The sequence below is a fragment of the Lissotriton vulgaris genome, chromosome 1_1 (genome assembly GCF_964263255.1).
Source record: "Lissotriton vulgaris chromosome 1_1, aLisVul1.2, whole genome shotgun sequence".
NCBI lineage: Eukaryota > Metazoa > Chordata > Amphibia > Caudata > Salamandridae > Lissotriton > Lissotriton vulgaris.
In genome coordinates this window covers 1,082,226,446-1,082,298,534 of record NC_141685.1, presented here as the reverse complement: position 1 = coordinate 1,082,298,534, position 72,089 = coordinate 1,082,226,446, and the positions used below count along the sequence as shown (strand labels likewise).

At 45.7% G+C, this 72,089-nt stretch overlaps 1 protein-coding gene across 1 annotated transcript; it reads right to left on the bottom strand.

The window, feature by feature from the left end:
* Positions 1 to 19,675: 19,675 nt before the first annotated feature.
* On the bottom strand, positions 19,676 to 58,504 carry LOC147748620 (uncharacterized). Its single transcript, XM_086963419.1, has 5 exons — positions 58,446 to 58,504; positions 53,600 to 53,766; positions 40,495 to 40,618; positions 30,418 to 30,584; positions 19,676 to 20,720 (listed from the first exon to the last, which is right to left on the bottom strand). Exons 2-5 carry the CDS (start codon positions 53,747 to 53,749, stop codon positions 20,583 to 20,585), a joined length of 579 nt encoding a protein of 192 aa, XP_086819545.1. The 5' UTR covers positions 53,750 to 53,766; positions 58,446 to 58,504; the 3' UTR covers positions 19,676 to 20,582.
* Between the last annotated feature and the right edge of the window lie 13,585 nt (positions 58,505 to 72,089).

Sequence of the window (72,089 nt, the reverse complement as noted above, 5' to 3'; positions counted from 1 at the left end):
AGAGTAGGAATAGAGTGATGGGAGTGGATTTTAAAGATAAAGTAGTTCATTTTTTGCAAGTAGTGGTTGTGTGTGCCTGTTAGTTGGAGAACATGGACAAAAATGGAGGGGGGGGGGGGTGAGACGGATACTTCGGAGTTCAAAGTAGCCATAAAGGTTTGGGATAAGTGAGAGAGGAAGGATGGGCAAAAGGTTGAAGTGAGTATTTTTTTTTGTTTCTTTTAATAATAACACCAAAAGTAACTTACACACACTCTTATGACACTTGGTAAAGTTTTAGTGACTGGTCTAAACCGCTCTAAATATATGGGTAAATGGTAAATTATACAGTTGTGCCTGCTCTTTTGTACAACCCACATTGTTCTACATATAGCATCTCATGTTTGAGATGCTCCTACTGCAATAATGACAGCTTCAACACCATTACCGCCCTGACTACACCAGACCCCACCTGTCTTGTGAACACCACCAGCGCCAACCACCTGACCTCCTGGTCCAACGTCAACGAGACACGCATGATCATGAACTCCATCCACTCAGGATCTCCGTCAGACCCGTGCCCACACCACGTATTCAACAAAGCAGACGATGCCATCGCACCCCAACTATAGAAGGTCATCAACATCTCCTTTGACATTCCTGAAAAGCTGGAAGCATGCCGAAATCAACGCCCTCCTCAAGAAGACCAAGGCGGACCCCAAGGACCTCAAGAACCTCCGGCCCATCTCCCTGCTCCCGGCCTTGGCGAAGGTCATAGAGAAAATCGTCAACATGCAACTGGCCTGCCACCTGGAAGACAACAACATCTTAGACCCGTCCCAGTCCAGATTCCGACGCAACCACAGCACCAAGACAGCCCTCATCGCCGCCACAGATGACATCAGGCGCCAACTACACAACAGCGAAACATCAGCCCTCATCCTCCTGGACCTGTCTGCCGCCTTCAACACATTCTGCAATCGTACTCTAAAGACACGCCTCCTAGAAGCCGGAATCCAAGAGAAGGCCCTTGACTGGACCACATCCTTCCTCTCCGGCAGAACCCAGAGCGCCCGCCTCCCGCCCTTTCGATCCGAGGCCACCGACATCATCTGCGGCGTCCCCTAGGGCTCTTCCCTTAGCCCGACGCTGTTCAACGTCTACATGGCCCCCCTCGCACAAGTGGCCCGCCAACACGACCTCAACATCATCTCCTACGCCGACGACACCCAGCTCATCCTCTCCCTCATCAAGGACCTGCACACTGCCAAAACCGACCTCCACAAGGGAATGAAGGCCGTCGCCGACTGGATGAAGAACAGCCGTCTGAAGCTGAACTCAGACAAGATGGAGGTACTCAACCTCGGACCCACCCCCTCAGCTTGGGACAACTCCTGGTGGCCGACCACACTGGGAACAGCGCCGATTTCCACCGACCATGCACGCAACCTAGGATTCCTTCTCGACTCCTCCCTCTCCATGTCTAACAGGTCAACGCCGTCTCCTCCTCCTGCTACAACACCCTCTGCATGCTCCGCAGGATCTACAAGTGGATCCCCACCGAAACAAGAAGAACGGTGACACAGGCCCTCGTCAGCAGCAGACTGGACTACTGCAACACACTCTACGCAGGAATCCCAGCCAAACACCTACTACGACTACAATGCATCCAAAACGCCTCCACCCGACTGATCGTCATCGTCCCCCACCGCAGCTACATCACCCCCACCTGAGAGACCTACACTGGCTGCCCGTCGACAAGAGGATCACCGTCAAGCTCCTCACCCATGCACACAAAGCACTCCACCAGCCTACCTTCACAGCAGACTCAGCCTCTACACCCCCACCCGACAGCTCCGGCAATATCTCGCCCCCGCCGCTGTACCCCGCATCCAACGAACAATCTCCGGCGGCAGATCTTCTCCTACCTCGCCGCCGAAGACCTGGAACACCCTTCCTACCCACCTACGGCAGACCCAGGACCTGCTCACCTTCAGAAGACTCCTCAAGACCTGCAGCAGCGGCACCCCCCCCCCGCCCCTTAGCTCCTTGAGACCCTCACGGGTAAGTAGCGCGCTTTACAAGTACTCTGATTGATTGATTGAATAACATTTTCACTATAAATCCCTGTACTTCTTGAAACTTGGTGTGTAAAATAAATAAATATAGCATAACAGGATGGGCACTAAAACAAATGTGGATGATTTAGAATGAAATCGCTGAAAAATATTACACATATGTGGGTAATATTTTGGGTGCAGTGCTTAATTTGAGCCAGTGGTTTCCCGCGCTCGGCACCAACACTTAATTCTCAACACCGGCGCTTGTGACAGCTACCACAAGATGGCGCTGTCTGGCTAATCTGGATATGACCACAACAACAAGTAATTATTCATTCAATAAACATTAAAAATGACTATTACCTGCCCCCCCAAGCCATTCTTATAGCTATGGGGGCCTGAAGTAGTCTGAATTGTCAAACTTGTAGGAGTGTGATGGTTAGTACCTGTGTTGTTAATATAGTTGGCAGCATGGCAGGGACAATGTGCGATGCAAGCAGCAGTGGCCTCCTAACGAGAGCCCCAGCACTTATTTTTTTTTACAAATTAAGCACTGCCCTGGTGGATTTAGGTCGAGCTTAGTGGCAGCACGCATGCGCTGCTCGCTTTGCGAGGCATGTTGTAATAGAGTATGCAGCCCTGTTTAGAAACCACTGACTGCACTGCTGTGCATACCCCTCGACGCCCTTACATATTCTGCAGTGATTACTGCAGAGTATGGAAGGACGCCAAGGGGTATGTATGTATGTATTGTGACTTCTAAACAGGACCGGAAGAGGGAGCAGTCCCTTTATGGTTAAAAGTGTTTTTTAAATATTGAGGGACTGCCCCCTTTTCCGGCCCTGTTTAGAAACCACTGCCCAGCAGTGCATACTCCTCAGCGCCCCTGCATACTCTGCAGTAATCTCTCCAGAATATGTACGCGCACCAAGGGGTATGGACTGCAGTGCATTTGCTATTTGGCTGCGCTATCTCAGCGCAAAATGCACCCTTGCATCCATTTTTAGACGTGAGGGTGCATTTTGCGCTGAGAAAATAGCGCCAAATGCCCACTCCACCCGGTTGCGGAGTTTTATTGTCATTCTGCAGAATTCAGCAGAATCAAACTCCGAAAATTCCGCCCACCCCTAAATGTATGCCAACAATGCATTGGATCTACTCTAAATGTCACATAAAGCATTGCATTGTGGATTATCAATGGCTGGCATCTCAGATACATGATTTAAAAAGAAGGAATAACAAAGTACCATAGTGTTAGCCTTTGTGTAATGTGTTTTGGGATGATTTTGACATTGGTTTGGAATATGAGCTCCAGTCTCACTCGAGCATTGAGTGACACGGTCTCTTATGCTCTTCTATTAGTTGTAATATATTTTACATATTTCAAAACTGTGGAAACGAAGCAAGTAAGTGTTTTTCACCTCTGTGGAGATTAGCTCTCCTTTTATTTCACCTTCTCTTTGACCCCAGCGGGGTGACATTAAAGGTTGTGCTTTTAAATGATCACATAATGTAATATTGACCATTTAAATATCTTAATACTTCAATTTGATGTATGTTTTCCATACTATGGGGTGAATTACGATGGAGGATTTTCCGCATCCTCCGTGCCGGCGGAAGCCACCGCCGGCCCGGAGGATGCGGAAAATCATCTGCGGAGCCTCAAAGGACCCACCGCCATATTAGGATGGCGGTGGGTCTGGGATTCCGTCCGCAGCTTTTCCGCCACGGTCGCCTTCCGACCGCGGCGGAAAAGCTATAACATGGCTGGCGGTGTCTATCAGACACCGCCAGCCATATTAGGATGGTGTAAATGTCATGCTTTTCCGCAGCGGCTTTTCCGCCGTGGAAAAGCATACGGAGTTTCACTTCGGGGGCCCGTTGCGGGCCCCCTGGGTGAAGGGGGAGTGGGGGGTGCACATGGGGGGTACCTATGGTACCCCCCTGCATTTGCGTGCACAAAGCAGCAGGCACCGCGCGGTGCATGCCGCTGGGTGCATGCTAATCCAATGCATGCATTTTTTGCATTGTCGCGGGTGTAGCTTGAAGCTGCACCCGCCGCATTGTTAAAGATTGAGGATGTGACCGCCACCCTGGCGGTCACATCCTAATCTGCACGGAGGGAACGCCGCAGCCCATGCGGACGTTCCCTCCTCCTCAGGAGTCGCGGACAGACTTGAGTCCGTCCGCGATCCTAATCGACCCCATAATATTATAAACGTGTGGATTTAAAAAAAGCGTAAAGCTTGCAGGCAAACCGTTGTATACATAAATCTATATGGCAATAAAGTTTAGCAGTAGTTTGCTGCCAACAATTGCACCCTGATTTACTTAAATCCAAGATGTAACAACCTTTAGAAAATTGCAACTCGCTGCAAGAACAAGACACAAACAGCTTGTTTATTGCCCATTCTTCTACCAAGCTGTCTCTAGTTTATCTAGGGGGGCTGCAGCACCTAGCCCACTCGTACACCCAGTGCTGCTGGTCAGCACTTTTCATTGTGGGCGGCCTTGATTGACCTTGTTCCTTAATAGCTGACAGATCCAGAATCCAGCTGAATCCCCCCACTTTTCCAACACTGGTCTGCCCATCTCTCCTTGCAGTGGCCAGGTCTTGAGGTAGAATGAAATGAGTTATCAAATGGGAATTCAGAACTTTAGGGACCAAGGACAGGCTGGTCTAGTTCTGGTATTAGAGGTAGGAGCATGGAGTCGCAGGTACCTAGCATATGTTGGTCCAGTCACAAGGTAAAGGGTGACCCAGTCCTGGTTATCTTGGTCACTAGGACATGCTGATGTAATTAAAGGTAAAGGATGTCATAGCAATTGGTCACTATGAGAGGCTTGTCTAGTCCTTGTACTGACATGGAAACATCTGTGTTCTTGGTCGTGAGTAACAGGAGGGTACAGTGCTGGTTTCAAAGGTTGGGTAGCTCACAGCTCCAGAGGACTAGGACAGGCTGGTCCGGGACACACACGCCAAAAGGCTGCTCGAAAGGCCCTGATGAAGTCCCTATAAGGGATGAAATGTGTTGACTGGGTCTGTTGTAAGTGTGATGGAATTGGCTACCTAATAAAAAAAACTTAATGGAAACAGACACCAACATCTGGAAATTAATAGAAAAACTAAATAAGGAAAGTAATTGAAAACAAGAGTGATTACAGATACATGCAATTCTAATTGGAAAGTTCAATGTAAACAAGGAAATCAGGTTGCCCGTCTAATATTATGAAAACATTGGTTCAGGGTGGTACTAACGGTAAGAGAAGCACAGAGCTCAGGGTCACTAAAGGAGATAGTGCCTCAGAACTGTTTATGTCAGAGACATTTCTCCTGTATCACTATTTCCCAAGACATAGCTATCCTAATAGATCTGTAAATACATAGTATGTGGACCACTGTCACCCTACTTGGAGTAGGGTGACCAGACGTCTCGGATTTGCCCGGACAGTTCCAGGTTTTGAAGGACTGTCCCAGCATCCTGACACTTTCTCTTAAAATTAAAAAATGTCTAGGTTTTTAAGGGAGGGTCGTGTGAACTTGCACATTAATCACAGTGTTGTGCAGGTTCACATTTCAACTGCCCTCTTAGAAATCGGTGACAGAAGTTCATTTGTTTAGACAGTCTTGCTGTGCTGCCTCGCCTCATTCATTCAGCACAGCAGGAGTTTATGAGGTGAATCAGGGCTGCAGAGCCCGGCAGGTCCAGCAGCCCTTCACAGGCAGGAGAGGGAATGTGAAAAAGTATATGCATAAACATATGATGCCCTGAGACGTAATAGAACGTTTAGTCCTATTTCTATGTCTGTGCCCATCCTGCTTTTTTCATCTGAAAATCTGATCACCCTAACTTGGAGGTACATGAGAATGTAAGTAATATCTGCACTTTGTCAATAGTATTGTTTTCTTTATGGCAAAATTGATTCCAATTAGATCCAGGATTTAGTAAAATCAATCTTTTTTGAGAACATCACACAACAGCCAGCAAGTGTTTTGAGGTATGATCCTCTTCTTCTGGGCACATCTACATCCCACTCCCTTGCTCTCTGCTTGAAAAAATTGTTTTGTTTGCAAGTAGAGAGCTAGGGAGCGAGATGTGGATGCACCAAAATGGTGGAATTGTTGATACCAATATGGGACAGTTCTTTACAATTATGATTGAAATTTCGCTGTATGATGGATATTTTCTATACACGATTTGAAAGCCCTGAAGAAGAAGATCATACCTCTAAACACGTGTTGGTTGTTGTGTTTTTTGCTAAATCTTGGATCTAATTGGAATTAATTTTGCCATAAAAAGACTAAATACTATTGACAAAGTGTGGATATTACTTAGACATTAGTGTACCTCCAAGTAGGTTGACAGAAATCTTTTTGAACTCTGACCGTGGGATATGGTCTTGGAGGAAGTTGCGCTGGGCCTGTTATACCTTAACTCAATTTTTTGCTGTTTGGTATGTGGACCACTGTACCTGGGGCATAATTATTTTGCAACTATATTATATACATATTTATATGACCGCTGTATCTAGAACATCTATATATCCTAAAAGCGTATCTACAACTATATTAATCTCTTCTCTTTTTTGGTAGATACATATGTCCTTCCTTTTCAACTGGAGACATTTATACACCACTGTACTTTTCTTTAATTGGTTTATTATTTTTCAGAAAGATAAAGAGAAAAAAGGACAACAATTACCTTTGCACATCAGATAAACCCAATGCATAAAGGTAAATAGCAGTTTGGTACAGGAACAGCTTGTTACCAGTACATTTTAATTATAAGGTGTGTCTAAGACATATGATGTAGACCAGACAGTTCTCCAGATCTTGAGCACTCCCCATTGTGGATGGGGTATGTCTCTTGAAATATTACAGGTTATAAGCACCTGTATTTAATACTTAAATTATGCAAGAGTACATCTAGCTTTGCTCTATACTTTTTTTGGTATTCCCTCACTTTTTCACAGTCTGTTTCTTATATTTGGATTTCGTTTATCTCTTTGCCCTTTAGTTTTAACAGGTAGTTCAGAGCTTGGGTGGTTATGAAGCAGTGTCCTACATATCATGGACCACCAGAGGCCAGTTATATTATTTCCATAAGCGTCCCTCACCCCCAGCTGTGTTCTGGATTTCTCAAATGTATGAAGCTTGTTGCCCTCCTATATTTCTCCCATGGTTAAATATTGGCCGTCCAGCTAGGCCACTTCTTTAGCCTCTGGATGGTTTAAAACTCTTTCAATTGATGCAGCGGTGCATGTTGCAAAAAGGGGGTACTTTTCACCATTGAGTGAGATGTACCATCCCATATCTGGGGCATTAGTGCAACTAACTGAGTTACTGCCCAACTCGCCTTTACCTGGTTGAGAAATTAAGTTCTGTACACCCCAGGCTCCGAGCCTCATTGTATGTACTGTGGGATGGAGCAGTGAACCTTCTTTCACAAGATCTTAGAATGTCCGAGTATACAAAGATACTGTAACCAAGTATGTAATATGCTGTCGTAGGTTGTGCACAAGCGGAGAGAGCCGGAGCCCAAAACATACTGGGGTTGAGGGATGAGTGGAGAAGCAGATGACAATCTAGATTGCTGGTAGGCATGGGTTTCCTCATACCAAAAAGACATATAGCACAGAACTGAAGGTCCTCAGTATCCCCACCGACGACTGAATGGATTCAGGGAGTAGACTATTGCGCCAAGGCAGAGCGGTTTCAATCAAAGGTGATGTCCATAGAAACATGGCAAAGTCTGGGGCAATTGCTTAACTACTGCATTGCTGCTAACGATTGACAATCTATTTATTTTACAAGCCCTATGTAAAAGTTTATCACATGTTGGGAAGGTACACACAGTATTATGTATACTGACACTTAATGTAGCAATAAATGATGGTGCACACATTATGTTTTAAAGAGCAATACAGAATGTTATAAGAAAAAGTTCTGTATTACCATTGGAGCCCTGTAACAGTCTACTCTCCCTATTGGGTATTCCAGGAATCCACTCTGGAAGGTAGCTCCGTTGGAATGAAAAATAATAACTTACTATGTTTGGCCCGGCCACACCCCCCCCCCCCAGCGTAGGGTAGTTTCAATATGTCTATTCTGGGTTGAGGTCTCGCCCATGTCAGAATAGTGAGCACGCTATTCAACTTTTAGAATAACTTTCTAGGAAGAAGCCAAAACATTCTGTGAAGTATATAAAGGCACCTGGAAGTACCAACATTTATGTTAATGCTCTTCTGCAGAAATATGGGAACCTAGTCCAGAATTCAATCGCACTGCCCACGCTTGTTGGTACATAACAGTACATTGTTTGTAAAAGCTTCTCCATCATGAGGCAATCTTTTTACCATTCTTTTAAATCAGTTATATTCTATTGTAAATCTAGGTCTGGGCCAGGTGCAGGGATCTACGCATGCTGCCGCCCTCATAGGTAATATACCAGACTTTGAACAGGTTGTGCGGAATTCCAAATGGGTTCTGTAATTCCAGCACATGAGGGGCTGATATAACAGGTTTCGTAAGCTAACTAGTGTATCACTAGCAAGGAAGGATACAGCATGAACTGTGTTGCCAGTTTTAACCCCCATTGTTTCAAATGTATTTTCCTCTCACTAGCCAGGGGTTCTAGCTCGTGGGCAAATAAATTTAGAAAAGGATTCAAGCAAACCGGGCCGAAGACGGCTGTAATGCCAGAAACCGGTCCCCGGGAGCTTGTTTCCTTCCCAGTGTAAGAATTGGCTTTTGTAGTTTGGTTTGCCCTGTTCCCATCATGCACTGGGACAGGAACAGACTAATTTGCATACAGCCAGGTTCTGAAACTGGGATGGTGCAGTGAGCTAAAAAACGGTGTTGGATCTAGCCCTGATCTCTTGACTAGGTGAGAGTTTTCTGCTTAATTCAGAGACTCTGTCCCTCACCACCCCTTGTTGTAAATATTTTTGTCCACCCTAAGCGTGGAAGGGTATTCTCAGATGTGAGACCCTTGCTCATTGCACCATCAGGATTCAAGCAAACCGGGCCGAAGACGGCTGTAATGCCAGAAACCGGTCCCCGGGAGCTTGTTTCCTTCCCAGTGTAAGAATTGGCTTTTGTAGTTTGGTTTGCCCTGTTCCCATCATGCACTGCGACAGGAACACACTAATTTGCATACAGCCAGGTTCTGAAACTGGGATGGTGCAGTGAGCTAAAAAACGGTGTTGGATCTAGCCCTGATCTCTTGACTGGGTGAGAGCTTTCTGCTTAATTCAGAGACTCTGTCCCTCACCACCCCTTGTTGTAAATACGTGGGCAAATAAAAGCAGCAACAGGAGCCAGGCCTGTCAGGTGCCAGGACCCGCCCTCCATCGCTCAGATATTATCTTTTCACTTGAGCCTGCAGGTTAGAATATGATAACTTAATCCATTCCAAGATAGCGAGACCAAAGTTGAAGCTATCAGGTACATAGAACCCAAATCCCACTGTGTTGAATGCTTTCACTATATCCAGGGAAGCAACTGCACATTCTCCTCCACTTATTTATCAAAGAAATACTTTACATGAGCAAGTCTGGATAAGTATGGTGCTTTGCCCTGGGATGTATTGTGATTGCCAGGATGTATATGTTCAGTATATGTCTAACTATGGTCTCACTCAGTATATTTGTTTCAAGGGTCTTTATTGTACGAAGTCTGTAGGATTTATAGTCTTCCAAATCTTTTTCAGGCTTAAGAACCATTACATTCAGTGCCTTTGTCATTGAGTCTCATAATTTGCCTCTGTCCACAGCTTCATTACACAATTCTAGTAATTTATCAATCAGTAGAGTAAGCCTGCATATGCAGTATAAAATTCAGTTGGTATGCCATCTGTACTAGCTGTTCTCCGTTTCTTTATATTTTCAATCATAGATAACAACTCTTCTCTCATCAAAGGGCTACCTAAGGGCCATTTTGTTTCTAAAGTTTGTTACGGCAGCTGTGCAGCTCTCAGGGAGTTATTAACTATTTCCGAGTCAGGAGTTTGTTGGATGAGTATAATGTGCTAGGATATAATTGAAAGAGAGAATTATTCACTGACTCTGGTCACTGAATCTAAGCCTTTCTGATCAATGATACACAAAATAAGTTGTCTATTCTTCTCTGTTTTCTCTGTCACCTGTCTTATCCCTCTCTCTATGTTCTTTTTGTCTGAAAGATACATGGAAAAACTGTCATAGAGAGAGGAGGACAGTGCTGCATGATCCCACTTGGCATTGGATAAATCATGACAATTCATGTACAGAAGCTGCCCCGTGCTCCAGTTTTGTTTTTAATTCTCTACTCCAACGGTCTAGTATCTGCTAAAAGTTTTTGATTTACTCAGATTTCCCTTACACAGGCACCCCTCACTACTGCCTTCATTGCTTCCTATTTTATCTTTTTTTTAAAGATGAATATGATAGCAAAACATTCCACAGTCTCTCTAGGAAAAGCAGCACATATAGTGGTCGCGTAATAGCTGAAGCAATCTGACAAAGTACGCATATGCGTAGACATAAGCATGGCAAATTAGACAATTAAATGAGGATGACACATCATGCCCACTTAGATTAACAGTGCCAGATGATTTGCAAAAAAATTGATTTAGAGGCAGGATACCAACAATTCAAACTTGAGAAAGGGTCAAGGTTCCTCACAACAGTCTCTGCCCATGTAGGACTTCGGCGATTTCACCATTTACACTTTGGCGTCTCCAGTGCTGCAGAAGTCTACCAAAACTGCACATGGGAGCTACTATCAGGATTAAGTGGCATACTCAATGTGAGTGAAGACATCCTAGTATATGCCACGTCCTTAGAACAGCACAAATAACTCTGAGCTGTCCTTGAGCGAATCTAAAACAGCAGCCTCCCACTACACAAAGCCAAGTGTGGGTTCCTCACAGAAAACAAAAAATTATTTGAAGATCGGTTCTCAGGAGAAGGAGTTTCTATGGACCCCAAGAAAGTGAAAGATATCCAGACAGCAGCCCTGCCGGAAAACAAGCCAGAGGTCCGCAGTTTCCTTATCATGGTCATGTAATGTGGTATGTTTATCCCTAACCTGAAAACCCTCACTGTGAGATCTCCTGTAAGCGTGTGCAGCGTGGAAATGGAGAACAGAACGCCAAAAGGCATTCAAAGAGTCAAGTAGACGCTATCAGCATAGACTACTATGAGATTCTATGACCCAGTGAAATGTGCAGAACTAGTAGTGGACATCAACACCAGAAACGATAGATGAAGAGAGGATTCCCTCCTCGGACGTCACCTGCCCAGTTGGTCTTTGGGCAGACTTCCTTTTGTCTCTCCTGCTGTCTTTTCTATCATCCTCCCCCTTCACACTTCCCCCTCCCCCCACTCTATTTGTCTCAGCTTTCTTTCCTCTCTCAATGTGTTGCTTATTATTGATGTAATGTGTAATTGTTATCATTTTCTGTAACATTGTGTAACCTAATGTAAAGCGCTCTGATACCTACGGGTCCAGCCAGCGCTATATAAAACTCATAAAATAAAATAAATCAATAAATAACCCAACTGGACTCAGTGCAATATACCTACAATGCCAAGACAATATGGACTCCAGTTTTCTATGCCAGTAAAGCCTCAACTGACACCGAATATTACTCTCAACTAGAAAGAGACGCTATAGCAGGGCTTGGGCTGCTGCTATTTCCATATTTATCTATATGGCAACCAATTCCCCATCTACACTTATCATAAACCATTGATGCATGGGCATCCGCAGAAATGTTTCCAGGGGGGGGGCAACATTTTAACTTCATCACCATCCTCCGACACGATTGAGCACAAGTAATAAATACATTTAAAAAAATTGAATAAGACAAAGAGCTTAAATAAACAAAGAAATCCCTAGGGGGGAGAGAAAAATCTTTTGAGGCGCCACATCAGACAACCTGGCAAGTAATAAAACAGAGGGAAAAACTAAAAAAGCCCGGAAAAAAACAAAAACATTCTAAATCAGGTTGATGCGGTTCTAGAGCATGGGTACTCACAAACTATCGCTCTCAGGGGCCAAATTTACAGTGTGGTTTGTGGCCGAGGGCCGCAATGGTGGGGGCGGGGTCAGTGAGGGATGGGGGTGGGGCTAGAGCAATAAAAAAACTATGACAATGAGGTTGAACGAAAGTCCCTGCAGCGGACGCCTTCGTCCGCTGAGCCACCAGACCCGGCATACACACATCTTTCTTTCTCTCTCTCTCTCTCTGTCTGTCTCTCTGTCTCCCTCCCTCTCTCTCTGTCTCCTTCCCTCTCTCTCTGTCTCTCTCTCTCTCCCTCCCCCTCCCTCTCCCTCTCTCTGTCTCCCTCTGTCTCACTCACTCTGTCTATCTCTCTCTCCCTCTCTCTCCCTCTTTCTCCCTCTTTCTCCCTCTCCCTCTCTCCCTCTCTCTCTCCCTCTATCTCTCTCCATCTCCCTCTCTCTCCATCCCTCTCTCTGTCTCCCTCCCTCTCTCTCCCTCCCTCTCTCCCTCTCCCTCCCTCCGTCTCTCTCCCTCTGTCTCTCTCCCTTTCCCTCTCTCTCCCTCCCTCTCCATCCCTCTCTCCATCCCTCTCTCTCCATCGCTCTCTCTGTCTCCCTCACTCTCTCTCTCCCTCTCCCTCCCTCCGTCTCTCTCCCTCCCTCCCTACCTCTTTCTCCCTCCCTCCCTCTCTATCCCTCCATCTCTACCCCTCCCTTTCCATCCCTCTCTTTCTCTCCCTCCCTCTCTCTCCCTCCTTCTGTCTGTCTGTCTCCCTCCCTCTGTCTGTCTGTCGCCCTCCCTCTGTCTGTCTGTCGACCTCCCTCTGTCTGTCTGTCGCCCTCCCTCTGTCTGTCGCCCTCCCTCTGTCTGTCGCCCTCCTGTCTGTCGCCCTCCCTCTGTCTGTCTGTCGCCCTCCCTCTGTCTGTTTGTCGCCCTCCTTCTGTCTGTCTCCCTTCCTCTGGTTCCCTCCCTCTGTCTCCCTCCCTCTGTCTCCCTCCCTCTCTCTGTCTCACAGTCTCACTCCCTTTGTGTCACTCCCTTTGTCTCCCGCCCTCTGTCTGTCTGTCGCCCTCTGTTGGTCTGTTGCCCTCTGTCGGTCTGTCCCCCTCTGTCTGTCTGTCGCCATCTGTCTGTCTCCCTCTGTCTGTCTCCCTCCCTCTGTCTGTCTCCCTCTGTCTGTCTCCCTCTGTCTGTCTCCCTCCCTCTGTCTTCTTGTCTCTCTCTCTCTCTCTCTCTCTCTCTCTCTCTGTCTCACTCCCTTTGTCTCCCTCCCTCTGTCTCCCTCCCTCTGTTTCCCTCCCTCTGTCTGTTGCCCTCTGTTTGTCGCCCTCTGTCTGTCACCCTCTGTCTGTCGCCCTCTGTCTCCCTTCCTCTGTCTGTGGTCCTCTGTCTGTGGCCCTCTGTCTGTGGCCCTCTGTCTGTGTCCCTCCCTCTGCCTCCCTTCCTCTGCCTCCCTCCCCCTGCCTCCCTCTATCTCCCTCTGTCTCCCTCCCTCTCTGTATCCCTCCCTCTCTGTATCCCTCCCTCTGTCTCCCTTCCTTGTGTGTCCCTCCCTCCCTGTCTCCCTCTCTCTGTCTCCCTCTCTCTATCTCCCTCCCTTTGTCTGTCTCCCTCCCTTTGTCTGTCTCCCTCCCTCTGTCTGTCTCTCTCCCGGTCTGTCTCCCTCCCTCTATCGCTCCCCTCCCTCTGTCTGTTGCCCTCTGTCTCTCTCCCTCTGTCCCCCGCTCTATCTGTCTCCCTCTCTCTCTGTCTCCCTCTGTCTGTCTCTGTCTCCCTCCGTCTCCCTCCCTCAGTCTCCGTCCCGCAGTCTCCCTCCCTCAGTCTCCGTCCCTCAGCCTCCATTCCTCTCCCTCTGTCTCCTTCCCTCTGTCTCCCTCCCTCTGTCTCCCTCTCTCTCGGTCTCCCTCTCTCTTGGTCTCTCTCTCTCTCTGTCTCCCTCTCTCTCGGTCTCTCTCTCTCTCGGTCTCCCTCTCTCTCGGTCTCTCTCTCTCTCAGTCTCTCTTCCTCTGCCTGTCTCTGTCTGTCTCCCACCCTGTATCCCCCTCTATCTGTCTCCCTGTCTGTCTGTCTCCCTCCCTATGTCGCCCCCTTCCCTCTGTTGCCCCCTTCCCTCTGTCGCCCTCTGTCTCCCTGCCTCGTTGTGCTTTTCTATAATAATGTCCCCCCCTCGCCTCTTTCACTATCTTCTCTCGTCAATCATTTCTCCCTCTTTCCTCTCCCCCTCTCCGTTTGTCTCTACTCCCCACTCCATCTCTTATTTTTCCTTTTGTCTTTGTCTCTCTCTTTTATCTCTCCTCTGCTCTTACGTCTCCCTTAGCCTCAACATGGAGGGTTAGTTACATTTTTCCACTACAACATTGTCAAAATCGAATTTTCATTTTTTTCCATTTTTAGTCATATTGTTCTTTAAATGTAGTTATTTCAGTCCTTAGTGTTTTTTTCGGAGTATTTCCACTCTTAGCTGTATAGAGCACTCTCCCCATTGCATAAATTCATGAGAATTAAACTTTCAATTTCAATCCGGTCTGTAATTTCACAGTTTTTAAACTAAGAATGTTGGCACTAACCCCGCTCCCCAAACGACACCCCCACCCACGCCCCTTAGCTATTTATCTGATCGTTGTGGCCTGCTGTGAGGGACTAAAGCTCACGGCCCCTGCTAATTGTGCTGCTTGAAAACATCAGCAGCTCCCCAAGAACTCAACATTATCTCCTGAGGCCTGGGATGCGGGGAGATGCTCCATGCTGTGTCTCCTCTGCCGGCCCATTGTCATACTGCCCATGACAATGGAACGGCTGACTCTGTGACCTGCTGGGACTCACACTCAGGCTGTACTGTAGCAGCCTTTCAGGTGTCGCCCCAGCAGGAAAGTCGGCCCAGGTATGTGGGCCCATCCTCTAACACCGGGCCTGGATCCAGGGGGGGGGGGGGGCAAGCGCCCCCTCTTGCCCCCCCCCCTGCGGACCCTTTTTCCAAGGATCCAAGTCAACCTTCCCCCACAAGGATCTAAAAATGTATCTTACAATTGCAAGAGTACTCTTCTGAAGTGGTATACCAACCAAGGTGTTCCTTTTATGAGCATATAAAAGTGTCCCTGCCCCACTCCTCTCCCTTTGCAGAGAGGGCTTTGATTATGGGCTCATTTGCTTTATCCAATCCCTCTTTCTGAGAGTGCCTAGAATACAAAGTGCATGCGCACTTTGAGATGCACTCTAGAGGTATCGAAAGGCTCCAGGAAGATGCTTCAAAGAGCACTCACCATCTAAAAGTGTATGAAAAGCAGAGTGGGAACACGCCCAGGAATGCGTACGAGTCTGAGGGTAGCACCAAGCACTGCAGAGGGCTTTAAGGGATATTATCCACCTCGATAGCCGCACTTGTGTGATTGTGGAGCCAAGCCCCACAGGGTGCATCTGGAATCCCACCTTCTGACAGTATCGGGTAGGTGGAGCACAAGCACACCTCAGGACGCACACTAAGGAGAGCATGGAGTATTTTCAGCCAGAGAGTGACTGTTACCCCAAAGGCGCTCCAAGGAACTGCCACGGGTTGGAGTGCGCAAAGCCCCTCAGGCAGGGGTAGCCTGGCATTACTCAGTGCATCGTGTTTGCTGCTGAGGTGTGACCAATCTCTGTTGTTTATTTCTGAAGGATTCCCTCTGCAGCCCACTGGTGGAGACTATAGTAAATGCTCAGGCTAGGATATGTTTCCTCCATTTTGTGGGCTTGTGGGTGGTTCAGGTGTTTGAAAAACAACTATTAAAGGAGGGTCAAGGGGAATATATTTATAGACCATCCAAGTTCAAAACCCCTATTAGAACTATAAAGAACAAAAAGAACTTGAAGGTCTGGAAAAAAGAAGCTAAGTCCTCAAAGGTCTTCAATGAAAAAACTACGCACTGGTATTGCACTGAACCAGACCCAAGTGGTCGATAGACACTAAATATACGGTAGAAATCCTATCAGCCCACCCTCTTGGCGGAGCCTCGTCATGTAGGACATCTAGAACCCAATTGATGTATCCATGCCCAGATGAATTGGCTAGATATCACACTATTATGCTTCACAAGATGGAAGTGTCCACGCCACTGGCGGTGCTGGTACAGTGCAGTGCAGTGAAAAATAAGTGAGTGACATTAAAATGACGGTCAAGGCAAAAGAAAGATCCCTTTATTGTTATTCACCTGGACGTCATATTAAAAAAGGGTGCAAAACAGTGTGACAAAATCACTGTCTACTTTGCTGTGTGGTTGATAAGGCCAACATGTTTCTGCCATAAGGTGAAACTACACCGGCATTCTTCAGGGCCACTAGTATAAAAATGCTACTGCAAAGATACACTCTATTGATAGTGCAAAGAAAAAGTGAAGTGTCAGACCAAAATAAGTCTGTCAACAGTAAATGTGGTCAATTGGACCATCCTACCGTATCCTCTTGAACCATGTGCTGATAGAGGATGCAGTCCCCAGCAATGTGTGGGAGTCAAGCCTCACCTCACCCGGCAACGGCTCGGAGAATGAGGCCCTGCTCTCTCCGTCGGTACCTCTCGGCAAGATCCAAAGCCGAAGGGGAGGCAGTGCCCTTTGCCCTGATGACTTCACTGGAGCAAAACCTAGTAGAGAGCACTTAGGATTGTAAAATGTAGGTCTGCAGCCCAGATGGCGAAGAATTTCCCTGCTGTTGCTAATTTTCTTCAGCTGGCATAAAATAGTAAACTCTCCTGGGTTCTAATTCATTGATCTGTCTGCTGCTTTTGACACAGCGATGAATGTGCTCTTTTGACTTCTATTTGTGCTCTGGAAATCACTCGATCTGTCTGGGACTGGTTTCATTATTATTTGTCTAACCCCACATTTTCTTCGCATGTGCTATGTCTGCATCTCACCTTTTCCGCTTTGGTGTTCCATGGGGCTCTGTACTTGGCCCCCTGCTTTCTCTCTTTTTGCTGCTACATTGAGTTTTATTATGTTCCTTAGCCATCTTTTTTCCACGTGTTCATCCTTTCTTCAGGCCAACGTTTTAGCCTGTCCCTGCTGCCGAAGCCAGGTCGACTTCTCACTTTCTCAAATCTAATGCTTAAAAACATCAAACACTTTATCTTCATGTTTCATCAATATTGCTGCTCCTTCGATTATTTTTCCACCATCTCTAAAATTGTTTTTCCAATTCTGCAAGTAATCTAAGCTTTGAATTTGACATTTCGTTTATTTTCCTGAATCAGATGGACTCGGTATTTAAATTGTGCCCGTTCTAGCCAAATATTGTCTGTAAATCAGATAGTTTCGTTCTTTCTGTAGTTTCAAATGGATGGCTCACAATCTTGTCCTTTCTTTTCCTAATCACTATTCCGGCTAGGTTGGTCTTCCTAAATATATTATTTGCTAGCTTTCTCACTTCAACACCACTTTCCTCACCACTTTGATGGCTTCCACTGTCTTCTCTTATACACGTTTCCTTTTCTTTGTTTAGTTGTAAATATCTTCATTCTCTTGCCCCAATTTATGTTCTCTGTGCACTCCTCCTTATCCTCATGATCTTAGCTTTTTTTCGTCTCCTTCTGCTTCTTCTTCTCGTTGTTCTCTCTGTTAGCAGCTGTATGGAGGCATGGGGTTTCCACCCATATTAAGGATACCTTACCTTATTTACCTTAAAAAGGCGACTGAAGGCCGATGGCCTTGATCCATCTGCCCAACCTTTGTTTTTCTTTCAAGTTTTATGTAAGGCGAACTTGACCCGAAGATATCAGAGCACTTTACATAAGCATCAGTTATGCCACACAAGGTCACATTCATTTTTTTGTTTTGTTAGGCATAGGGAGATTAAGGGCCAGATGTCCGACCCTATTTTGCAAGCGCAACCCATTTGGGCATGCAAAATCTAATAGGGCCATGTACAATCCCTATTAGCGAGTCGCAATTTTTTTAGCGGCTCGCTTAGTAGGAATTGCAAGTCACTACTAGTAGGGGGCGTTCCAAGGGCGTCCCTTCCTAATACGAGTCAGAGGCCTATGTAAGAATGGTTTGCGACCGCAATTGCGGTCGCAAATCTCTCGCAATATACCGCCTTCTTCAAGAGGGTGGTAAAGCACTTGCAAATGCGAAGGGGTCCCCAGGAGACTCCTTCCCTTTTTCGAATGCAGGGTAAAATATTTTTAAGGGGCATACAGTGGTTCCAGGGACCACTACCTGCCCTTAAAACATTTAATGAAAATGTTTCATTTTTCTTTTTTTAAATGCATCCCGTTTTCCTTTAAGGAAAACGGGCTGCATTTAAAAAAAATAACGTTTTTATTTAAAAGCAGTTCCAGACATGAAGGTCTGCTGAGCCCAGCACGCCACCATACCTGGGAGGGCCAGCCATTCCTAATGGTGTCGCAAATTGTGAGTGCCTCATTAATATGCACGAGGCATGCAATTTGCAACCCCAATAGGAATCGCTAACAGTGTCTCAGACACTATTGTACATGTCATTTAGTCGACTTGCAAATTGCGACTCGCAATTGAGGGCAATTCGCGAGTCGCTAAATGACATGGTCGTACATCTGGCCCTAAGTGATTTGCCCAGAATCACAGGATGCTGAGTGTCATTGCCAAGACTCGAACGCGGTTCCCCAAATTTGAGATCAACCTCACTAGCCCGTAAGGCCAAACCCTCTCCTTGACGCTCCTTATTTTTTTTTGTTTTATTTTTATTACTCTGGTTTTTTTCTGCACCTGGCTTATTCAGCACTTTGAATAAAGGTACTCAAATAAATTAAGTAAACACATAAATAGGCAGTGGTTGATACATACACAAACACACAACCACACCCGCACACTCAAACACATGAGAAATCCTTGTTATCGAGTAATGTGGCACTTGCATTAGTACCCATGGGTAGAGCAGATGAGGTCATATGTGATTCATTTGGGATTGTCATGCACGAGCACATGTTGATGCTGACTTGAAATAATTTCAACAGGGGGTGGTGATGGACAGAGTTTCTGAATTAAGCAGAATACTCTCACCCAGTCAAGAGATCAGGGCTTAATCCAACACCGTTTTTTAGCTCACTACACCATCCCAGCTCAGAACCTGGCTATATGCAAATTAGTCTGTCCCTGGCCCAGTGTATCATGGGAACAGGGCAAACCAAACTACCAAGCCAATTCTTTCACTGGGAATGTCTGAACTGGGGTGGCAGAGTGGGCTAAAGAACGGTGATGGATTAAACCCAGATCTTTTTACTGGGTGTGAGTGTTTGATTGATTCAGATGCTCCGTCCATCACCACCCCGTTTTGTACCGCTTTTGGCCGCCATAAGTGTCGCAGGGTATGCTCAGACGTGAGTCCCTTGCTCACTTTGCCACTGGATTCAAGCAAGCCGGGCTGAAGACGGCTGGAATGCCAGAAACCGGTCCTCGGAAGCTTGTTTCCGGTCCAGGGAAGACATGGCTTGGCAGTTCGGGCTGTACTGTTCCCATGAGGCACAGGGTCAGACTGATTTGCATATAGCCATGTCTGAACTGGGGTGGCAGAGTGGGCTAAAGAACGGTGATGGATTAAATCCAGATCTTTTGACTGGGTGTGAGTGTTTGATTGATTCAGATGCTCCGTCCATCACCACCCCCTTTTGTACCGCTTGAAATAATTTCAGGCCCTAAAAAGTGAGCAAAGAAAAACTTTATTTTGATTTAAAGTGGAAATTAAGATAGCAGGCAGCAGGCTACAGCTTCACTGCAGTTCCAGAAGCAGCGAATATGTCCTATAATAAACCCCAAGGTAGCAGAGATGGCTCTGTCAAGCAGTGAGGCCTTTCGTGGCCCCCTGAGAGCTGGTGCCACCAGAGCAGGCCTGTTTAAGTAGCTGATCAATGGTTTCTTTTTCAGGGCAATGCAAAATGATGCAAAGCTTTTGTGAAAGAACTTTCGGAAAAATTAAGTGAAACTACAAATACATTTCTGAAAATGCACTTTGGAGTATCTTGACTGAAAATTGAACACGGTGGTGTACCTTACATTCAAAATTGGGTTGCAATGCCAGCAAGGGAACTGCCTGAGGAGGAAAGGCCTCATGTGAAACATTATCTGCTCGAAACAGTCTCCCATGACACTTTCTTCTGCTCGCCCAGTCTCCTGTGGCACAAAAGTGTGTTGGAAAAAAATGACACTCACATCATTCTTGATATTTTGCATACTGAGAAATTCCACAAACTACATGAGAGTAACAAACGATCCCCATGGGACTATTCTTTTTGATGGAAGTTCAGTCAGATTCACCCTGGAATGATTTCTTGGAAGAGGATATCCTGTTGAGTGGGACGTCCACCTTCACTGCTGTTCAGCTTCACAGATTGAACGATTCACCTCTTGGATTGACTAACTGGCTGGAGGAGGGTGGTTTGTGATGTTCTTGGCAGAGTGGTGTTTTATAGACGAGATGAACAGTTCTTGATTGCCATTGGTCTTAGTGGAGGTTCGGGTTTGCTAATCTATTAACATTTTTATCGTCCCTGCGTTGTGCAACTGCTGTGGAAGCCATTGTTAGGATAATGCACCGCTAAAAAGGTCCTTTACTATTGCTTCATACTATGGGACAATTCCACCAGCATTGCGATGTAAAATGGGCAGATGACTCCAAGTGTGATCTTTGATTCTTTTATGTCGTCCAGCTTTTTCAAGAAAGCCTTTGTTCTTTCTGGGTCTTTTGATTGCTGCAAGAAAAGAGAAAGCACTCATGAGGCACAGAGGGGACTCTAGATATGAACAGGAGCAGAGAAGAGACTGTACATGGGTCTCAGGGCACCAAGGTGACCTCTAGCGCTTATAGGGTGGGTCTGAGGAGACCTTTTATGTATGTGCACAGGATCACGAGGAGACATTACAAATGTGTACAGGAGCACGAGGAGACCATATATTTAAAGAAGCACAGAGCAGACCATAGCTATCTATCTATCTATCTATCTATCTATCTATCTATCTATCTATCTATCTATCTATCTATCTATCTATCTATCTATCTATCTATCTATCTATCTATCTATCTATCTATTTATTTTATTTTATTGGATTTGTATTGCGCTCAGCTACCCTCAATGGGTTTCCCGGCGCCAGGGACAGACTGAAGAAAGAAAACAAGCAAGTGCAAAAAAGAGATCACGAAATGAGGAGATCAAAACAGAAAGGTCTTCAATTTTTTGCGAAACGCCAGAAGATTAGTTTCTGTTTTTAACGCCAACGGAAGAGCGTTCCACATCTTCGGTCCAAGATATGCGAACAAGCGACCTCCCATTTTAGCCAGTCGGATTCTTGGAATGAAAAGATTGCCATTATTAGATGACCTCAAAATCTGCTAAATGTATTTACACCAAATAATAAAAAGGGTTCTTTCTGGACCAAGAGCTAACTTTCTGCCAAATTGTATGTTATTCTGTCCAGTGGTTCGGGCTGTAGTCGTGTCTAAAACCTCTACCAAAGTTAGCATGGGACAAGCACTTTCTTTTTTTACCTCCCCCTGCTCTCATCCTCCACTTGACGGATCGCTCAGAAACATTCCATGTGCAACAAGGATCACTGGCAAATTTTGTGAAGATTGGCGCCAAAGATATAAGCAATTCAAAAAACGCTTTTCCTATGGAAACATGGTCCTAACTATAACTACCTACTAGAGACCACCAGTAGGTGATATATATCAAGTTCCACCTATTGATTTCTCTGACTCCAGAGCCCACCCAATTCCCAGCCCAGTTATCAAGTAGAGTTCCAAACACAGTCTGCGTGAGGTATACCAAGGAAGCTCCTACTTTGATTCCCAGGGAGTAACATACTCAGGGATGCAGTAATTTGACTTTACACTAGTTACTTCTGATAGTGAGTCTAATATCCAAAGAGTGCCTCATGATTCTACCCCTTCCTTTCCTCTCTGTCATCAACTGGGCTATGTAATGTATGAACAGAGCCTTGGATAACATGGGCAATGTTTTGGATATTATATTTTCCCTTTTGAAAAGGGACCCAGCCTACATCCTCTTAGCTATGACCAATAGTGACATTGTGTTTAAAGTTGTTGTTTTTGAGATTTGTGATGCGAGGGGCTGCCTATACGTCCCATTATCAAATCCATCTCCTCGTTCTTTAACTTTAGTCTTTCTAATTGAATTCTCTTGGTTGGAGCTGGACATCTGACTAGCTACTCCATATTTCAGGCAATATCGTGAGGTTCCTGCATGAATGGAAATAATGATTTCTGGAATTAAGAGCTAGATTTTGGCAATTCCACTACACCGTCCTGAATATTTTATTGTATAAACCTGAACTTTACCCTGATATCCCTAACTCACTGCTGAAGAGGTTATCTGTGAAGCAAAAACTTCTCATAGCATGGCGACAACATGAACCTCTGCCAAGGAACTGCTTTCCCCAAACTATAGACTGTGGTGGTAGTTGAAAGGCAGTCTAGTGTAGACACTGTGGAGGAGATACAGTGGACCTGAATATTAATGAGCCATTCCTGACTTTTCTTAATGAACAAACTGCTATGCTCTAGTAAAAAACATTTTACTCTTATGCAGGGCAAAATTTATTATTTATCTAATTATTTTCACATTATATACAGCGCGAACTTGGCCTGAGGGCATCAGAGCACTTTACAGGGTTTGTATATATATAGAGACTACAGGAGATATAAAACAGTAAGATGCATACAGGGGATGAAATACACATAGGAAGCATACAATAATGTGCAATAATAACCAAATTATATTGCACAAACTAAGCCTGAGGGCAGCAGAGCGATTCGCAAGGGTTGCATATACAGCGGCTACAGGCGATATAAAACAGTAAGATGCATACAGGGGATATAATAATGGTAGGAAGCATACAGTAATGTGCAATAAAAAACACATTTTATAGCAGGAATTGGGCCCGAAAGTATCAGAGTGACCACAGGAGATATAAAACAGTGGGATGCATACAGGGGATGTAATATAAGTAGGAAGCATACAGTTATGCACAATAAAAACTATTTATATAGCGCAAACTAGCCAGAGAGCATAACTAGGGTTGTGTATACAGCAACTGCAGGGTATATAAACCAGTAGGATGGAGATATACTGATATATTTTACACATAATACAAGGCTCAAATATACAGTAGGAATACAGGAGAGCATTATCACTGCGGTTCTGAGGTAGTTACAGGAGATTGAGGCATGGGCTACATTGGAATCTTAGGTTTGGATGGACAGTTTGTTCAAAAGTCGGGCTGAGAGCTGGGCGGAAAGAATTGATTTAGGAGGGAGGGTTTAGGTATTTGTTGAGAAGAGATAATTTGAGAATTTTCCTGAAGTGTAGGTAAGATTGGTTGTCACAGTTCTTTTGGAAGGGCATTCCGAATTCTGGGAGCTTTCCCTGAGAAGGGGTGGGTGCGACATTTCTTAGTCCTGAATTTAGGGGGAATCAAGAGAAGGGTCTTAGAGCTTTGAAGGAGTCTGTTTTGGTCGCCCTTGACAGTTTGTTGGTGAAGTAGGCTGGTTTTCCAGAGTAGAGTGCTTTGTAGTTTATGCAGGCTGTTTTAAATATGCTTCTCACTTCAGTTGGTAGCCAATTGAGTTTCTTGAGTGTGAGAATAATGTGGTCATATCGTTTCTCTCCAGAGAGCAGTCTGGCTGCTATGTTGAGTGTGGACTTCATTGGTAAGAAGTGCAATTTTGCAGTGCAAGTGATCGTTGCATTGCCCTAGTCCAGTTTGAAGAGGACTAGGGATATTGTTAAAGTCTTCAGGTCTTCAAGGGGAATAAATGATTAGAATTTTTTAGGTGTTTAAGTGTGTAAAGGCACTTTTTGCTGAGGAGTTGATGGGGTCTTTCATGTTCAGGTTTCTGTCAAGAGCGATCCCAAGGGATTTAACAGAGTTGGAGATAGATCGTTTACAGTTTAGTGCAGTTAGGTTGCCGAGCCAGTTATGGATAGGGCAAGGGCTAGCGTTAGGCTGGATGAGGAGAAGTTCAATTTTGTTGGGGTTGAGCTTTAGGTGGTTGTTGGTCAGCCACGTTTGTATCTGGGAGAGAGTGTTATTTTAGGAGTGACAAGATTTTAATGTAGATTTGGGAGTCTTCAGCCTAAAGGTGGTAGGCAGTCCTGGCTTACTTTAGGATCAGTGCAAGGGGTTCCATGTAGATGCTGAACATGGCAGAGGATAGGATTGAGCCTTGGGGAACTCCATGGTTGAATAGTGCTGTTGATAATGTGGAATTATTTATTTTGATTAGGTGAGATCTTTCGCTCAGGCATGATGCATACCATTGCAGGACAGTACCATTGATGCCACCATGTTGTGAGAGGGTGTTTATAAGAATGTTCTGGTTGATAGCATCAAAGGCCAAGCAGATGTTCTAGAGGATTAGGAGACAGCACCATCATTGCAGGATTTGTGTAGATCATCCGTGATGTTCAGGATTGAGGTCCCGGTACCTCAGCCTTTACTGAAAACAGATTAGAAGGTGTCACGGTAGGTTGTATTTTTCAATGTGGGTGTTCAGCTGGGAGAGTATGCATTTGTCTATGATTTTGGCAAGGAAAGGGAGGTTGGTCATAGCCTGTTGTTATTGAGGTCATTGGGGTTGACGGCTGGCTTTTTGAGGAAGGGCTGATTAGGCAGGGTTTAAGAGAAGCTGGCATGAAGCAACTTGATAACTCCCGACAACATTAGTCGAAGTTGGAGTGATGATGTGTCTGAGATTTTTGACAAGAGAGGAACAGAGGCAGGTGGTCAGCTTCAGGCATATTATTTTGAGGACTTCCTTTTCAGAGATGTTTTCAAACTTAAACCATGTTGCATTGTTTTTTAGATGTAGGTGATTGGTGATGGTGTACCGGTTTTCTGAGGGTGTGGGTTTGGGAGGGCCATCTTCAGTTGCTGATGAGGTGGGGTCATATCTTTGGAAGAGGGGTCAGCTCTTGTAGGTGGAGATAAGGTGAGAAGGTCCAGCAAGAGTTCAATTTTTGTTATTTTGTTTAAAAATAATTTGGTGAACTCTTCACAGCGCCCAATGAAGTTATCAATAGACTGTTGTAGGATAGAGGAGGTTTGATGTTTGATGATATTGAAAAGGTAGTTAGGTCTGTTTCTGGAATGATCCAGTTGGGTTTGGAAAAAAGATGATTTTTCTCAGTAGACGTGTTTTTTGTATTTTGAGCGTTCTGCTCTGAGGAGCGAGAGATGAGCTAGTGAGAGTTGTTTTCTCCAGTTTCTTTCAGTCAATATGAGTTGTCGTCTATCTTTGTTTAGGTCTGTGTTGAACCAGAATCTGGAAGGGATATTTCTTGATTTCTTTAGTTTTAGGGTGGCAATGGTGTCAAGGAGTTCTGTAATTTTTGTGTTCTAATGGGAGGTGAGGTCATCAGCGGTGGTAAGTTCAGGAGAAGGGAGAATTTGGGAGCTGATTAGGCATTCTAGCTCTGAATGCTGGATTTGGTGTACGTTCCTCACCCAGTGTTTCTGACAATGGGTTTGGTTGGGGAGCTTGGCCTGGTTGAGGTCGAAGAGAATTAGGTGATAATCAGTCCAGTCAAGGGGAACGATGAAGTGGCGGCATAAGCCACAAAGGTTGGAGATGATTGCGTCGAGGGTAGAGCCTTTACTGTAGGTATGTATTTTGCACTGTTGAATGATACTTTTGATTTAATGAGGGCGGATAGGGCTTGTACTGTAATGTTGTTGGCATCATTCAAGTACAGATTCAGGTCTTCTAGTATAATGTCTGTGGAATTATTCATGGAGTTTAGTGTTATATGGTCTGTTAGCTATTCAAGAAATAGAAGCTTTTTATCTGAGGGGTGATAGACGGTGTCGAGTTTGCTGGGGATGGAGTCTTTGGATGGGAGATCAACTCCTACATATTCAAAAGTTGAGTAGTCGATTGCGTGGAAAGGTTTTATGCTGAGGTTCTTGCTGTGTATGATAACTAATCCACCACCGGAATGGTCTTTCCAGTCACAACGAATAATTGAAAAGCCTGGTGGGGTGACAAGGTCAATCATGGCTGATGAGTGATCGTTTAGCCAGGCTTCAATCAGGAAACATGTTGATTTTGTGTAGAAGTAGGGTTTCCGCTATTTCAGTGGCGCGCTTGGCTGCTGAATGACAGTTTAGAAGAATGGCATTTCGTTTGTTTGAGGAATTTGGATCGCCATGTGTGAGTTGGATTGATGTGAGATGGGCTGGTGGCCTGGGGGGGGGGGGGGGGGGTAATGGAGAGAGGACTCCTGTTTGTGCCAAGGGTGACCAGGATCTGGTAGTAGGAGCTTTGACCGGGGGTATTTGTGTATGAGTTTCTCAGTATTTCCGCTTCAAGTTGTGACAAGCCACACATGGCACGTCTGGGTTTAAGATAGTATTGGTCGAAAGGGATAGTTGCCCAGATGAGGGAGCAGGAGGTGTCGGTTGCCCATGTGGTAGAGCATGAGGTGCTAGTGGCAGACAGTTTGCTTGGCGTGAATGAGTGCTTATGAAATGAGTTGGGGTAGGTCTTGGTGTGCTTGTGTAGCGAGGTGATTTTTCCAGTATGATGTTGATTTTGAGGTCTAGTTGGTTGTTTGTGGTGATCAGTTGGGATGCCATAGGCTCTAGGGGAGAGAGTAAGATAGACTGGTGGTCAATGCGGGATGGAGTAGGTGTGTCAGTGTGATGTGGTTGTGGCCTACGTGAGTTCCAGAGTAGTATTTTATTGAGTTAGAGTAGGGGAGATGGGACTTGACGCGGACCGAGGAGGCTCTTATAATGTGCTCAGAGATTCAAGGGGAGTGAGGGAATTAGAAGATGGGTGTGAGGGGAGGTCAGAGCAGGATTGGGGAGGTGAGGGGTGGCAGGTTTGGTCGCAGTGGGAGAGGGAGTGAGGGTATGATCCGCAATGGTGAGAGGTAAGGTGGGCTTAAGGGCGGAGGGCATGGTGTAGCGGAGGATGGAAAAGGGGCGGTCAAAGATGGAGAGATTGTCTTTAGTCACTTAGATTAGGATGTTTCCATTTCCATAGATGTATATTGCCAGTTCACAGCTAAACTTTTGGGATGGGTATATGGTAAGTTTGGATCCATATGGGATGTTTATGGTGTTTGTTATGTGAAGGTGCTGTAAAAAGCTGTCACTCCATTTGGCCATTTGTTTAGTGAAGACAATGAGGTCTGTTATAAGGCCTCCCTGTGTTGCGCCGTGGTAGATGTTTCTTATTAGTGTTTCTGGGTATTCTTTGAGGAGTTTAAGTTTGTAGATTTTCACGGCCTGTTTGGAGAGATTAGGCGGAAATTTGATGCAATGGAAATTGAGACCATTTCTTTCCATGGTGGAGCTGAGGCGGCATATATGGGTGCAGGGGTGTTATGTGTCGCCAAAGAAGGAGTGGCCTTTGGGTGGAGCTCCGAACAGTGGCTACAGCATACCACTTTGTGTGCTTGAAACACATACTTGGTGTAGGGGCGGGGTTGGGAGCAATGTCCTAAAGTAGAGTCTGGGGATGTTAAGTAGTTATTGTTGTGTGGGTGTATATGGAGTGTCCAGTGTGGATGTTTGGTTTGAATAAATGCGGGAGATAATTATCCTAATGCTCCTCTGGCCAGGCTGCAAGAAATGTGCTGTTGTACAGGGAGTTACCAAGACACTGCTGAAAAGGGCAGGACCAATAGTGGCTAAGCAGTCAAATATTCCTAATGTGAGCCAAACCAGGAACCCCGCATTGGAGGTTTATATTGTCAGGAAGGGACCAACCCAGGCCATGAATAAGTGACTGAGACATGGGTAATTAATGCAAGAAAATTGCGTTCAAAGGCCATGAGGACTCTGAAGAAGTTCATCAGTTGCAGGGATTATATGAGGGAAGGCGCCATAACAAATGTTGCAACTAGGTGTAGCCCCAAGGCCGAGGATAGTCTTCTTTTTCTTGCTCTGCTTGGAGCGAAATGGGCTGGGTGGGGACGGGGGGAGTGTTTTTTTAGTATTTGGAAACATTTGTAGAGGGTTAGAGCTGCCTGTGGACAAAGAGAGCAAGTGGCATGGTAGAGGCCATAACACAAAATGGCCGTTGTCAGGGAAGGGTAGCCCCATTTCCAAAGATAGTCTTCTTTTTGTTGACCTGTATGGAGAGAAATCGGCTGGTTTGGGGATGGAGTCCTTTTTTAGTATTTGGAAAAGTTTGTAGAGGGTTAGAGGTTGCCTGTGGACAAAGAGAGCAAGTGGCATGTTAGAGACCAGTACCCAAAATGGCCATTGTCAGTGGACACACTAGGCCTGCTCAAAGGTAAGGATTCCAAAGGCTGCGGTTGACGGTTGTCAGAGGACACACTAGGCCTGCTCACAGGTAAGGATTCCAAAGGCTGCGGTTGTCTCAACTAGTTTCACGATTGCAGGTAGGATGCTGAGTATGCAGCAAAGATCACAAAGAACAGAATTAACAGTATTTCAAGGGAGGTTGTAAACCTGAGCAACCGGGGCTTGCCTGGATACGCTCCGCCCCCTCAAGGGGCGTGAGTAAATAGGTGGGCTAGTGGTCCACAGGATGGAATGGGTAATCCCCCAAAATGGTTAGCACCGATTGGTTAGGCCACGGTGCAAATTGGCTCTTCCGGTGGGCAGGGCAGCATAGGGGCTGCCTGCCCTTGGATCGCCCGTAAATTGACCCATCATGTTGGCATATTTCTTATGCAAAACAAACCTGCAGCAATGTTTTCTCCAACAACCAATGTGTCTTGTGTGTTCTTTATTGTGGTATTGCTGTGTTTACGGGAGGGGTGTGTTGCCGATATTGTCACTAAGCGGTGCATCGACCCTGCAGCCACAGCATAGTTCAGGCAGGACCCGCTCACTGCTACCCCTTACGTGCAAGAACCTGTAGCTACTGTGCATGGAGAGAAGTGGTGATGGATGGCAGATAGTCCCTCAGGTAAGGTTGAATGGCAGAATCAGTGACTGGTGAGGGTCCCCTCACTGATTGCCTCCAAGATGCCGGCGGGCACCTTCCTCCAGAGCTGATCGACCCCAGAACACGGGCTAGCAGAGGGTGTCTCCCTCCACAGAAACTTCTGCAGTCAGGCATGCAAGAACAGCATTAGTGAGGCAAGATCGGCTTACTGCTACCAGGATCCGTGCCAAGCTCTCTCTCCTCGAGCTCGGGTTGGGCAGAGTTGGGATGGGCGTCATGAGGGAACTGGTCCAGGGAAGAGGAAAAACGGGTGTTGCTCGGACCGCAGTATCTTCCATATGTTGCTTTGCGACAGGTAGTAGTGACACCATCACGGTAGGGCATAAGAGGCTGGAATCTGCAGGGATTTATACTAAAAAGGGATCCCAAGCCAGACATCCTCTTAGAGGCAAGATCTTCCGGTGGCCATCTTTGATCATTGGCAGTGGAATCAAGGTGCACCCCCTTGCTGAGGCCCAACTAGGCTGTAATCTATTTGGGGTTACTTGTGTCCTTGTTCAGAGGGATGGGGTATTCCATTTCAAGCTAGACTGTTACTATGGAGTAGAACTAAGGCTGTTTTACACATGATTACTGCACTTCTGGAATGGCGACGTGAGCAATAAAGTGATGGATTGAAATACATACTGAACGATTTCACAGAGGCTTTTGGTAGCATTCCATCCATCACCCTTTTTGTTTTTACATGATGCAATGAGTATGGCCTGAATTGGGTTCTGTGCTTTCTGTACCATAGGATCCAGGCTGCACCTCACTGATGAAGCCTAAAAAGGTGGAAAACCACCTGGAGTTGGTTGTGTTCACATTCAGAGGGGGCTTGGCCTGGAAGTTGAAACTTGCCTGTTTCTTCTGGAGCACTACCGAACTTGTCTGCAGTCGCCCCGTGGAGAAAATAACGATGGACTAATATTCGGCGACTGCCAGTGGCTCGGACATTTGGACGCATCCCCCACATCACCTTTTGTTGCATTAACAGAATAATAAATAACTTTATAACATTTTCTTTTACACTCCAACATTTACCAGATGTCTTGAAAAAAGTGACAGTTGGCAAATATTTGTAATTTGTTTAAGAAGTTGGAATTGTTAATTAAATATTATAAAATGTATGAATTTGGTAAAATACCATTTAGAATTTAGAATTAAAAATATTTTTTAAAGCATGAAGGATTTAAAAGCCGCAGGAATTATGAACTAAAAGTTAGGAGCTGTATTAAGGAGCTTAAAAACATTTAAATTGCAAATCGAAAAATTATAAAAACAGAAAAGAGTTTATGCATAAGTTGGGATTGTTTAATTGAAGTTGTAGAAAAGTATTAAGTGTTCTAGAAACAGTTGTTAATAAATTAGCTTTCACAAACAAATACGGAGCACATTATTGTGTCTAGAAAAAAAATGAATTGTTCAATAAAAAGTTAGATAAACTATTAAGCAGTTCTCACCTTCATCATGTCTCCAAACTGTTCCTCCACCAATGTATGCAGCTTTTCCTTGGACATGTAACGCTGCCCCTGGTCATCAGTTTCCGTGCAATGTTCATTGAACGTAGCGATAATTTTCATTCCACAAGAGGAGAGTACTGTTCCTGCCGGCGGTGAATCCTTCGGAACTAAATGAGAAAAAGTCTCATTTATTGCCCTCTTCCATGTTAGAACCTTCGTAGTTCCCATCACACGTCATACTTCATTTGCCTTTGCCCTATAGCAATCCGCTTTACCTTAAAATCAGATACATCAGTGGCCTCTCTCCTGTCTTTGCCTGTTAAGTTCACACACCCTTTTAAATCTCCCTTCCCTTTGTCCCTTCCTTCGGACGCCTCTGGGTGTCTCATGTATTTGCCTGTTTCTTGATACTCCAGCTCTGAATGAAGGAAAGATGGTGCTTTTTACCAGGGCCATAGTTCTAGCAGTCAACCATGCCTCCACAAATCTCTACCCCATTTTAGGGAACAGATCACCGTAGCACTGTTGACGTTCTTTCCGTGTCTCAAGCTATTTACATGTACAAGACACGCATGGAAGGGCAAAAATTGTTTTCAAATATTTAATTTTGATTTAATTGTAATTTTAATTTTTAAAGTTTTGTATAGCGCAATCAAATATAAATTGGAAGCATTGATTCCTGTGCTTCTAGTGAGTGTGTGCGCTATGCCTGATGCTTTTGCCATATGGAAGATTGGTGTGAGTGCATTGATAAACCAAAGGGTCCTGCATCATTGATGTTTGAAGTACTATTTGAAGATGGATGCTTAGGGCTTCAAGCATGAAAGATTTTGAAGTCATATATTGAGCTAATTTCCTTCTTGCTTGGGAGCTTAAGGCCTAATTCCCTGGCACAAACAATCTGTCCATGATAAATGCCATGCTCTTCAAACGGTTGTAATGATATTGTCTGCCCTGGAGTCAATCAATTATGCTGGTTTCTTTAATTTCGTACAGCATTTGTCACAGTAGACTGTAGATGAGTCGGAAAAAATTTGCAAACTATGCTATTTTAAACTGCCTTGTCAAATATTGTATTGCCTTGATAGTACTTCAGCTTAAGTTTCTTTATACTGGTCCAGTGGATTGATGACTTGCATTGAAACCACCAACAGCTTGAAACACAGGACGTATTCGCTCCTTTGCATTTTCTCAACATGTATCTGACTTCGCTTTGTCTGCAAAATGCTTGGATGCTTTCTCCTCCACTGGGGAGTTAGGGGCATATTACCAACGTTTAGCGATATTTACCGCTAACGATGCTTAGCAACGAATTTTTTAACGCTAAGCATCGCCGGGAATTATCGCAGAGATAACTTGCTATTAGCAAGGTTTATCTCAGTAGTGATAAAAATCCTCACGCTAACTGCCAATTGAGAGATTATCTCTGGAAAACCAACGATAATCTCTCGAAGTTTGGTGTTAGCTTGATAATAGGGGCTAACAAACTTAGCCATGATATCCACCTTCCATAGGATATCATGGCTAAGTCAGGATAATACCAGGTGTAAAAAAAGCAGTGCTAACCGCGGTTATCGCTACTTTTTTTTATCACTAACAGGGTTAGCGAAATCCTTGATAATAGGAGAAATGTCGCTTAACAACATTTCTCCTATTATTTTTCTCTGGAACGCCCCCTTTGCATCTCATTAGAGATGCAAGGGGAAGCTTAGAGAAAAAGGGTGCTAACATGCGAATTTGCGTGTTAGCACCCTGTTGCTAATAGGGAGATAATTTTATCTCCGCTTTCTTGCCTTTTAAAGCCAAAAAAGCGGAGATAAATCCCTTGATAATATGCCCCATAGTTGTTCACTTCAGTCAGTTATGCCCTGGACACATTCCTTCTTGATAAGACACCAGTGGGTTTTCAAGGACCATGGATCTGATCAAGTATTGAAATGATAACTGATAAATGTGTACATATTTTACTAGGAAGTTAAAACTTAGCTCACCAGGGGCAAAGATCACCCTCTCACCTCACCATCTGAACTAAAGAAGCCCTTTTAGCCGGGATCTGCCTTCCAGCTCAGGCCGTATGCGCAGAACCCGCCAGGAGTGACATTTGGTGGTATTTGCTCATCTTGGTTCCGCAAAAAAAGGGCAGCAAGAAAGCTTTGTATATCCTGCAGGGGACTCTTACCATTGGTGAGAAGGCCCTTTTAGGATCTATTCATGCTTTACCTAAGAAAATGGAGGCAAATCTCACTAAAAGTGAGATGGCTTTTAATTCAGTGGAAGAGATATTGGAAAGCTTTACGGGCAGGGAGTTTGGTGTAGAGTGTGAGAAACAGGTTGCAAATAACAAAATCCAGAAGCTAGAAGACCAAGCATTGAGTGTAGATTCCATGTTGGTGAAGCCTGGCTGTGGGCAAGATGGAGGCTCATTTGCTAACCTCCGTGGGCAGGTCTAAAATGTAAGGGGCTAGAGACTAAGCACAATATACTGAAGCTACAGGAAATTGTTGGAGGTGGTGCTGACAAGAGGGTTGCTGACAAAGCACAAGGTGATCTACGAGGGGGTGCAGTCTCCCTGTGGTCAGTGATCTGAGACAGCAGCCGCCACGGCTGCTGATGAGAGTGGAGAATTCTTCTGACTTGTGGGATGAAGAATGGACGCATCGGCACGTGGTGTAAGAGACTCGCCCTGAGAATGTGGTGGTGCTGGGAAAACATGAACCGGTACCAAAGGGGGTGGTGATGGACGGAGCCTCTGAATCAATCAAACACTCACACCCAGTCAAAAGATCTGGGTTTAATCCATCCCCGTTCTTTAGCCCACTCTGCCACCCCAGTTCAGACATGGCTATATGCAAATCAGTCTGACCCTGTGCCTCATGGGAACAGTCCAGCCCGAACTGCCAAGCCATGTCTTCCCTGGACCGGAAACAAGCTTTTGAGGACCAGTTTCTGGCATTCCAGCCGTCTTCAGCCCGGCTTGCTTGAATCCAGTGGCAAAGTGAGCAAGGGACTAACGTCTGAGCATACCCTGCCACACTTATGGCGGCCAAAAGCGGTACAAAAGGGGGTGGTGATGGACGGAGCATCTGAATTAATCAAACACTCACACCCAGTCAAAGGATCTGGGTTTAATCCATCACCGTTCTTTAGCCCACTCTGCCACCCCAGTTCAGACATGGCTATATGCAAATCAGTCTGACCCTGTGCCTCATGGGAAAACATGAACCAACACACAATCCATGGGTGTCGATTCACCAAAATGCCAGGGGTAGCGGAACTGACTTCACATGGCCTTTAACCCCTATGTGAAATTACAAATAAAATTGCATCACATGACCTTGAATCTGGTGACATCATATGAATTGCCATCATGTGACCTCTGACCTGGAATTTTGTAGAAAGTGACATTACGTAACCTTTGGCCTGATGATATTACAGGTAGTGTTATCATGTGCTCTTTGATAACCCAGCCAACTTACTGTAGTGGGAGAACTCTGATCTTATTGCCATAGGGGGGCCCAGACAAGCTGGTATATGGCAGTGCAAGAAAGAGCTAGTGCAATTACAATGCACCCATCCTTTTTTCTTCCTTCTGAGGCTGTGACTCTGTGCCCATCTCTTTGCTCCCTTAAGATCTTGTCCCAGCATGAGCCCATTTCTGTGGTCTCTTAAGCCTCTAGCCTCTGCCATGTGTGTCTGTTTTCAAACCAAGCTCTTCCAGGTTCTGCCACCAATAAATCTTTCATTAATGAGTGTAATACAGTGCTACTCATCCCAATGTAGAATGTCAGAGTGCTTTACATCACAAATATATTATACAGAGACCAGTGAGTCATACAAGTATGTAAGTCAATGTCACAGAAATGTTACTTAATACAATTGTGGGCTACAAGGTGTAGAAGCCATACTGGTAGGCATGATATCTTAACCCCTTCGATGCGGATGACGAGCTCAGCTCGTCATCAGCCACGGGGGGCATGTGCGGATGACGAGCTGAGCTCGTCATCTTACGCGGCTTTTAGAAAAAAGCAGCGTAGGGGAAAAATAGCCGCCGCAGCGATGCGGCTAAGAGTGCTTGGTCTCGAGAAACAAAGGGGCGAATTAATGCGTTTTCATGAAGTGCAGTAAACAAAGTCTAAGGAGAGAGAACAACAGCGCTATATCTACTAAGATATGGTGCTGTTGCTCGCTCCTCTAGTGTTGGCGTACCTTGAGCCAACGCACACGCCCTTGCACGATAGTGCAAGGGTGTGTGCTTGATGTCAAGCATAGGTTTTTTCCTGGAAGGGTAGACCTCCAGCACAATATTGTATGCTGTGACAAAGTTTCCGACGTCACCACTTTCTAAGCGTGATGGACAGCGCAACACAATAGAATTTGTGAAGGTTTAGAGAAAATAAATCTGTTCTCCAACTTTACGCTTGTCTCAAGGAGGTGCAGTGTTTTTATGCAAATCTCTTTCTACCAAAGTTAGTAGATAGGGATTGGGTGAGATTAGTGTCAAAATCTGCCTCAGCATAGTGCTACTTTGTGTTACTTTATGGCCATTTTCCAATGCAATTCAGGATTTTCCCTGGAAAGTAAACCTCAAAACAACACTTTGCATCAGGTTTGCATCAATTTTATGACGCAAACCAATCACAAATTGTTTGCAAATCTGCACCATAACCTCAGGATGTGAAACATAACACAATATTTGGGGCGCCGTACTAATACTTTTATATTACTACGCAAAGTAACCCATGCCTTGCAATATGTATGCGGAGCTTTGCTGCAGCTCAATGTGCTATTTTAGAAGGATTGTAACTTATGAACTCCAAGCAGCAAAAGGATCTCTCTGACAAAAGCAGTAACCCACTGAGCTAGTTATATAAAACATAGTCCGTAACCTGCATGTTGCACGTGGTGCTTTACAGAGGAAACATTAACCATCGATGATACTTGATCATTAGTCAAAACTGTGGCTAGACAAATCGCAGATCTCTCCATCAAGTGCAATAACAACCAGAGATATCATGGCATTCTTATTATCCCCAGAAAAATGCCAGGAACACAAATATCTCTGTACGCTGCTCTGTTTTCACTTCAACCTATCGTACAAGGGGTGCCCCCTTTGCTTGGCACTCAGTGCAATCGTAGCAATGACGGAACTGCTGCTTAACCCCCATTTAAATGGTGTTAAGCGCATTGCTGCGGCGGTTATTTTTCCGCTGTGCGGCTTTTTTCTAAAAGCCGCGTTACATGACGAGCTCAGTTCGTCATCCGCACACGACCACCGTGGCTGATGACGAGCTGAGCTCGTCATCAGCAGCGAAGGGGTTAATATATCCTGAAATGTGCATAACCACTGGCCATTTTCCATCAAAACTCTCATTTTAATTTGGGGTTTGAGTTTAAAAGTGTGCCCAATCATGTGATTTAAAAACTTTTTTAATGTTCTGCTTTTGAATACCAGACAATTTGCATTACTAAAGCATACAAAGGTAGTGAGAACAGTACAAAGCTGACTAGTAGCCTCTCATAACGTTTAGCACGTTTAGACAAGGCTTGCATTATAATATATTGTACTCAGGAACTTTTAGTTTCACTCTTAACATGGTAACCATAGTTAGAAAAATGCCACCATGCAAATGCAATTGGGTAGAATGACACACATTGCTAATGATCTCATCTGTGACATGGGGCTATTTGGAAGTTCTTTGGGCATATTTAAATGCACTGATGTAGGGCTTTAATGTAGCCCCTGCGTGTCAATTGTGAAGATCTTTGGCTGCTCAACTTATCAACTAAGGAAAAGCAAAGAATGCCACTCTTACCTGCTGCTTACCTTTCCTTCCCTGTCTGAACTTTTTGCTGCTTGCCTCTAAGTAACACTGGAGAGTGGCGTGTTGTTCATTCTTCCCAGCTCTTGTGAAGTTAAGGTGGAATGTTTTTCAATATTTTGTGCTCCCGGCTGTCAAAAAAGTCAGCTGTGCCTATGGAGTTTGGACCTTGGGCACCTACTCTTCTAATATAATGCAGAAGCAGTAGCCATGCCATCTAGTCATTAAAAAAACAATGCACATGCATGGACTCCAGGCCTGATCATTTTCTTGTGCAGTGTAGCACCAGTAATGTGGGCCTACAGAGCGTAGTGTAGCTCCCGCCCTCATGCTTGATGGTGGGTGGGGTCAGAGGGGCCTGTTAGCGTATTGCCAGGAAACACCTCAGCAGGTCATTACAAATGGCAACAGTTTAACTTTTCCAGTTGAAACTGTTCACTGTTTCCCTCAAGCCCAGTTGCTTTCCTAAAACAGCAACTGCCTGAAACTAGAGTGGAAAATAAAAAGCTGCAATTTTTCGCAGTACCACTGCCTTTCAGACTCTCTAATGCCATGGTTCCCAAGAGCAATGCCAGGGAAAGCAAGACACAAAAAAGTTAAAACCAAGGGAGGAGAAATGTATTTTGAGGTGTGAACTTAATAATTTTCTGATCTCTTCATGTACCAGCTGTCAACCAAAAATTCTCAACCAATTTTGGCCACTCATGGCGTTAAGTGATCACCACTATAGTGTAGTATCGGGCAACGTCATCATTGTATTTCACACCTAGGTACTCACTTCCCTAGGTGAGTACCGCCTCCTCTCGTGGAAAAGTACCGGTGGGATCCGCAAGGGTGAAAAAAGTTAAATTATCTCCTGTATCTAAAACTTTGTGTTTAATATGGGGTGCAATACACAGGGGTAACATTAAAAATTGTTCTGATGTTTATCGGATGTGTAAATTATCCTTGACATCGCTCGTTTTTGGTCACCATGTTTCAGCCCTTGTTGCCCAGAAAAGGGTACAGTCCTTTGTCAGGAGCAGTGTTGGAGATCAACAGATCTATTTTTGTGACCTGTAAGTGTTTTACTCAAGTGTCTTCACACTGGTCATTTTATCAATAGTAATAGCGGCTTTCATTGAGCCATTACTCAATGTGTGGCCCCATTGTACACAAAAACGCACCATCAATACATAGATAGATGCTTAAAACGAGTTTCCTTTCCACATATGAACCAGAATAATACAAGGTCCCAGGAAGATGACTAAAAAAATTCTATTGAGTCACGCTACACAAGTTAACATTTCAAAGAGAAATTTACAAAAAAAATTCAATATCTTTCCTCTATGTCTATGGCTTAACAACACACAAGAACGAAGAAATATGTCTTCCATGGTTTTTATTTTTCAGAGAGTCTCTTTTTTCTATTTGAGTAATGTTCAGAACACTAAATAAACAGATGTGTAAAGTCGCCACAAGGAAATAAAAATCAAACTTTACGATCACAACAACATTTTTCATATCCCGTTGTTTTAAAATCACTCTGGAGTCTAAGACTAAAACTATGAATAATCTGAACCTGTGGAACACCAATTTTCGCGTGCTGCGTCCCTCCTCACCTTACTTTCCTCCCTGGGCCTTCTGTATGGAGTTATAGGGTACCCATATAAAGATCGATTACAACTTTGATCATTCATTCTTTCTGGATTTTTCTTTGTCTTTATTGAGAGATATGATTATTGTGAGAACAAGTGAGTGGTTTCAACAGTGATGGTTAAGCTTCCTGTGTATGTATTATCCTCATAGATGTTACTATGTCTACACTTGATGATTCTGGAGGTTTTTACCGCCTTCTGACTGTGATGTCCGAACAGAAACCTAATAGATTTAAGTGGTAGCATAAATTGTATTTAATGTAGACAAAACAGACTTAGAGAGCTGGTAGGTATTTGTGGATGTGAATATGGTTTTATTGTGAATTGAGGTTGTCAGCCCAGCTGCACAAGCTAAAACCTGAGACAACCATTATTGGAGGTGGATGGCAAAGTCTATCTGAAACCATGATAAGGCATTCCAGCAACTTATGCAGCTACCATTCCAGCTGTGTCCATTGTGGGATATTCTGCCCAAAAGCACACCCATTCAAGGTCTTTGGTTAGATCTGGCTCCTTGTCCGACTAGTTAAGAGTACTAAGGGGCATATTACCAAGCAATAGCGATAATTATCGCTATTGCTTGGTTAGAGACAAAAATTTACAGCTCAGCTGCGGCGATTTTTATCGCAGATAAACCTTGGTATTACCAAGGTTTATCGCAAATGCGATAAAAATCGGCCGCAATGCATGAATATCTCTGAAAAGTCCGCGATATTCATGCATTACCGAGCTAATGCTCTTAGCCATGTTATCCACCTCCCATTGGATAACATGGCTAAGAACTGCTCAGGGCAGGTGTTAGCTTTTGGAGATATTCGCGCTTAGGGCGAATATTTCCATAAGTTGGTAATAGGAGATAGCGATGTTAGCGACTGTTTCCAGTCGCTAACATCTTGGCACGCCCACTTTGCATGTCATTAGTGATAAATATCACTGACATGCAAAGTGGGGCCCAAGATGGTCGCTATCTCCTACTAGCTGTCGCTAACTGGTGTTAGCGACAGCTAGGTAATAGGGAGATAATTTTATCTCCTCTTTCTTGGCTTTTAAAGCCAAAAAAGCGGAGATAAACACCCTTGATAATATGCCCCAAAGTGTATGCAGCCCATCGCAGGAGGATGGTATGTTTTGAACAGGATGGAGAATGACCCTCTTGGGTATTAATATGCCCACTACTGGTTTCATATGCACACTTACCATGTAATTCTATGGTTGGCCTCAATGATATTAATACTTGGTACATCATTACCAAAACCAGAGGAAATTGCAACCAGGTTTGTCTTAGATTCGTATTAAAGCAAGGTGTGAAGGTCAAATATTTTGAAATTCATTAGAAGCATAGTTTAAAAAAAATCAGACCACAAAGTTTTGGCTATGCTACAGGCCCTGAACATATGCAAATATATTTGGTGGATACCAAGAATAATGAAACAAGAAAATAATATCAAATGTTTGCATTTTAACAAGATAATTGTGTTTCACAGGACCAGGGGTTAGCTGCAACTCTGTTGACATGTGTGCCCATTGTGTAAAAATGGCTTTAAGGATTACAGTCGAGTGCCCAGTGATAAAAAGAAAAACTAGGTGAATGGGCTTCCTGCCAAGAATTGAACATTGGTAAACTAAGAGGCTTGATTAACCGCATCGATGCTGCGGCGATTTTCACGCTGTGCGGCTTTTTTTTAAAAGCCGCGTTACATGACGAGCTCAGCTCGTCATCAGCACACGCCACCCGTGGGTGATGACGAGCTGAGCTCATCATCAGCATCGAAAGGGTTAAGAAGAGGACGGTAATGGGACCCACCAAACAAATGTTGCTTTTTGACTGCCTTGCTTTGCATTCTGCTGCCTTATTTCCAGGTTGGTGGAGGGTAGTGTTCCTGATGAAAGAGTAGCAATCAGCCCCACCATCAGGAACACCCACTTGAGAGATGTGACACCCCTCCCCACACCATTTCTGCCGGCCTCCCTTCTGAGCAAAGCTGCCATGGAGACCATGGTGGTGTCACACAGAAATCTGTAAACTGTCCCCAAACACTGTGACAAACACCGGGGACATTTTACATGGAGTCTGGCAACTAAATCTCCACTTTGAGGATCCACTGGCTGTCAGCAGTCAGTGGCTCCACAGCAGCAACCAGAGACTGTGGCTATTGTGAATTACAGACCCCAAGGTCGACCAGATGTATTTTGCAAACTGGGCGGCCTTTTGCAACTGCCTCAGATCTGTTGTGATAGTACATAGCCTCATTTCAGAAGTTGTCCATTTGCTTTTTGGGGGCAAGTTGTATCAGATTAATTAGGAAACTGTATTTTGGGCATGAAAATTACCCCAGAGGGGGCCATCCAACTTCCTAGTGGTACAACTTCATGAGCTGGGCACACATTCTCTTAGGTTGGATAACTAGATTGAGCCTGGGGAGGAAGTGTAGGGTTGGTGTGTTTGGAAGACTATCTTCTGGTAGCAGGGCAGGGCCTTTCTCTGCCTCCACCGTCCTGGCGGTGCTGCTGAATTGCCTTTGTCATGTTTGGTGACTGCTTTGGAATCCAGTATAATGATAACGCCTGACATGGAAAGCCCTCTAATGTCTAGGGAAGACTGGTTGTTTATTAGCTCTCACCTTTGGACAGTTCGATCAGCAGTTGGCCGAAGAATGCACAGAGAGCGGGGATTGTGAGCTTACTGTCCTTTACATCCTCCGCCATTTTCGAGAGCTTCTTCACTGCTTCAGCGTTATTAGCGTCCTGCAGAAGAAAGAACTTGTATGTTAAACCACTTATATACTGTATAGGAGCAGTGAAGAGATCACGTATCTATGTGAATAGGAGCATTATAGAGACCTTATATATGTGCATTGGAGTTGTGAAAAGACCTTACATATAGTGCTTAATTTGAGCAAGTGATGGCAGGTGGGGCCCACAGGCACCCATTGACGGCAAATATTTTTCCTTATCAGATGTTCACCCAGAACTGGAGAGAGAAAAACACGGACACGAGCAAGAAAGAAGAAGAAAATTATGGAAAAACTGTGACAAAGTGAGAAACAGGGATGCAAAAAGAACCTGCAAGTGTGAGATAAAGGGGCAGGGAGTATATGGTGCTGGATGAAAGAGGCAGAAGGTAGAATCACGACAATTCAGCCCCTGATATTTGAAGCACTGGCCACTGGCTTCTGGGCAAATCTTTGGGCCCCGGTACTTACTGTTTTATTAGTTAAGCATTGCATATATAGGTCTATAAACTTTGAGCTTTGATGAGACTGTGTACAGGAGCACTGCAGAGATGTTATTTCTGTATAGGAGCACTGACAAAGTTCTTTCTCTAGCGCTCTCTCTTTCTCTCTCTCTCTCTCTCTCTCTCTCTCTCTCTCTCTATATATATATATATATATATATATATATATATATATATATATATATATATATATATATATATAGATATATATATATATATATAGATAGATAGATATATATAGATAGATAGATAGATAGATATATATTGCAGAAAAAACAAAGGCCAAAGTCATGTTATAGTTAGGTTTGGCATGATAATAATATCTTACTTTGCATTAAAAAAAAACTCAGAAACTCACAGAAAAAAACAAAGGTTAAAGTGACATCATAGCTTAAAATGTCAGTTAAGACGTAACATTTTGAACTCTAAAGACCACCGAAATGTGTCAGCTATAGTTAACTGAATGAACTATAACTCTCGCCCTTGCAATGCACAGTGTTATCATTAATGATGTCATTTCAGATATAATCACTGATCAATAATGTTATAGAACAGTGTTTCCCAAACTGTGGGTCACAACCAGCTGGTGGGTCGTCAGCAGATTATTGGTGGGTTGTGAAAGTCCGAGCAATAAATAAAGATGCCTTTAAATTCTGTATTTCTCTTGTCACGTTTGCTGTACTGCAAAGACAGAGGTCAAATGTAAGGCTATGCATGCTGACAAATTGGTGTTATATTTTTAGTATTCGGATTTGTGTAACACAATTGTTTTTTTGTAATTCAGAGGTGGAAAAAGACATTGTGATAGGATAAAAAAAAGACACTTTACTTGGTGATACACACATGATAAATATTCACCAAAACCTAATTTTCACACATTGACATTTGTGTGCAATATAGTTTTATCAGTAAGACTGTATGTCTGTGCAAATTCAGCGAACTGTGCTGTCTGTAAATGACAGTGCGCTAGCACATGATGCTTTTGTTATATTAAAAAAATGGCCCACCTCATGTCCATTAAAGCTAGGTGGGTCGCAAAAGCTTGTCCTTCTAACAAAAAAATGGGTTCTGTTCCTAAAATGTTTGGGAAAGCACTGTCATGGAACATCATCAGTGATGTAATGCGTGAGGTCATGAGCACTGCATGGCCAGGGTGCAAGTTAAATGAACTGTCTCCAGGAGTAGAAAATATCTTGTGGGAGACATTTTGCCTGTGAACCAGTCACCCTTCTGGTAACTTACATGATGTTTAAATGCAACATTTGCCATTGCACTCAGTTTTGATGCTAGAGAACGCAGAATGTTATTTTGAAACTTTTTGAACAATTCCGCGTGATTTTTGCCAAATTTCATGAAAAGCATTTTCACAATCTTATGCTCTGAGACTGGAATCAGGTGCCACCGACCATTAGTCACCCTATATTATTTGTTGGTGCCGTTTTCCTAGAACTCCTGGCCTACAAAGGCTGGCGCTCTACTGGAAAATGCATTAAACATGGATCTAATAGAGTGTTATCCAGAAATTGACTCTTGGGGCTCAGACTGCTTGTACCTTTGCCTACCTAAATGACCCTAAGAGAGAGGACTTTGCGATGACCGAGAACCTGGTGCTTCCAAAAGATAGCAACGTCTACCAATGGAAAGGCCCTGCCTCATGTAAGGTATCCACAGTAGCTGCCAATTTTGTGATTTGTTACGTTATGCAGTGTGAAATCTATCTCAGGAACGTCTGTTTTTCATAATGGTTCACGATTTTGGCTTCAATGTTTACGCAACTCTATATTAATAGGACCATAGTGGCTCTATCTATGGCAAAATCCAAGCAGCCATCATCCCCTAAAGGTACATGCTAGAATTCCCATTATTGGTAACTGTTATTTGTGTGCAGGAGTAGCTAAACAGATGTTATTTGTTCTTTTCACTAGAAGGCCCATTTTTATTTTTTTTATTTTTTTATTTTGTAAAACCTTTATTTACAGTACAATGTTACATTTGCGAGCCTACAACCACAAGGGCCGGCCGTCGCTAAAACAAAACAGTAGCATAATATTGCACAGGTACACATCACTTCAGCCGACAACCCGGGGGTCCGGCGGCAATTTAGCATATATTTCTTGAGAGCATATGATAATGCACAGGATGGATTAAGGTTTTGCATTCTAAATATATATAAACAAACAATAAAAACAGACCAAAAAAACAACGAGGCTAAAAAGGGGACTATATGGTAAGTGTCCTTCCCAAGAGGGGGAGAGCTGCATCAGAGAAATATACACAAATGTCAGTGAATGAAGCAATGGAAGAGGGGGGGAGGGGGGGAACAGAGAGTAAGCAATCACAGCATCAGCGAAACTCTACATGGTATAAGGAACGTCAGGCTATGGGGACTGCGGCATTTCCGGGATATTTACAAGAGGAGGAGTACAGATCTCCCCACAATATAGGTTCCACTGATTCCATATTCTCCCCCACTTCTTGGGCCTGCCACGTGCAACATACACAGTTTTTTCCCTAAACATGCACCAGTCCATGTTCTCTTTCCAAGCTGAGACCGTAGGTGTTCTTTGGGATCCCCACAGTTGCGCTATGTCCCTCTTAGCCACCATATTCCCAAGAGTAACCCATTGTGTCTGTGCCACATTATAGTCATTTGGTTCCCACACATTCAGTAAACAACGTCGGGCTTCAGGCAACAACAAGACTCCCGTAACTTCCTCCATGACAACATGCACACGGTTCCATAATGACACAACCTCAGGGCAGTCCCATAAGATATGGAGGAAGGTACCCATCATACCTCACCCACGCTTACACAACCCATCCACAGAATAACCCATACGCAACAACCGGGGGCCTGTTATGTAGATACGATGTAAGATCTTTAATTGCACCAGTCGGAGACGGGCCGGAATCGCGACCTCCTTAGGAGAGGATATCGCAGCCTGCCAATCTTCATCATCCAGCTCCAGTCCATCACCGGTCCAAGCCTCCGCAGCTGTAGGAGAAGATCCGTTCGATCATTAATAAGTTTTTTATATATTAGGGAAATGGTGCTGTCCGGGACGTGTCCATCAAGCACCCTATCTTCAAGAGGAGAAGATTCCGGGATCAAGGTTCCGGCCGGGAAGACGGAACCAAGTGCATGCCGGATCTGCATGTAACGGAAATATTCCCTATCGTTCAGTGCGTATTCCGCTTGCAGTTCCTCAAAGGTCTTTATCCTATCTTTGACCCAAAGATCCCCAACTTTACTGATGCAAATAAGGTCCCACTTCTCGAAACCCTTGTAGTCCATAAACTGCCTAATTTTTCAGCGACGTAGAGCGGAGTCGCTCGAGTCAATTTATCCGACCATCCCATAGCTGTATTCGCACTACACCACACCCGCACCGCAACTCCGGTGGGCCCCGTTAATTTCCTGCCAGTCGATTTGGAGTATAGCCCCCTGTTGTAGTTCCCTCCCGGAAGAAGCCATTTATCCATTTTGAATGCTGGGTTTGACGCAGGGCCGTAAATGGCATGGTTGATTGCACTCAGCTGGGAAGCCCAGTAATAGCGTTTGATGTCCGGTAACGCAATGCCCCCATCATACCAGGGCAGCGTTAACTTCGCTAGGGCGATGCGGGGACGCCCTCCCCATATCAGCTGCCTCTGAAGGCACTCTATCTCGCTAAAATAGCTGGCGGGTACAAGATCGAGCGTATTTTGAAGGGCGTATAGAAATCTGGGCAAGGGCATCATCTTGAATAGGGCTGCCCTTCCGACCAGAGACAACGGCAATACACACCAAGCCGCTACATCGGATTTAAGCTGGAGAAGCGGAGGGAGCAAGTTACGTGGATACCGAACCGCAGGGTCAAGCGATACGTAGATCCCCAAGTACTTAAAGCCGGTTTGTGTTATCTGTATCGGGCAGATACGCGGCAAGGGTGGTACCTCTCCAGTAAGCGAATAAACACTAGATTTATCCCAATTGATCACTAGGCCGGAATTCTTCCCAAATGAGCTAAGGACATCAAACAGTACCCCCAGTGACTTCCGTGGGGAAGTAAGGTACAAGAGGATATCATCCACATATAGAGATATGCGGTGTTCAAAGTCGAGGGTCCATCTAATGCCCTTAAGCGACGGTTCCCACCGCAGCCAAGCAGCTAGGGGTTCCAAGGCGAGCACAAAGAGCAGTGGAGATAAGGGGCCTCCCTGCCGCGTGCCCCTCCCGAGAGTAAAGGATTCTGAGACCCTGCTGTTAACCACCACCTGGGCCAGCGGATTCTCATAAAGGAGTTTGACCCAACCGATGAACCCCGGACCAAAACCAAACTTCGTGGGAGCCGCCCATAAGTACGGCCATTCCACGGTATTGAAGGCCATCGTGGCATCCAAGGAGACCAAAATGTCCGGCTCGGGCAATGACTCCGCTCTCGCGAGGACGCCATGAAAACGACGCAGGTTCAGCGCGGTGTTGCGATGAGGAATGAATCCGGACTGATCCGGGTGTATCAAGTCCCCAATCACCTTAATTAGCCAATTTGCTAACAGTTTTGCCAGGATCTTAGGCTCGGCATTCAAAAGTGATATCGGTCTGTAAGACGCACATAGGTCCCGGGGTTTCCCTTCTTCATAAATCATGACAATGGACGCCAGTCTCTGGTCTCGGGGAAGTGACCCGACATCTCGCGACTCCAGAAACATCTCGCGGAGATACGGCGCCATTTTGTCAGGACACAGCTTGTACAGTTCAATGGGGATGCCGTTAGAGCCTGTAGTTTTTCCCGAGCGGATGGAGCGAATAGCGAGCGCTATTTCATCGTTGAAAAATTCCGCCTCCATAAGCTCTCTGTCAAAATCAGACAAGCAAGGCAATGCGATATCTCTAAGCAATAAATGCGAGTCCTCCTCAGGTCTGTCTGAGACTGGCGCATACACCGTTTGGAAAGGATGTGCGAAACCCTCCACTATCGCCACCGGATCAACCACACGCATTCCATCCGCTCTCTCAACAACAGGCACAACGCGATTCAGTCTTTCCTTTTTATCCAACCATGCAATCAGCTGCCCCGCCTTATTTCCCACATCATACAGTCGCCCCTGTTGCTCACGACTCATGGCCTTGGCAGCATCAGTCACCAGGGCTCTATAGTCAAACTGTTTGAGGTTCAAAGCATGCAACTTATCCTGCGTGGCCCCGGACTCCAGCTCTGCCTCCAGGGCAGTGATATCAGTTTCCAATCGTACAACCTCCTCGTTCTTACTTTTCTTAGCACAGGCAATCAACGACAGAGTCTGACCCCGGATCACCGTCTTGAAGGCTTCCCACAGCGAAATGGAGGAGGATACCGACCCCACATTTTCAGCGAAATAATGATCGATGGACCTGACCACGCCCGCCTGCGTTTTAGGATTCCGGAGATGCCAGGGATTGATCGGGGCAACCCGACCCCTGGCTCCCAGCTGAATATCAATAAAAAGCCATAGTGGGGAGTGGTCCGAAATACCTCTGGCCAAGTGTCTAACCTCTCTTACCGAAACAGCCTGCGCCGCCGGCATAAGGACATAATCAAGCCTCGCGAGGCTTCCATGTGCACCAGAATGAAAGGTGTATTGTGCCTGTCCGGGGTGCATCAGCCTCCAACAATCAACAAGACCCAGTGTCTCCAGGAAGTTACTCAGCCAAGATTGTGATCTCGCAAGATCTCTGGGGGGGCTACGATCCTCTCTACCACAGACAACGGAGTTGAAGTCTCCACCCACAACCAAAATCCCTTCGGGAAACCCCACCACCACTTTCCCCAAGTCAGCAAATGTCGTAGTTTGTAAACCTGGTGGAACATACACGGAGAGTATGGAAATCGTCTTCCCCTCCCATCTACCAATAATGGCGGCATACCGTCCCCTATCATCTAGGATGGTATCATCAATTTCCAAGGGGAGGGAGTTCCTAACAAGGACACCAGCCCCCCTCGATCCGGAGGTGAACCCCGAGTGTGCAACCAATCGATAACCTCGCCTATTCATTGCGTGGCATGTGTTCCCCACCAAATGCGTTTCCTGTAACATCACTACATCAGGGGAAAGACGTTTCAAGAACTGTAGTACTATCCCTCGTTTTATCCTGTCTCCCAAGCCATTGACATTTCAACTTAATACCCTCAACCCCCTACCCCCATCCCAGGAATGAAAGCGGAACCTCCCCAACAGCGAAAAGGACACAAAAGTCAAAATGTGCAAGGATACATTGCCTCTAAAACAATACAAAATAAAATAAAGTACCCCCCACCACCCCCAAGAAATCCCCGGAACACATCCCCCCACCCTGCACCCCTGCGTTAGTCCAAAAAACCACCCCAACTTGTAGTGTGCCTGTCGCCCAAACCCGAAACTAATCTACAAAAAGAGAGAAGAACACCCCGGGAGGAGGAAGAGTCCCATTTTCCCTGGCACCTCCGGGTATATAATCATTATATTTACAAAAACCCAAAATTTCAACAAACCACTGCTGCAAAGTCCATGTGCTGCACACGTCAGTCCACACTCCCTCCTCTTGATCCATTGGGCCACCATCCGCGCCTCCAGATTCTTCCGTGCGGTCTCGATGCGTCGATAAAGTATCTAGCCAGTCACTAACTACCTCAGGCCAATCAAAAAAGAGTACACGTTCGTTATGTTCAATGCGTAGTCAGGCAGGGAAGAGCATAGCGTAGTTCAAGCCCATGTCTCTCAATCTCCGTTTCACCCCCATAAATCCCATCCTCTGTTTCTGTACAGATTGGGTGAAGTCTGGGTAAAAATTGATAGTCACATTCTCGAATTTCGTGGGGCCATTAGCCCTCGATGCCTGCAGGATAGCGTCTCTGTCCCTGAAATTGAAAATTCTGGCTATTATGGGCCGTGGCGGGGCGCCTGGTTTGTATTTCCCGCTCGGAACTCTGTAGGCACGCTCCACCGTGAAGAAGTTACTGAGGCCATTAGGGGCGAGATGATTTAATATCAGGCCTTCCACAAGGAGATCCGTCGTAAATTCAGCGGACTTCTCCGGAACTCCGATGATGCGTACGTTGTTGCGCCTCGCACGACTTTCGAAGTCATCCAGCCGGCGGGCGAAGTGGTCATTTGAAGTTCTTAAATTATGGACCTCCATCTGGAGATCGGACATGTCGGTTGTAAGACTGGCGGTCTTGATATCCAAAGACTTGACCCGTTCATTGGTCTTCGCCAAGTCAGTCCTAATCAAGTTGACATCAATAGCCACTGTATCAAGCTTTGAGGCCAATGTCTCATATTGCTGGCCCATGGATGTTTTCACGCTCGCAATGGCGCCCATTACGTCTTGCAAAGTCAACTCCTCCGTCGCTGGGGAGCCATCTCCAAAATAGTCCGAGGTTTTACCACTACCACTGGGGGATCCTTTAGGGCGAGTGTATCGATCCATGATATTGGATTGAGTGGCACCCCCTCGGTGCGTGGTCTTGGTCGTCCGTCTCTCGCTGTCAGGCTTGTTCGCCATGTTGAGCGGTGCGCCCCGAAGGGGCTTTTGGGACCTGGAATGAATGGCTCCTCGCGGATCAAGCTGAGAAAAGTCAGAAGACAAGGCGCATCATACAAGCGTTTAATCCAAATAGATCATGGGCCAACAGGAGCAGAGGGCAGCCAGGTTTCAGTAATCAAGACCAGAAAACGAAACCGAAAGTACATCAGGGGCACCAGTCGTCTTCAACTAGCCGTTGTTGTTCAACTGCCTCCTGGGTATTCCGGGGACTCGAGTCCCGGGCTGCTCCTCGGTGTAGGCCTTCAACTATCGGAGTGGAGTAAGTCCGGTTCTCGGCATCCAAATCGATTTTTAAAAAGAGCTATCATATCAGCAGGGTCATGACCGCAATAACCCGTCGTCTGTATCAGGATTTGTGACAGGATATATGCGGGAGGCGGCGAGGGTCTCTGGAGCCCTTTGCTCACGCGACCATCTTGGATGCGCGCTAAGCTCCTCCTCCTGGAAGGCCCATTTAAAGATGTCTTTTTAAAAGAAAGAAAAAGACAAAATGTTCTTGATGACCCACAAATAGATAAACACGGCCTCATGCAAAGCACCACCACTAGGGGCCATTTTGTGTATATTACTGTATGCGGTGTGGAATCTACTGGGCACTTCTTGTTTTTCATCATTGTTCACGATTTGGGCTATTCTGTTCATGCCGGTGTACATGAAGGACACTTTTCTTTTAAAAGAAAAGATCTCTAGCTAGAGGCGCAACAGATGAGTTGTACTGTAGGTAGAATCAATCTCACACCACCTCCTCTGAGAAATCCTTGACTACTCAACCACAGCTACTACATAAGAGTCAAGGAAAATGAGTCATTCCTGGGTAACCAGTACAATCCCAGTAACCAGAGCCATTAAGGAGAAAGGCAGTCTCTTCTCTAATATTGCTCAGGACTTCATTTACCACAGAATATGGGAGCAAGCATTGGCAAGCCCAGTAGGTCTTTCCTATGTGAGGTATGCTGTTGCTGTGCAGCATGGCTAAAAGTTTCAAACAAAAGTGTCATGATGCAGCCTTTGCTGGCACTGTCACGCTATGACGAAGCCAGCCTTGGCTGTGTCATACCATGTTTTTTTATATGGTGGGGGGCAGGCAATGGAAGAAGGGTGAAGGGAAAGCAATGACAACAGGAGGGATAGATTGGTGGATGACTGAAAATGTTTTAAAAAGCACTAATGATACTGGCCACATTATAATGCTTTTATTTTTGTTTTGGCAGGTGGGGGCAGGGCCAACACAGATAGCGGAAAGAGAGCATAAGGGGGAAGCAACACAACAGAGATGATGAGCAACAAAACAGAGGGGGCAAGCAACACCACAATGGGAGAAAGCAACAGCAGGGAGGGCAGAAATGGCAGACATCAACATGGACAGCAGGTGGAGGGGCAAGCAACAAAATGAACTGTAGGAGGGGGCAAGCAACAACACAGACAGTAGGTGGGGCAAGAAACAACACAGACAGCGGGTGGGGTGAGCAACAGCGTGGACAGCAGGAGGAGCAAGCAACAACAGACAGTGGGAACAAACAAGAGATAATACAGACAGCGGGAGGAGGGCGAGAGTGGCAATCAACAACACACATGGGGCAAGCAACAAAACGGAAGGCACGTTCCTCTCGATGGCTCCCCTCTTTCCATTCTAGAATTCACATGTAGTGTGACCTCTATTAGAGGTAAGTGTCGGACCACATCCAAAAATGCTCCATTCCTTTTCTTTAGTTTTAAAATTCCCCCCCCCCTCCTTGTGTTATCCTGTATTCCGTAATTGTGCCTTAATATGCACATCTAGTACTTTATCTATGCATTTGATCTAAGTCTCTTGAATCCCGGGGCTCCCCATCCTTTTAAGGATCCCCTATAATTACGCACTTTGCTATTCTATTTTTTTATTTTTTGAAATCTGTTTCCGCCATGTCTCTTGATCCCATTCTTATCAAACTTTCCGATTTAGGAACCTAATCCTGACTTGATATCTCATCACTGCCTCTTGCTCTGGTAACTACAATAAACCCTACCAGTCCGCCAGACTCCCCAGCGAGCAGAATTCCGTTGCCCCACTACCCCCTCTATCTATTTAAGGTAATTGAGATACCCCTACCAGCCTCCCCATATTCAGAACTGCTTTCTGTATGTGTGAATATTAACTGTATGCGGGCCATCCAATCACGTTAACTCCTGAAGTGTAACTCTTACTGTCTTTTGTGGTAAACTTGTGTTTTTATTACTTAAAACTTGATCACTCTGAACCCCTCTTGGATATTCACTGGACTAATGTTATTTTAACATATTACCTCAACAGGAAACCTTCTACCGCCTGTGGCCCTCATTTGTCTCTTGCCCCACTCCCCTCCGCCCTGATGAAGGTGTAGCCCGACACACCGAAACGCGCGTCGGCGCTTGTTCCATCTCTGGAACCTATAAAAAACCTCCTTGTGACTGTATACCACCTTGTCTCTTGCCCATCTTATACATCGGTGGCAATTGTGTGAAGTGAAGTATGATTGTTTATGAATGTTTGTGTGAGTGTTGGTGAGAGTACCTATGAGAGTATGGGCCCTGTCTAGTATTTATGTTATTCCATTTAAAGAATTCTTTTATTGTGTATTTATAACCCCAAACTGTCTAAAGAAAATGAGAAAAAAAAAATGAATTGTCATAACGTATAATAAAATATATTTTGATATAACTCTTTCTACTATGTGTCTTTGAAATATCCCCTTGGGCTCAGAGTGATATGTAATTTTTGGACCTACTTTAGGCGACCCATAATATCCCCTCGGCAGGTCCCTTCTGCTCTTAAATAACAAGCGGGTGTATACCAGGCTGGAACGATACCCGCAAACTGCTGAGGGTTGCCCCCTTCTAGTTCCCCATCCTGTGGAAGATCCGCGTGTCTGATGTGAAAAACTCCCTCCCTTTTTTGGAAATGTTTGTTTGAGAGTTGGCAGTGGTCCCCTGGACCACTTTAGACTCCTAAACAAACGTTATTTTCCCATTCACAAGAGGACTCCTTCCCTTTTGCGAAGGGCTTACTATGTTAAGTTGAAGTCGATAATTTTTCAATGTCTTGCAACCAGATTGCAGTCCCAAAAGACTGATACATCCCATACCGATTTGCAATTTGAAAGGGAAGACTACTTCACATCCCTTCCGAATAGTAAATCATTATCCATTTGCAAACCCATAAAAGTTTGCCAACCACTAAAATGGAATCAATAAATTCTAAAAAAAAATGATGTGGTCGCAAACAGTGTATTAGATTGTGTGCACCATTAAAGATGTTTAGTACATCTAGGGTCACAGGTAACAAAAAGCCATTTTGCATTCCTTAAATAGTGAATTTTAGGTAATCGCTATTTAAGGAACGAAAAATTGTATGTAAGAAAATAGTGACTACCTAATAGCTGTTCTTAAAGATTCGCAATCGCAATTAGGTAATCGCTATTAGGTAACACTACTCCAGGTGCAAAGGTAGGTAATTGGTAATTGCAAATTAGGTAATGCAATACCAAGGGTACCCGTGAGCAAGGCATTTTTGTGCATTTTTCAAATTTGCACATGGTTCCCATCGACTTGGAGTCAATGGTAACATAATTTCCTAAATGCACAGTTTGCATTTACAAAATGCTTGGTACATTTGCTAAGGGAATTGCAAATTGTGATTCCCTATTTGTAGTCGCAATTCAAGTTAATCGCAATTATTGGGATTACCCAAAATTGCGACTGCAAATCCTTTCATACATCTTGAAAGGCTATTTTTCATTCGCAAACGGGTGAATTTAGTGATTCGCACTGTTTGCAAATGTAAAATGGTTTCCTACATGTGGCCCCTAGACCTATTTCATTTTAATATTTTAGTCACTTTTTATAATGCTTTGATCAGAAATTACAACTTTTGAATTCCCTTGGAAAAGGCTGAAATGGTTTGTTTTTACTGTTGAATATATTTTTGATGATTTACCATTTTTACAATTGTACAATAAAGTTGTAAAATGCATTAAGAGATTATTTAAAAAAAAACTCCAAATGGTCATCCCAAAAGAATTAACATGTTAAAAAGAGTTGAAACAATTTGCATTTGCTAGCTAAAAGTTATGAGGAATTTTAGAAATTCTTTAAAAGTTTGCATTGTCAATCGTACAGTAGATAAAAAAGGTTCATGCAGATGCAGTTATTTATTTAAGAGTGACAGAAAAGACTCATGGGGCATATTATCAAGGACAGGCGATACATTATCGCCGCTTTTATCGGCAGGAAACTGCCGATAAAGCGGCGATAATGGCCTTGATAATATGCTCTATGAATTCCAATCGAAGCCCATGTTAGATGTGTTCCCATCTAACATGGGCTTCGATTGGAATTCATAGAGCATATTATCAAGGCAATTATCGCCGCTTTATTGGCAGGAAAGCTAACATGGGCTTCGATTGGAATTCATAGAGCATATTATCAAGGCAATTATCGCCGCTTTATTGGCAGGAAAGCTAACATGGGCTTCGATTGGAATTCATAGAGCATATTATCAAGGCCATTATCGCCGCTTTATCGGCAGTTTCCTGCCGATAAAAGCGGCGATAATGTATCGCCTGTCCTTGATAATATGCCCCCGTGTGTTTTAAGTTAAGGTTGCACTTCTAGTAAAGCATCAATATATGAATTTAAAAGGTTGAAAACAATTTCCTAAAATGTACAAAAGAGTTTAACAAGGTTGAAATTGGTAACCAAAAAGCTACACAGCGCATTTAGAAAAAAAGATAGAACTGTCAGTTCAACAGTTATAAAATGTATTAAGCAGCTATTTAAAAAGTTGGAACTGAGGAAATATAAAAAGTTCAACTTTCTCATATTTGCAATGTTTTTCCTCTACGCCAGGACCCTGAAAGGTGCAAAGTTTAATAATTTTGTGCACCTCAAATATGCATGGACTGTGGGACTCCCCAAGAGGGTTGCTTACCTTCATCATGCCTCCAAACTCCTTCTGCACCATTTCTTTCAGCTTGGCCTTAGTCATGCATGGTTCTCCGTTGTCATCTTTCTCTGTGCAATATTGCTTGACCGTGGCAAGGACTTTCTTTCCACTATCAACGAGTACTGGTTCTGCCATTGTTGGTTCCTGCAAAGCTAAACGAGAATAAGGTCTGATTAATATCATCTAATGCATTAGATCAGGGGTCCCCAAACCGGTCCTGGAGGGCCGGATCCATGCCAGATTTTTAAAATAACTACATGTATCTCAATGGGGATATCCAAAAAATCCGGCATGGATCCGGCCCTCCAGGACCGGTTTGGAGACCCCTGCATTAGATCCTCTGTAGTTCCTCATTACGCAAACATAACATTTCCCATCTGCATTGATCCCTTCAGTAATTTCTGATCCCATAGCCCAGCTGCCTCTTTGCTGTGTTTTCATGTTGAATTCCCACCATACACATTCTTTTCTCCTCTCCCTGTGGCCCCTCTACAGCCCCTATCACACCACTGAATAGGCTATGGATGCATCTCATAGGGTTTATTCTCAAGTAGCATACAGGACTAAGTTGAAAGCATTCCCATCACAATGTATGTGTGTGAAGGAGAACTAGGGGGTGAGAGTGTGTCAAAAACACAGCTGCAAGCGGCAACATAAAAAGTGCTGGTGGCTACAAGGCCATGACTGGGTAAAGGTGCACTGGGGAGGCGAAGAAACTTGGCAACGCCGATGCCCTCATTGTAGTCCTTCTTCATTTTCACCCTTCAGGTTCATCCCTCCTCTGTCACCACCTGCACTTACCCTTCACGTACTGTCAGGGCTTTCCGTCTTGTGTCATCTTGTCTGCGCCATCACCATTGTTGTTCAACGACAACTCAAGCATTTTCTTTACTGTCCCACCTGTAACCTCTTACCAATTTTTATCAAAAAGCCCACAGTTATTTTCATTTACTGTCTGCCTTTGTATTGTGTTATGTTAGAAACCTTGACAAAAGTCTTGAATGTCCAAGAGGCTTCGAGGTTTTGACCAGAGTGTGGGATGGACAAACAGACCAATTGAGTTAATCAATATAAAAAATGGACCAATTCAGTGGCAACAGCAAAGAAACAAGAATTTTCCGAACCCTGAGCAAAATGACAATTTGCTGTTTGGCTGCTCTCCCTCCCCTACAAAAAAATCAATTGTTGTTACTGTGGGTTGTTATCTGGTGCCCTCTCTACTGGGCTCATGTGGCAGTGCTATAAGGCAGCTGCCTACAGTTGCATCAATGTCAAACTGGCATGAGTGGGAGACGTTTGCACTCCAGAAGCTAGAATGCTTTAATTCCTTCCTCAACAGACCCCATCTTGAATCTCTCTCAGTTTCACAGAGCAGGAGCCAGCTCTGAAACGGTTTCCCCCTATTCTGAGCTTTTTCACTTTAAATATTTTTAAGAGTAATACTTTTGAGAAACTCAGTGCTGTTAATGTCAAATTGCCGCCTCAAAAAGAGTGGGCCTCTATTGTAGTAGCAACACAAACAGATGATAGGCGGATTGCTGAGCATTGTCAAACATTCACCCCCAGTCACAGCTCTGGGTTAAATCCATCGTTTTTTGGCTCATCACACCACCCCAGTTTGGACCCAGTCATATGTAGTTCAGTCTCGACCCTGCTCTTCATGGGAACAGTCCAGCCCTAACTGCCAGTCCAGGTCCTCCCTGGACAGGAAAACAAGCATTGTGCGACCGTGCTCACTATGCCATTGGTTCAATCTAGTTTGGCTGATGAGGGGCGATACTCTATAACTGGTCCCTAGATGCTTGTTTCTGGTCCAGGAAGGACCTGGTTCGGCAGTTCGGGCTGGACTGTTCCCATGGGGTGCAGGGTCAAAACTAATTTGCATATGCTAGGTCGAAACTGGAATGGCATGGTGAGCAAAAAAAACAATGGATTGAGGCCCAGATCTCTGAACTGGGGGCAAATGTTTGGCAATGTTCAGCATTCCAACCATCAGCTTTTTGTGTTGGTATAGCCACCCCAAGTGGAAAGGGTATGCCCAGACATGGGTTCCGTGCTCACAATGCCATTGGATTCAAGCTAGCCTGGCTGATGAGGGTTGATACCCCGTAACCGGTCACAGGATGTTTGTTTCTAGTCCAGGGAGGACCTCGCTTAGCAGTTTAGGCTGGACTGTTCCCATGGGGAGCCGGGTCAAGACATATTGGCATTTGGCTGGGTCCAAACTGGAATGGCATTGTGAGCAAAAAAATGATGGATTTAGGCCCCGATCTTTGTACTGGGGGTAAATGTTTGACAATGTTCAGCATTCCATCCATCATCTTTTTGTAGTGTTATACCTCTATTGTGGTAGCCATGAGACATGCAGAAAGGTCAATAAGATGAGCAGATGAATAAATAACAGATTACAAATCCAGAAAGAAGGGTTCTTTTTGTTGTATCAATTTGGCTTGCAAATGTGTAGCCATGCCTGAACAAGAATGATGAAAACCCTCTGGGCAAAATAGATTGTTTCCTACTGGGGAACTCCTAATACACTGCAAAGGCCAACTTTCTCAGTAGTTTGGCACAACCACTATGTGGTGCACTAAAGCATCTGACCTTACGGAAACACCAGCTTTGTTTCTGACCCCACAGGAGATGGAAGAGTCAGTTCTGGGGGGAAGCCCAAATTCACCAACTCATTAAAGCTGATCTGAAATAGCACAAGACTGCCACTGCACTGACCCTACTTTACTATTGCCATAACCCGGGACTCCATATGTTGCCTTTAGCCAAACAGAAGACAAGCATGACTTGCCCAAGGCTCTGTTGTCTAGAGGGCTGAGTGCCAACTTCTCACTTATGCAAACTATCAATATCTCTGTCATTACTGTATTGTGCCTCAGAGTCATCACTCATCCAGCTGTTCATCGGATGCATGCATTTGTTTGACAACGCTGTCACTATGTTAGGATTTGTTAGGTTTGACTTAACAGCACAACTGTGGGAAAGACCTACTGTTTCCAATTCCTTGAAATATACAGAGACAATTTCACTCCACCCTCAAGAGTCACTGTCTCACCTCATGCTATTGGCTGATTAGTATATTATTCGTCCTCCAATGGAGATCTTGCATTACAATGCATGAGGAACTCTTTTACTTCTGAAAAGTACTGAATCATCACATGCTAAATTCTTTAACTGATAAATGCATTGTATACAGAAATGTATCATTTAAAAAAAACATTCAGTGCAAAAGGCTTTATCTAATATCTTATTCAGCACTCAAAATGCAAGCCAGTCCTACTGGCTTTACCAACGCTTGTGGATGTAAGAGTCACCACAAGCTGAGTATTGTCAGCTTTGTTATTTGCCCAAAATCCGAATGAGTCAATAAAGAAAGCCATGGCAGCATGTATATGTTAAAATATAGGGGCGATACCGTAGAACCCTCAGGGACTCCACACACAAGGAGCAGACAGATAGAAAGAGGTAGGCCAGTTCAAATAATAGAGCCCCGTCATCAAGACCGAAAGGTCTACTGGATCAAATGTGGGGAGCAGATAAGTAAGACGAGGCTGAAACTTTGGCGTCGGTCAATTTTTAATCATAGATAATGCAAACTGGCCACTACCGCAGATTCTGAGCCCCAACCCAATCTAAGAAATACTTGCAACGGTTTTCAAAGTGTGTGCTTTGCAAACAAGAGCTGTTCTTGGTACTAGAGGTCTTCTTCAGGAGGTTAGCTGTATAGGGTAAGTGTGAAAAAGGCCTAGAGCTAGCTGGGTTGGAAGCATCCAAACATGTTCCTGTCACTGGGAATTTCTTGGAATCGGAAGGCACCAAGGTGGATGACAGGGTAAGGTTGTTCAAGGGCAATAATGGTTTTGCAATTTGTGGGCGAGAAGCAAGCTGTCTGATCATTAACAGGGGGCAGACTTCAAATGTTTGCCCAAATGTTTTCTAGATTTGACTACATGCAGAAAAGCTCCCAACGCCCTCTTCTCCATCTTCACAGCTCCCCTAATTAAAGCCGCTGATCTGCTCCGTCTTCTACCTTTCTCTGTAGCTTGCCCAACCCTACCAATGAGCTAGGTCTCTCCCTCCTCCTCCCCTTACTCAGCCAAAGGTCAATGGATCTCTGTGTGGCATCGGAGTCTCAGTGGGCGCTCATCATATTCTGCAAGGGCCCATCCTTTGGTTTTCTACAATGGTTATAGTTTGAGAAGTGGGCCAGTGATCGCTGAGTTGCTCCCCATGCAGGCCGGCGCCCTGCACGACAAAGTGAACAGAAAGTGCGTGAACCCCCTGAAAACTCCCCAGTATCACCACACCGCTACGGGACGCATTTGGTGGATCCACCTGGCCAGCCCAGATCCTGCTTCCAGGTAGAGAGTAGCCAACGGAACCAAAGCCTGCAGGTTCCCACTCTATTCCATCACTGGTGGGTTCCCGTCGCCCTGCAGCTCCTGTCTCCCCATCCAACCACCCACCCTCAGTTCTCTCCCATCCTCCGCTGTATACTCGTGGACACCCATCCCACCCCTCAGCTCTTTCGCGCCTCTGACTCCCTCAGCACATCCTTGCCACTCTCTCCAGGCCCTGAGCTCAGGTGTCTCCCCTCTGTGTACCACATCACAACCATCCCACCCTGTGCACTTCCTTCATGCACCATTTCCAGCTTCCCATCATAGCTGCCTAAATTCTCTCCTTCCCCTGCCTCTTTCTGTAGTTCCTCCTTACCCCTCTCACCTCACTTCCGCCTTCCCATGCTACCTTACTCCCCATTATGTCTCCCAATACTCTCCCACATCCATCTTTGTCCCCCCCCCCCTTCGGTTGGACTCACCTGCTACAGAGTCAGGCTGTGGGAAGAAGCTGTGAGTGTGGATTCTGCTTCTGGCGTCCAACCCAGTCCCAGATAGGTCTGTATATATACCAGCTTCCCGGGCCTCAGGGGGTTGGGATGGTGACACCGGCACCTCCCTTTATCACCCACCACACCCTAATCCGCCTCTCCCAGGGCTGAACCTGTCCTACTTGTCTGGGAGAGGACGCTGTGCCCGGGCGTGTCAACCTATATTTCAAAAGTGCTCTTCAGCCTGGCCACACCTAAAGGCATCGGGAGCCATAATGTACATAGAGACAAAAGTCCTCGTGCTCCCAGTGAAGTTGGGTCCCAGTGTCTGTTTCTGCTTTTGAGCCGGATGTGTATGGTCTGCCCCAGAGAAGTCCTGCCAGAGTGCTCTGGGGGTTGTTTCTGTTCCACCATACCACAAGTCTGTGCTACACTGTTGGGCATTGCACCCGATAAATACAGCTTTGAACATTAGACTGGTGACATTCCTGTCTGTGTTCCAGGAAAACCTTCGGCCCCAACAGGGTTAAAAAGGAACACAGGGGCATATTATCAAGGGGGTTTATCTCTGCTTTTTTGGCTTTAAAAGCCAAGAAAGCAGAGATAAAATTATCTCCCTATAACCTAGCTGTCGCTAACACCAGTTAGCGACAGCTAGTAGGAGATAGCGACCATCTTGGGCCACACTTTGCATGTCAGTGATATTTATCACTAATGACATGCAAAGTGGGCGTGCCAAGATGTTAGCGACTGGAAACAGTCGCTAACATCGCTATCTCCTATTACCAACTTTTGGAGATATTCGCGCTAAGCGCGAATATCTCCAAAACCTAACACCTGCCCTGAGCAGTTCTTAGCCATGTTTTCCAATGGGAGGTGGATAACATGGCTAAGAGCATTAGCTTGGTAATGCATGAATATCGCGGACTTTTCAGCGATATTCATGCATTGCGGCCAATTCTTATCGCATTTGCGATAAACCTTGGTAATACCAAGGTTTATCTGCGATAAAAATCGCCGCAGCTCAGCGGTAAATTTTTGTCTCTAACCAAGCAATAGCGATAATTATCGCTATTGCTTGGTAATATGCCCCACAATGTATTGTATTAACCGGACAGGAATGTATTTTATCACAATTTCTAATGGCACAAATTCATTGCAGTGTTCTACACGGTGAATCCTTACGACCTATTGTGATTCTGTCACTGCATAAGTTTTTGGATAAAGTTTCTATCTTTGCTTTGTTTCCTAACTCTTCTTTATGCAAAGGTTTTAATTAATCATGCAAATAAAATGAAAGGAAAAATGAAAGTGTTGCTACATGGTGGGTGCATCCAGAGTGTACCCTGACCCACAGCAGGAGGGGGGTGCTGCCCGCTCACCAGTCCGTGGGGACAATCCTAGTCATTTGCCACTGAATCTGTAGTACAGGCGTTCAAGTATCTTCACGTGTAGGCCAGTGCTTAATTTGTAAACGAATGAGTGCCGGGGCCCAAAGTTTTAATCAGAAGCTCGCGACTGGTGCTATTTAATGTCAATGTACTGAAACCCAAGGCTGAGTAGTCTTCAATCCACCTCGGGCCTCTTTAATCCACCACCAGACACCCCCTGCCCCTTTACCTCACTCTGGCAGGTTCCTGTTTTAACCCCTTCGAAGCTGATGACAAGCTCAGCTCGTCATCAGCCACGGGTGACGTGTGCGGATGACGAGCTGAGCTCGTCATGTATCGCGGTAATTTAAAAAATGCCGCACAGCGCAAAAATCACCGCAGCAGCGATGCGGTTAAGGAGCAGCTAGTGCTAGTAACAGCGGTGGGACGGGGTGAGGGGAGTCGACAGACGATGACGAGGGAAAAAGAAAGCCACTAACCTTGCGCTCGCCGCATGGCCGAGTCGGTGATGCAGTGAGTGCAAGGTAAGTGGCTTTCTTTTTTTGAAATGTTATTTTCCCTCCTCGTGGTCTGTCTACTTACCACCACCTGCAACCTGCGCCACCGCTCTTACCTCCACTGCTCTCTCCTGCCTGCTTTCCTCCGTTGCCATGTTTTTTTCAATCGTACTCTTCAACCTTCTTTCACCCTTGTGCATTTGGCATTTAGATAGAATATCGGAAACAGAAATATCTTGGGCCAAAATATTGTGTCAAGAACATCGAGGACAAAAGTATTGTGAAGGTAAATTTTTATAGGTAAGCAAACGTTCGCTATATGTGACTCCACAGATAAGTACCTTGACGATAATTATGACTTCAAGGTGCATAGATGTGGAGTTAAGAATAGTAAATCTAAAAAAACATACCTATTTGCACTTACCATCTCAATATTTTGGGTCTCGACATTTTTGACACAATATTGTGTCCACACGATATTTCTGTTTCCGATATTCTGTCAGTGATCCCTGGTTGGCCTCAACTACAGCCAGCAGCTAAATGTAAGCTCTGCATGTACTCTTAGGAGAGGTTTTATTGCCATTTATGTAAATTTCGCTCTATGCCCCATAGTGCCCACACCGCCAGCGCTCGCTCCGCATTGCACATATACACTTATATACCCAATAAAACTCATGAGACATATTTGTGGGAAAGCGGTGTTGCAGGTTTATTTCGTACAAACAGGTAGTTGTTAAGGTGGGTCATCTTACGGGCGATCCAATGCGGCAGCCCCTCGCTGAACCACATGCCTAAGGAGCCATCTTGCACGGCGAGTCGATGCTCTGACGGTGCAGTAAATTACCATTTCGTTATACTCCCGCCCCCCCTGTCAGGGCGGAGCGATGAGGCACACCCCCGGTCGGTTCAGGCCCCCCGACCGCCCGAATGACTAACGGGGCGCCTACGCTGTTTCCTGGGCTTCCTTCGGCTCCAGGTGCTTGGCTCAGGCACCCTTACTGTGCCAGGCAGAGGTATCTAGACTGTATCCTTCTGCCGCAGAGGTACCCTTACTGTCCATCTGCTTCCAGATCGCCCTGTGACTCCGCCTGCAACACAAAACATGACCATTAAAAAATCACAACTTTCACCCTACCGCTCTGCAGCTGGGACAGGGGTCAGGGTGGGATTAGCGCAGAGCCTAGGGGAATCCTGGCGCGGGAAGAGAGGCCGAGCCAAGATCCTGCGCCATTATATACCGCGAGGAACGCCCCCAACCCGAGGTGAGCCCTCCCTATTGGCTGCTAGCGCAGAGGGGACGGCTCAGGGAGGGGTCCATGCTAAGGGCTCTGCTCGCCCGTCGTGTGGGACTATGGCGCTGTCCCGCCCATGCTCCCCAGCTTGTCGCGCGGTCAGCTGCATAGTGCCCACACCGCCAGCGCTCGCTCCGCATTGCACATATACACTTATATACCCAATAAAACTCATGAGACATAATTGTGGGAAAGCGGTGTTGCAGGTTTATTTCGTACAAACAGGTAGTTGTTAAGGTGGGTCATCTTACGGGCGATCCAATGCGGCAGCCCCTCGCTGACCCGCATGCCTAAGGAGCCATCTTGCACGGCGAGTCGATGCTCTGACGGTGCAGTAAATTACCATTTCGTTATACTCCCGCCCCCCCTGTCAGGGCGGAGCGATGAGGCACACCCCCGGTTGGTTCAGGCCCCCCGACCGCCCGAAGGACTAACGGGGCGCCAACGCTGTTTCCTGGGCCTTATTCGGCTCCAGGTGCTTTGCTCAGGCACCCTTACTGTGCCAGGCAGAGGTATCTAGACTGTATCCTTCTGCCGCAGAGGTACCCTTACTGTCCATCTGCTTCCAGATCGCCCTGTACTCCGCCACAGCTCTGGAGGAGGCCTACGTCGATGACAGAGCCCCCCACCCACCTAGCTACTTTCGCTCTTTAGTGCACCTTTATCATAGTACTCTTCCGTTTTCTCTTCGTATTGGTACCTGCCCAATGGGGATTTCTCAGATATGGTTCTCAGGTCATGCACTCAATTACATATGCCACACCACTTATGGAGATTTCTTAGGACGTCTATGCCCCATAATGGCTGACCTTCAGTTATTCAGGGTTGTATGTTCAGGGTTGTGTTGTGTGTAGCAAATGTAGCAATTGGGTTTTACATGTTTGGCTGTCCATGTGCTCTAATGATGGCAGCACAGACTCAAGGTTTCCCTGCTACCTGACGTGACAACATGCATGCAATCCCCACTCCCCACCCCAAGGCAAGTCTTGCAGCTTATGTGGGAGGGGCCGTTCATAGATATCCTGGTAGACCACAGTTCTGCTCTAGAGCAATCTATCCAGTGACAGCAGTCCCTAGCCTTATACACACTCATGTGAACCCCAGGTGCTCTCATCTATGATGTGTCGGGACATGTCTGTGACCTGGAATGACATACTCTGCCAAACCCTACCCTATGGGCCAAATGAACAATGCAATGCAGCAGCAACTGGGTGGAAGGGAGAGAACAGAGCTGTGTCATATCTGTATCTAGATATGGCAGTGTTTTTCTCTTCCCCTTCTCGGGTGCACTTTTGGTTGCCTTGCACCATGCACACACCCTGGCGTTTGCTTGATGTCTACTGTAGGTTTGGACTGGGAGGATACCCTTCCAGTACAAAACACCACGCTTAGATATGATTTAGTTCTTTTCCAACTTTGTGGGTGTGTTGTACCGCACAGTTTACGTGCAGAGTTGGAAATGTTTGGACATAAGAAACCTTTTCTCCAATGTTACGCCTGACTTGTAAGGCATAATTTGTTAATGCAAATCTCTGTTTTCTGATATTAGTAGCTAGGGATTCGCATCAAAATACCCATGTACCACCCAGGGTACCCCCCCTTTAGTGGAAAGTAGCAGATTTTGTGCTGGAATTAAATCCTAATGATATGTTTTGTGCTGTGTTTGAAACGTTTGTGATACAAACCCATCACAAAGTGTTAGTAAACCTGGCCCTGCATCTCCTCAACACATGCGCTGTTTGCCTGTTTGGTGCAGCCCCTCCACTGATGAAGATGTGCCCCACAATGGTTGGTGGGAAATGCGGATTTTACACATGGGACATTTTATGATTTGTACCGAGTTCCCACCAGTGACATTTTGAAACAGATAAGAACTACCCCCTCAAAACCTGTTCTTTGTGTTTGTCTGGACTTCAGAAGAGGCTCTGCTGTATCGCCTAGAAGAGAAAATTGACCAGGCCAGGACTTCAGAAGCTGGGGTTCCTTCTCAGTCTGTGACTAAGCCTAGGGCACTGGAGAGTACCTATTGCTGTTTCCTTGCTGTACACTGAGCTGGTGGGCGTCCCTCTGAGGAGAGAAGCTGCCATGACCTAGAGGAAAAGCACAAGGCCCAGGTTACTGTGACACCCACTTGTGGGCGTTTTCCTGAAGGGACCTTGTCCCGAATCAAAGATTGGGGACCTGCAACCCAGATGGTCTTTACTAAACTGATGACACCTGCTTATCCTAAGAGTTGGAGAAATGCTAGGACTTGAAGGACTGCACCGAAGTATAAGCTGGAAATGTCTCTTTACATCCCTTTGTTCTTCCAGTCTCCAGCACTATGCTCTTCAACACATATATGACTCCACTGGCCAACATCGTCAGATCCCATGGTTTAAACATCATTTCTTATGCAGACACCCAACTGATCCTCTAACTCACCGATGACCCCACCACCACCAGAACCAACTTCCACAGATGCATAATTAGCATCACCAACTTGATGAAGAACAACTGTCTGCAGCTGAACACAGACAGGACAAAAGTACTGATTAATAGTAGCAGCACATGGAACGACTCCTGATGGCCACCAGACCTAGGACCTGCACCTGCTCCCTCCGACCACGCCAGAAATCTCCAGGTTGCCCTGTCGGAGGTGTCCTTGCTGATGTGCCATCTCCTCTCCAGCTGCTTGCTGTCTCGTTTCTCTGTTCTGAGTTCTTGGGTGTATCAGTTGCCATTTTTGGAGGATTGTCTCTGAATGTTGCTCTTGATGGGGACAATGCTTTTGGTGCAATTGGTGACCCAGACGTTGAAGTTCTTCACTTCCTGTTCGACGTTGGTGGCGGTCGTGGTCTTGGAGGTGTTGAAGGTATCCATCCAGCTGGTCTCTGAGATTTTGTTCCACCTCAATGGGGGGGTCCTGGTCATCTTCGGAGTGGCAGTGTGGGAGCTGGGAATGCTGAAGTGGACAATGGAGTGATTGGCTGTATTTGACGCGATTGCTAATGGTTAACATGGGGTCCAGTGTGTGTCCTGTGGTGTGTGTAGGGTCGTGGGCGATATGGGTAAATCCAAGGCTGCTCATACTGTCGGTGAGGTGTGCTGTGTTGTTGTCGTTGGGGTCGTCGATGTGGACATTTAGGTCGGTGAGGAAGATGTAGTCCTTGGAGTCTAAGGCTAGGGGTGCAATAATGTCTGCAATGGTGTTGCAGAAACTGGAGCGCAGGTCTGGTGGTCAGTATGCGAGTGGCAAGCGGCTAGATCGAAAGGAGAACTACACTTTTAGAGCACGAAAATCTGATTATCTCCAGATTTCACCTTGCAAGTACAGCATCAATGAAGGAGTTTTGAGCAGGTAAAAAAGGAACTTAGTGAGAGAGACAAAGTAGATGATAATTTTTCTGGCAAAATTATGAGTCATAGCCAAAGGCAAGATCTGGCACTTTGCGACGCCTGAAGAGGCATGGGAATGGGTGGAGGGATGGTGCATATTTAGGCGGAATAGGGGCAAGGGCTCCAAACACAACAAAGGTACAGCCAGAGATGAATCTGAAAGTAATGGCTTACAAGGCCATTAGATTGCGAGGATGCTGGTAACAAGCCCACGGTCTGAGGAAGGGGCTGAGGAGGCATGAATGACTAGGGCCTGCCAGGAGATGAGACTTTGTGAAGCTGGAGCAATGCCCAGAAGAGAACTTCTCCTCAGCCCGTGGTTTGAGACACATAAAAAGACTCCACTGAACATTGAACATTGCTGCTGGAAGGGGGAGGGACCACAGTGACTCAAGGAGATGTCAATCCAAAGAAGGGTTCATCAGGGAGACAACACATTACAAGAGTAATCGGGTTTAGGACTGATAGGGTCAAGCCCACCCTGGTTGATGGTTACCATGTTATATCTGGGGCGAAAGGCGTTCTGCATGTTGGATAATTGGGTATTCCACAACCAGATTCGCAGGGTAGCAGGGAGGGGGAGGTGGGGCATAGTTGGGGATATGGGAGAAGTTTGTTATTAGTTCAGTGCAGACTTCAGGATGACATCATAGGGGGCAGGGAAGGCTCTTTAGAGTAACAGGAAGGAACATGGCAGAAGGGAAACACCATGACACAGACTTTTGGATCCGCACATGGGAAACACACACACTCAGCAGCAATATCTAGTCACCAAACACAATTAGTAAAGGGGTGGACATGGAATGTAAATGGTCTTAATGGAAAGGTGAAACTGACAATACCCATGCAATTCATAAAAAAGTATGCACCGGACATTGTCCTGTTACAAGATACCCACCTCTTGGGGCCTGGCTGTAGGACCTTAGACAGGTACCACCATACCCTGTTGGCATACGCAGGGTATGCTACTGGCACCAGAGGAGTAGGAGTGCTGGGCAGGAAGGCATTTCCCTAAATACCCAGAAAATCATGGTCGGATCCATTGGGGAGATATGTGGCCTTGAGTGGGCAATGGGAGAGAATGATCCTTAACCTCTGTTCGGTGTACGCCCATCCCAAGCTGCAGACACCTACACTAGACGCACTGGGCCCACTGTGATTTGAACTACCACACGGGAGGTTGATAATGAGGAGTGACATGCATGATGTACTCTCAGTGGACGCGAACTTCTATGGGGAGGGACTTCAGGGAGGAGAGTCAGAGGTTTAGGTGACTTTCTCTCTTCCATGGACCTATGTGACATTTGGCGAGGCCACAACCAAAGTGTCAGGCAATATACTCACCTGTCCGTGGCACATGGAGGCCTCGCGTGGCTGGACTACTTGATAACACAGGTTCAGTTTGTGGAACAGTTCAGTAGGCATATAGTTCGTGGAGTGTCTGATCACTCCCCAGTAGAGGCTATTTTGGAAGGGCCCCCACGTGAACACGTTTTGCCCCCAAGGATCGATTCATGGTACCTCAAAGATCCACCATTCAGGTCAAATGTCTGAGATTGCACTGATCATTTCTTCACCGAAAATATGGAGTTGGTGGACTCAGGGCTGATACTCTGGGAGGCTTTTAAGACAGTACTCAGGGGCCATACTCAGGCTTTGATAGGAGCCACCAGAAAAGAAAAAGCATTGAAATGCTCAGCTTTGTAGTGAGAGATTTTAGTGTTAGAAGCACAGGTAGGGAGGGAGGGAGCATTACCCAGAAAGACACAATCGACTTCGTCTACAACACAAAGAGCTCAAAGAGCTTATGGAGGATAGGGCCAGGGTGTAAGCTAGGACGACTAGACATGCAGATTATACAAGATTGGGAACAAAGCCAGTAGACTTTTGGCATGGCTAGACAAGCGGGAGACCTTAAGGAGATGGGTCCCAGAGATACTAGACAACTCAGGATCGAGACATCTGATAGGAAATGAGATTGCTGAGGCAGAAAAACTCTACACCTCCACCTTGGGGTATACATAATCTGACTGAATTGAATTCCTCAAAGATATTTTCCTGCCAATATTGATGACCGAGGAAAGAGATAGGATGGAAGGCGACTTGACTGTAGAGGAGATGAACACGGCAGCCCAGACTATACAATCAGGGAAAGTTGGCGGGGCAAAATGGCCTCCCACCTGAACTATTTACATTTTTACTGGATAAAGTACCCCCGAAACCTTCTCAAAATGTACCAAGAGTCATGTCAGGCGGGGACCTTGCCCAAAGATCAGCACTTTTCACTGATCACAGTGATACCTAAGGAGGGTATGCTTCAGTTGAACTGTGAGTCCTACAGGCTTATATCCCTCTTGAATTTCGAGGTCAAAGTTCTGGCGAAGGCACTCGCCACATGCCTGAGGAAAGTAATTTGCTCCCTGGTGCACCTGGACCAGTCAGGCTTCATATCACATAAAAGTACTAGACTCAACCTGAGCAGAGTGTTTGGAATCTTGCATGTCACTGGGTCAGATCACTCGCTGCCTTCAGCTCTCCTGTCCTTAGACACCGTTATGGTGTTTGATAATGTAGAGTGGAACTACCTGTGGGCGGTCCTGACATGTTTGGGGATCAGACCGAAATGGTATGGTTGGATAAAGCTGTTGTATGAGCAGCCACTGGCAAGAGTGAGGGCCAATGCCACGATGTCCCGCAAGTTCACCCTGCAGAAGGGAACAAGACAGGGATGCCCATTATCCCTGCTATTGTTTGCCCCGGCACTGGAGCCACTGGCTGCATGGGTTCGTCAAGACCCGCTGATATGGGGAATCCCAGTGGGGGTTGAGTGAGAGGAGAGCATTCCCGTATATGCTGGTGACATTCTTTTATGTCCAACGCCCGAGACAGTCCATTGAATCCTACAAATCTTTTGTATATTTGGGTCTACTCGGGCTACCGCATTAATTGTACTAAGTTTTTAATGTTCCCATTAGGAGGGAGAAATCCTAGCCTGACTTCGAGATGGGAGGTCCCACTGGAATTGGAAGGGTCCAAATATTTAGGGATCAATATTAAAAGTGATCCCCAGCAGTTCTATGAGAGAAACTTGCAACCCTAGTTGGACAGATTTGAAAGAGAGGCCTGGCGGTGGAAGATGCTGCCCTTAAAGCTAATGGGCCTGGGCTTCTCTATTTAAAAAGATGACCCTCCCTCACTTACTCGATGTCCTGCAAAACCCCCCATACCCAATCCCGTTATCGTTCTTCAGAACGGTGGAGACTAAACTTCGCTCCCTCCTATTGACGGGAGGTGCAGCACGGTTCGCCCTACATAAACTAAACAAGCATTGGAAATGCAATAGGTCTCGCATTAGAAAAGTTGGAGCTATTGGTCTTGTAAATGACAAATATTTTATTTATTGGTTGGTTTTTAAAATAGCTAAATGCATAGCTTTGTCATTTACAATGCCAATAGTTATAACGTTCGCAAATGTGCCACCTATAGCATTTGGAATGCAACATGTTTTGTATTTACGTGACTTAGATGGCAGCTCTGGTCGTTAGGCCACATCTCTAGAGAGCACGAGAGTGCAGCAGGGGAGAGTAGCACAGAGAGGGAGCAGAGAGTGCAGCAAGGAAGAGAAGCACGGAGAGGGAGCCCAAGAGTGAAGCAAGGGTGAGATGCACGGACAGGGAGCCTGAGAGTGCAGCAGGGGACAGAAGCATGGAGAGGGAGACAGAGTGTATCAGGGGCGAGAAGTACGGACAGGGAGCCCAAGAGCGAAGCAAGAGAGAGAAGCAGGAGAGGGAGTCTGAGATTATTAGTCTCGCTCAATGCGCATGCGCATTGAGAGGCGAGACCTAAAAAAGAACCAGAGTGATTGTAACTGGCCATGTTTGTTTGTAAAAAGGAGTAATATGCTAACATGTATATTCTTGCTTTGGATAACAAAGCCGACTGGAAGCCAGAGAAAGCATTGCAACTCTGCACCTAGTCACAGCAGGTCTGTCTTTATTTAGTCACAACCATCCCAAAACCAACAAAGAAGTGTGAACTCTCCATAGTAAAGTGCGTTTAGCATACCTATGGGGCTGGCTGACAGTGAATGCTTGAATGTAACCTCCTATTCCACCCCTAATGGTCCATTAGCATTTCAAAAAGTTTGGTTTGATGAGAAGATTTCAGAACGAACTGCGGGGAAATCCGGGAGGCTATTTGTCAACACAGAAAAGATGCTGCGTCCAAAGAGGCATAAGTCAACATAAAATAAAGATACTGAGTGGACTAAGGTTAAGCGCATTTTTAAATGTTAACCTTTAGAAGAACAACACGTAAGCTTCGCTGGGAGAAAGGTAACCTTGCAGCCCTGCTTTAACCCTTTAACAACGCGTATTGTGTATATGTTGAGCTACTAGGGAGGGGGTGGGGGAGTGATTGTGTGGGCCATGCTGTATAACTAGCTGGGATACAAACGAGAGCGCACCTAAAAACAAGACGGAGGGAAGGCAGAGAAGGGGAGGGGGGAGGAGAAATGCGACACGTGGGCAGGGGAGGGGGCGGAGCGGGGAGAGCGGTGAGAGAAAGGAGAGACAGCCAGTGAAGACAAGACGGAGGGAAGGCAGAGAAGGGGAGGGGGGTGGCCTATGGGGCTGGCTGACAGTGAATGCTTGAATGTAACCTCCTATTCCACCCCTAATGGTCCATTAGCATTTCAAAAAGTTTGGTTTGATGAGAAGATTTCAGAACGAACTGTGGGGAAATCCGGGAGGCTATTTGTCAACACAGAAAAGATGCTGCGTCCAAAGAGGCATAAGTCAACATAAAATAAAGATACCGAGTGGACTAAGGTTAAGCGCGTTTTTAAATGTTAACCTTTGGAAGAACAACACGTAAGCTTGGCTTGGAGAAAGGTAACCTTGCAGCCCTGCTTTAACCCTTTAACAACGCGTATTGTGTATATGTTGAGCTACTAGGGAGGAGGTGGGGGAGTGATTGTGTGGGCCATGCTGTATAACTAGCTGGGATACAAACAAGAGCGCACCTAAAAACAAGACGGATGGAAGGCAGAGAAGGGGAGGAGAAATGCGACACATGGGCAGGGGAGGGGGCGGAGCGGGGAGAGTGGCGAGAGAAAGGAGAGACAGCCAGTGAAGACAAGACGGTGGGAAGGCAGAGAAGGGGAGGGGGGAGGAGAAATGCAACACGGCGGGCAGGGGAGGGGGCGGAGCGGGGAGAGCGGCGATGAGGGTGTGAAGCAGCAGGGGTCTTTGAAGTGAAGTTAAGCTTCACTTCAAAGGTGTGGGAGGAGTGCTGCTGGGGAACAGATGGCAATTTGATGATGTGCACGCGCATTTTAGGTCATTGTGCTTGCGCATTGACCTAAAAGTGCACGGGCACATCATCAAATCGCCAGTCAATCGCCAGTCTAGGTAAAGCTTATTTAAGCCCCTATAGTCTTGCCCTGCTCAATGCGCATGCGCATTGAGAGGCGAGACCTAAAAAGGGGCATTTATGACGAGGGCTGGTGATACCAGCCCTAAAATGTTACTTATCGGCTGCCCAGTTGACTGTAGAGTGGAAAGAGCACATATGGGTACAAGGGCTGTGCACAACTGCTATATGATAAAAGAGAGCATCAGGAGTTGACGACACATACACAGATGGTGATTAAAGCCTGGCATGAGGGATCAAAATACTTAGGTTGGGGGGTAAACTGACAGCGATGCCCCCCCCCCTCCCCTGTGGGGTAGTGACCAACTAGAGAAAGTGGGCAGGCTGAAAGGCTTCGGGAAATAGGAATTGCTGGGACTGGAAATCTTGGTGATGTTTGGAGGAACAAGGCGTTCATGAAGTTTAAACCCTCCAACAAGCAGCGGCATAGCTAGCAGGGGCAGCTGGTCCATAGGGGCGCCGGGGCAGCGCCCCACAAAAGAAACTGCTCACTGCAGTTTGGGCAACAGGAATGTAAGCAGACGAATTGACAGCTTTCACAATTCGTCTGTTTACATTTCCGGCCGGCCGGTGTTTCAGGGGTTAAAGTGCGCATGTCTTCTGCTCTCGCCTGCGCACGCAGATGAGAGCAGGCTTCTAGAAGATGGTCTAACTGCGCATGTGAGTGAGGAGCGTTGCCCCTCACTCACATTCACACACCATTAGGATGCTGCGCATGCCCAGTATAGTGCATGCGTCTGTAGATAGGTTCCTGCCCGGGCGGTGATGCGTTTTGCGCAAAGTAGCCCCATGCCCTATCAAATGCCAGGATACGAGGAAACAAGGGTCCGCCTCCTGCTCCCCCTCCTCCCCCCCCCACCCCGTCGCATTCGGTCTCCTGATTTGGCGATGTTAGTATTTCCTGTTGAGCGTTGCAAAGGAGACGTGGGACCGAAGAAGATGCCTTATGCCTGGTAAGTTTAACTCATTGCATTAAAATGTAACCCACCCCTCTCCGCGCGGTTACCCCCTTTCCCCCCAGCCCCCTGATTCATGCCGGCCGTGACTGGAGTCGTTCCACCGGCCGCGACTGCCCCATATAACAATTGTGGCCTTATATTACTGTGTAGAAAACCCGCCCGCACTTCCCAGAACACAGAGATAAGAAGCCCCAGGCAGATGACAAAAAGATTTCACTTAGAACAGAGGAAGATAGTCTGTAAAAGTATAAAAACCGAAATAAACATACATTTTCCTGTGCAGAAAACGTTTTTCACTAAACTCTTAAACACACTGAATGAAGTAACAATGCAGTCATTTGACAGGTGTAATGATAACATAAGATCCCCTCTACTAATTCTAATTCCAATATTGTCGTTTATTAAGCAATTTAATACCCACAACATATCGGTTTGCCCTCATGCATGAATGAATGATGGATGCAGGATGGATGCAGGATGAATGGGTGGGTGGATGCATGAATGAATGATGGATGCAGGATGGATGGGTGGATGGATGGATGGATGGGTGGATGCATGAATGAATGATGGATGCAGGATGGATGGGTGGATGGATGGATGGATGGATGGATGGATGAATGAATGATGGATGCAGGATGGATGGATGGGTGGATGGATGGATGGGTGGATGGATGGATGGATGGAT

Bases quoted from the DNA above. Each gene is read 5' to 3' on its own strand.
- LOC147748620 (XM_086963419.1), bottom strand. From the start codon at position 53,749: ATGGCAGAACCAGTACTCGTTGATAGTGGAAAGAAAGTCCTTGCCACG. The intron at 30,585-40,494 runs GTGAGAGCTAAT...TTTCTCATTTAG, and splicing joins GCTGATCGAACTGTCCAAAG to TTCCGAAGGATTCACCGCCG. The intron at 20,721-30,417 runs GTGAGAACTGCT...CTTTTCTTGCAG, and splicing joins AGTTTGGAGACATGATGAAG to CAATCAAAAGACCCAGAAAG.